General features: G+C 42.4%; 2 pseudogenes; both read right to left on the reverse strand.

Annotated features, from left to right (window-relative positions):
• Nucleotides 1–414: 414 nt before the first annotated feature.
• LOC148509634 (nicotinamide N-methyltransferase-like) lies at nt 415–12386 on the reverse strand (annotated as a pseudogene).
• A 33999-nt stretch (nt 12387–46385) lies between these two features.
• LOC148509635 (nicotinamide N-methyltransferase-like) lies at nt 46386–58171 on the reverse strand (annotated as a pseudogene).
• Nucleotides 58172–72089: the final 13918 nt, after the last annotated feature.

Below are 72089 nucleotides of genomic sequence, written 5' to 3' on the forward strand. Positions count from 1 at the left end.
TGTTAATTTGTATACAATTTGATTATGATTTTTAGTTAGTTTATACTGTAGTTAGTATAAGGTTAATAAAAAACAGTTATTGGTATAAATATTTTAACATATTTTAATAAGTGATCATTGTGCTAATTGATCTAACTTGACATTTTTGGATCAAAGTTGTATTCTTATTTTTATAGTAATTAAAGTAAGAATGACAGATGAAATACTTTTGGGCTCTCACAGATCTCATATTATTCTGAGAATCATTATTTAACCAAATTCAGATGAATTACATAATAATTTATGTTGTGCTAAGATTAACAACACCAGTGTAATACACCTTTACAATACATTCTGAATGTACTTTATGAAGGTTTAAGTTTGATAAATATAAATTAAGATCTGTAATATTTCTTGTTTTAAGCCCCCCCAGAACTACTTCTCTTTGTGAGCTGCAATGAATATAAGTGAATCATAGTCAGTAAGATCACTCACTGCCTTTCTTCTAAGGACATCACAGTAATCAATAACAAACCCTTCTCCTATAAGAACATTTCTGGCATAATTCTCATCATATTTGAGTATATGGAACCTGTCCTGGCCAATCATGTAATACGTTGCATTTAAAACCCCAAATAATATCAGGTGACCTCCAGGTTTCAGGAATATTGCAATTTTCTTGAGATTTCTGATGTAATCATCTTGGTCTGTGCTGATGAAATCCAGCAGTGCGGCACCGATTACACAGTCAGCTTGAGGTAGGACCACAGGGTCTGTGAGATTTTCTTTTTCAGTATTACATTTCACAATCTGCTTTATTGCTATCTTCAGCCTCATTTATTTGTCTTCATTTTGGTCACTGAAAAATACAAACACAATAATTGTAATTTATGCAATTGCAAGTCCTGCAGTAAAATTACCTCTTGTTCTGGTTTTTGAGCAATGGTTTATGAAACATTAAAATGATGGCATCTGTAGGTAAGCAAGATTTCACCTCTACTGGTGTAAGAGGTTGATGTTTTTGAATTGTTCTCTACTGAGTAATGGCTAGGCTAGTCATATGCTTCCATGCGGTATGCAGTCAGGAAGCCGACAGTCAAAATGCCGACCGCCAGCTTCCACACTGTGCAATCCCTACAGGGGGCTAATGATATTGCCTATCATTATGCCTATACTTGGAGCCCGATGCCCGACATACCAAACAAAGGTAAGCTGGTTGGTGGGTGCTGATAGCCGCAGGGGAGAGGGTTAGGCTAGGGGAAGGTGGGGTTCGGGTTAGTCACCACTGGGGGAGGTTAGGGTTAGGCAACCCCCTGGGGGGGTTAGTTTTAGGCTTTTAGGGTTAGGTTTAGGCTACAGGGATGGGGGGGTTAGGTTAAGGCACTTACGGGTGGGTTAGGGTTAGGCACTAGGTGGAGGTTAGGGTTAGGCACCTCTAAGGGAGGGTTAGGGGGGGAGGTTAGGTATAGTTAGTTTCCTTAACTGTCGGCATCTTCACTGCTGCCGGTGTCAGGATTTGAACCACCAGACATAGGTCCAGCGGTCATTCACACTGATCCCCTACATGCATATATGTTTAATGGGACAGGATTAATTAATGGTGGAGCAGTCATATTTTTGGAGGAATTACATAATTTCTGGGAGGGCGTATATCATTCTTATGAAAGTAAAAAAACTGATTTTTCAACTACTTCAACATTGGCAATTATTTTATTCTTTGGATCTTCCTTACAAATTCAAGGAGACCTTTGTTTGGGATTACACTATTTTCAGTGCAATTCAACTAATGCAATCAAATCATTCAAATGTACAGTACAACAGTAATGTATATAATAAGGAAAAGAGCTTCAACATGTGTGAAGCTGAATGTAGACACATTTGAGCAAATTAAAAGCAGCTCATTAAATATTAGAGCATATTTATTAGAACAATGGTTCCCAAACTCGATCCTCTGGACTATAGACTGTCATTAAAAGTTTAGAATCAGATGGATTAAATGTCCAGCAGAGAAGTCATTACTGCAATGTTATGACCATCACCTATATCAGTTGCAGCCCCAACCAGTAATAGTGTCCCCAGTAGTAGCAGCCCCCACTCAGTAATAGTGTCCCCAGTAGTTGCAGCCCCCCAGTAATAGTGTCCCCAGTAGTAGCAGCCCTCCCATAATAGTGTCCACAGTAGTAGCAGCCTCCCCAAGTGATAGTGTCCCCAGTAGTAGTAGCCCCCCAGTAACAGTGTCCCCAGTAGTAACAGCCCTCCGAGTAATAGTGTTCCCAGTAGTAGCAGCCCACCGAGTAATAGTGTCCCCAGTAGTAGCAGACCCCCAGTGATAGTGTACCCAGTAGTTGCAGCACTCCCAGTAATAGTGTCCCCAGTAGTAGCAGCCCCCCCAAGTGATAGTGTCCCCAGTAGTAGTAGCTCCCCCCCAGTAATAGTGTCCCTAGTAGTAGCCCCCCCAAGTAATAGTGTCCCCAGTAGTAGCAGAACACCCAGTAATAGTGTCCCCAGTAGTAGCAGCCCCCCCCAGTAATTGTGTCCCCAGAAGTTGCAGCCACCCCAGTAATAGTGTCCTCAGTAGTTGCAGCCCCAACCAGTAATAGTGTCCCCAGTAGTAGCAGCCCCCCAGTAATAGTGTCCCCAGTAGTTGCAGCCCCCCCAGTAATAGTGTCCCCAGTAGTAGCAGCCCTCCCATAATAGTATCCTCAGTAGTAGCAGTCTCCCCAAATGATAGTGTTCCCAGTAGTAGTAGCCACCCCAGTAATGGTGTCCCAAGTAGTAGCAGCCCTCCCAGTAATAGTGTCCCCAGTAGTAGCAACCCCCCGAGAAATGGTGTCCCCAGTAGTTGCAGCACCCCCAGTAATAGTGTCCCCAGTAGTAGCAGCCCCCCCAATTGATAGTGTCCCCAATAGTAGTAACTCCCCCCAGTAATAGAGTCTCCAGTAGTAGCAGCCCCCCCAGTAATAGTGTCCCCAGTAGTAGCAGCCCCCGCCCCAGTTATAGAGTCCCCAGTAGTAGCAGCCCCCCGAGTGATGGTGTCCCCAGTAGTAGCAGCCCCCCCAGTAACAGTGTCCCAAGTAGTAGCAGTCCCCCAAGTGATAGTGTCCCAACTAGTAGTAGCTCCCCCCCAGTAATAGTGTCCCCATTAGTAGCAGCCCCCCCAGTAATAGTGTCCACAGTAGTTGCAGACCCCACAGTAATAGTGTACCCAGTAGTAGCAGCCCCCCAGTAATAGTGTCCCCAGTAGTAGCAGCCCCCCAAGTGATAGTGTCACCAGTAGAAGTAGTTCCCCCCGGTAATAGTGTCCCCAGTAGAAGCAGCCCCCCAGTAACAGTGTCCATAGTAGCAGCAGCCCCCCCAAGTGATAGTGTCCCCAGTAGTAGTAACTCCCCCCAGTAATAGTGTCCCCAGTAGTAGCAGCCCCCCCTGCAATAGTGTCCCTAGTAGTAGCAGCCCCCCTGTAATAGTGTCCCCAGTAGTAGCAGCCCTGCCAGTAATAGTGTACCCAGTAGTAGCAGCCCCCCAATTAATGGTGTAACCAGTAGTAGCAGCCCCCCAGTGATAGTGTCCCGAGTAGTTGCAGCCTCCCAGTGATAGTGTCCCCAGTAGTAACAGCCCCGCCAGTAATAGTGTCCCCAGTTTTAGCAGCCCCCCCGTAATAGAGTCCCCAGTAGTAGCAGTCTCCCCAAGTGATAGTGTCCCTTAGTAGTAGCTCCCCCAGTAGTGGTGTCCCCAGTAGTAGCAGCCCTCCCAGTAATAGTGTCTCCAGTATTAGTAGCCCTCCTAGTAATGGTGTCCCAAGTAGTTGCAGCCACCCCAGTAATAGTGTCCCCAGTAGTTGCAGCTCCCCTAGTAATAGTGTCCCCAGTAGTAGCAGTCCCCCCAAGTGATAGTGTCCCAACTAGTAGTAGCTCCACCCCAGTAATAATGTCCCCATCAGTAGCAGCCCCCCAGTAATAGTGTCCACAGTAGTTGCAGCCCCCCCAGTAATAGTGTCCCCAGTAGTTGCAGCCCTCCCAGTAATAGTGTACCCAGTAGTAGCAGCTCCCCCAGTAATAGTGTCCCCAGTAGTAGCAGCGCTCCAAGTAATTGTGTCCCCATTAGTAGATGCATTCCCCCCAATTAATGGTGCCCTCAGTAGTAGCAGCCTCCCCAGTGATAGTGTCCCCAGTAGTTGCAGCCCCACCAGTAATAGTGTCCCCAGTAGTAGCAGTCCCCCCAAGTGATAGTGTCCCAACTAGTAGTAGCTCCCCCCCAGTAATAGTGTCCCCATCAGTAGCAGCCCCCCCAGTAATAGTGTCCACAGTAGTTGCAGCCCCCCCAGTAATAGTGTCCCCAGTAGTTGCAGCCCTCCCAGTAATAGTGTCCCCTGTAGTAGCAGCTTCCCCAGTAATAGTGTCCCCAGTAGTAGCAGCCCTCCAAGTAATAGTGTCCCCATTTGTAGGAACAGCCCCCCAATTAATTGTGTCCTCAGTAGTAGCAGCCCCCCAGTAATAGTGTCCCCAGTAGTTGCAGCCCCCCAGAAATAGTGTCCCCAGTAGTAGTAGCTCCCCCCAGTAATAGTGTCCCCAGTAGTAGCAGCCCCCCTAGTAATGGTGTCCCCAGTATTAGCAGCCCCCCAAGTGATAGTGTTCCCAGTAGTTGCAGCCCCCCAAAGTGATAGTGTCCCCAGTAGTAGTAGCTCCCCCCAGAAATAGTGTCCCCAGTAGTAGCAGCCCCCCCAGTAATAGTTTCCCCAGTAGAAGCAGCCCCCCCAGTTATAGTGTCCCCAGTAGTAGCAGCCCCCCGAGTAATGGTGTAACCAGCAGTAGCACCATCCCCAAGGGATAGTGTCCACAATAGTTGCAGCCCCCCTGTGATAGTGACCCCAGTAGTAGCAGCCCCCCCTGCAATAGTGTCCCCAGTAGTTGCAGCCCCCCAGTAATAGTGTCCCCAGTAGTAGCAGCCCCCCTAGTAATAGAGTCTCCAGTAGTTGCAGCCCCCCAGTAATAGTGTCCCCAGTAGTAGCAACCCCCCCAAGTGATAGTGTCCCCCCTGTAGTGCAGAAACACAGGTTACAAAAACAAAATAAAAAAATACACTTACCTGAATCCACGATCCTGCTCCGGACACTGCTCCCGCCGCCGCACGTCAGTCCTCCCAGGCTGGTGCAGTCTGGAACTATGGGAGAGACATCATCACAGCATGACGTCTCACCCATTACCCACTGCAGGAGCCAGAAGGGAGCCGGCTCTTGCAGTGGGAGCGCAGCAGTCAATGAGAGTCTATCTGACATTTATTGGCTGCTGATTCACACACATTTCTGCCAGTGCTGGTGGAGGATGTGTGTGCAGCAGCCAATGATTCTATAAAAGGTCCCTGCATTGGCGCCAATTTTCACTCCGGCTGTGGACAGTGAAGAGGGAGAGTGGGAGTTAGGGCTGGCTGGGCTGTGTTGTGTTGTGCTGTGCTGCTGTTGTTCATAGGGGCTGTGTCCACTCCTCCAAAGTCCATAGGGGCTGGCTGGGCTGTGTTGTGCTGCTGTTGTCCATAGGGGCTGGCTGGGTTGTGTTGTGCAGTAGTTTTCCATAGGGGCTGTGTCCACTCCAAAGTTACAGGAGCTGGCTGGGCTGTGTTGTGCAGTGTCCCATAAAGGCTGTAGTCCTAAAGGGGTGCTGTAGTGTTGTCCAGGGGGTGATCTGTCCATCAGGGGTGTTCCCCCCAAGTGCAAAACAACAATTATTTTTTACTGTGTTTGTGAATTGTGTGTGCTGTAACCACAGTGCATCAACAAAGTAGCACCAAGCCTGCACCTGTGTCATAAATCAAGGGCCGGCTGGCTCGTCTGTTAAAGGGTGCTGTAACACCCAAAGTGCACTCCAAAAAATATAAAAAATAAATGTTTTTGTGTTTGTGAATTGTGTGCGCTGTAGCCACACTTGCATCAACAAAGTAACACCAAACATGCGCCTGTGTCATAAATCAAGGGCTGGCCAGCTCATCTGTTAAAGGGTGCTGTAACCCCCAAAGAGCACTCCAAAAAAATGTAAAAAATCTTTTTTTCTGTGTTTGTGAATTGTGCGCTGTAGCCGCATGTGCATCAACAAAGTAGCACCAAGCATGCACCTGTGTCATAAGTAAAGGGCCAGCTGGCTCATCTCTTAAAGGGTGGTGTAACCCCCAAATTGCACTCCAAAAAAAAAACATTCTTCTTTTCTGTGTTGTGAATTGTATGCACTGTAGCCGCACGTGCATCAACAAAGGAGCAGTGCCAATCTTGCGCCTGTGTCATTAGTCTGTTAAAGGGTGGTGTAACCCCCAAAGTGCACTGCAAAAAAAATAAAAAATTCTTCTTTTCTGTGTTGTGAATTGTATGCCCTGTAGCCGCACGTGCATTAACAAAGGAGCAGCGCCAAGTGTACGCCTGTGCCATAAGTCTGTTAAAGGGTGGTGTAGCTCCCAAAGTGCACTCCAAAAAAAAAAAAAAATTCTTCTTTTTTGTGTTGTGAATTGTGTGCACTGTAGCCACACGTGCATCAACAAAGGAGCAGTGCCAAGCATGCACCAGTGTCATAAGTCTGTTAAAGGGTAGTGTAACCCCCAAAGTGCACTCCAAAAAAAGATTTAAAATTCTTATTTGCTGTGTTGTGAATTGTATGCGCTGTAGCCGCACATGCATCAACAAAGGAGCAGTGCCAAGAATGCGCCTGTTTCATAAGTCTGTTAAAGGGTGGTGTAACCCCAAAAGTGTGCTCCAAAAAAATAAAAAATTCTTCTTTTCTCTGTTGTGAATTGTGTGTGCTGTAGCCGCACGTGCATCAACAAAGGAGCAGTGCCAAGCGTGCACCTGTGTCATAAGTAAAGGGCCGGCTGGCTCATCTCTTAAAGGGTGGTGTAACCCCCAAAGTGCACTCCAAATAAAATAAAAAATTCTTCTTTTCTGTGTTTGTGTGCGCCTTAGCCGCATATATATAGCAATATAACATAAGTGGATGACCAAACTTTGTCCGATAAAAATAAAATAGGAAAAGATCAAGAACCACTTCCTCCTAGTGCTGAAGCTGCTGCCACTAGTCAAGACATAGACGTTAAAATGCCATCAACGTCGTTTGCCAAGGCCGATGGCCAATGTCATAGTAGAGGGCAAAAAAAATCCCAAATGACAAAATTCAGGAAAATGACCTAAAAAAAAACATTTAAATCATCTGAGGAGAAATATAAACTTGCCAATATGCCATTTACGACACAGAATGGAAAGGAATGGCTAAGGTCTTTCCCTATTTTCATGACTAGTGGTTCAGCTTCACTTGACGATGGAAGCCCTCTTCCCGCTACAAAAATCAAATGAGTTAAGCTGGCAAAAGCACAGCAAAGAACTGTGCGTTCTAAGAAGATATCACAAATCCCCAAGGAGAGTCCAAGTTTGGCGACGGTTGCGATGCCTGACCTTTCCAACACTGGATGGGAATTGGTGGCTCCTTCCACCATTTACACGCCCTCTGCAAGAGCTGGAAGGAGCACCCACAGTACACTTGCTGAAATTCAAATTGAAGATGTCACTATTGAAGTACAACAGGATGAGGATACTGGTGTAGCTGGCGCTGAGGAGGAAGTTGAGGAGGAGGATTCGGATGGTGATGTGGTTTGTTAAAATCAGGCTCTGGGGGAGACAGTTGTTATCTGTTCGATGAAAAAGCCCATCACGGTCATGCCTGGGCAGAAGACCAAACATTCTACCTCTTTGGTCTTGCAATATTTCTATCCAAATCCAGACAACAACTGTCTTGCCATATGTACCATATGTAAAGGTGAAATAAGTAGGGGTAGGGACATTAATCACCTAGGAACATCCTAGGTCAGGATCGGAAGAAGTCCTGCAGGCCATGCAACTGGCATGACTGACTGTAATATCCAGGATTCCTCTGGAGGATCCAGCATTGCTACACCTACTGCTGCCACTGCTGCTGTTGCTGCTGGGAGTCGTTCATCATCCCAGAGAGAAAGTAGGAACACCACTACTTTTACTAAACAATTGAACCTCCAACAGTCCTTAATGAGGAGGATGAAGTACGACAGCAGTCACCTTGAAGCAAAATGGATAATTGAGGCCTTGACTGCTATGTTGGTGTTAGACGTTTATCCGGTATCCACCATTAGTGCAGTGGGATTTAGACAATTGATGGAGGTAGTGTGTCCCCGGTACCCAATCCCATCTAGATTCCACTTCACTAGGCAGGCGATACCGAGAATGTACAGAGATGTCAGAAAAAGTGTCCTCAGTGTCCTAAAAATGCAGTTGTACCCAATGTCCACTTAACCATGGACATGTGGACAAGTGGAACAGGGCAGACTAAGGACTGTATGATTGTGACAGCCCACTGGGTAGATGTATTGCCTTACGCAGTAACAACAGCAGCATCACCAGTAGCAGCTGCTCAGAAACGCCAGCTTGTTCCAAGGCAGGCTATGCTGTGTATCACCGGTTTCAGTAAGAGGCACACTGCTGACAACCTCTTAGAGAAACTGAGGAAAATCATCGCCCAGTGGCTTACCCCACTTAGACTCTCCTGGGATTTGTGATATCTGACAATGCCACCAATATTTTGCGGGCATTATATATGGGCAAATTCCAGCATGTCCCATGTTTTGCTCACACAATATATTTTGTGGTGCAGAATTTAGTGAAAAATGACAGGGGCGAGCAGGAGATGCTTTGGGTGGCCTGAAAAATTTCTGGCCACTTTCGCCATTCAGCGACTGCATGCCAAAGACTGGAGCACCAGCAAACACTGTTGAACCTGCCCTGCCATCACCTGAAGCAAAAGGTTGTGACATGGTGGAGCTCAACCCTTTATATGCTTCAGAGGATGGAGGAGCAGCAAAAGGCCATTCAAGTCTATACATCCACCTATGACATAGGCAAAGATGGGGGTATGCACCTGACGCAGTGGAGAATGATTTCCGTGTTGTGCAAGGTTCTCCAGCCCTTCGAACTTGCCACACATGAAGTCAATTCAGACACTGCCAGCTTGAGTCAGGTCATTCCCCTCATCAGGCTTTTGCAGAAGCAGCTGGAGAAAGTGAAGGAGACGCTAAGATGGAGCGATTCTGCTTAGCATGTGGGACTTGTGGATGAAGCCCTTCATTTGCTTTGCCAGGATTTGAGGGTGGTCTGTTGAAATCAGACCACTACATTTTGGCCACCGTGCTCGATCCTAGGTTTAAAGCCTATGTGGTGTCTCTCTTTCTGGCCGACACAAGCCTGCAGAGGTGCAAAGACCTGATGGTAAAAACACTGTCAGCTGAAGCGGAACGTGACACGTCAACAGCTCCTTCTTCATTTTCTCCCACAACTGGGTCTGCCAGGAAGCAACTTAGGTATCCAAAGCAACCCACTGGTGGTGATGCAGGGCAGGGAGGACCAAGTTTGGACATCTGGTCTGGACTGAAGGAACTGGCAACAATTTCTGACATGTCTACTGTCACTGCATATGATACTGTCACCATTGACAGAATGGTGGAGGATTACATCGGTGACAGCATCAAAGTAGGCATGTCAAACAGTCCGTACCTGTACTGGCAGGAAAAAGAGGCAATTTGGAGGCCCCTTTACCAACTGGATCTATTTTACCTAAGTTGCCCCCCCTCCAGTGTGTACTCCGAAAGAGTGTTTAGTGCAGCCAGGAACCTTCTCACCGAAAGGTGTAGAAGGTTGCTTTGGAGAAGATGATGTTCATCAAAATGAACTATCAATTCTTCCAGGGAGTCCAGCCTCCAGAACGTACAGAGGGACCTGTGGTGGTGGATTCCAGCTTGAACGAATTAATACTCTGTGAGGATGAGGATGTACACAACACTGAAGAGGGTGAGGAATCAGTGGATGAGGAGGATGAGGATGACATCTTGCCTCCGTAGAGTCAGTTTGTGCAGGGACAGATTAATTTCCAGCTTGTTTTGTGGGGGCCCAAACGAACCAATCATATCAGCCACAGTCGTGTGGCAGACCCTGGCACTGAAATGATTGGTTTGTTAAAGTGTGCATGTCCTGTTTATACAACATAAGGGTTGGTCGGAGGGCCCAAGGACAATTCCATCTTGCACCTTTTTATTTTCTATGCATTATGTACTCTTTGGGGCCTAGTTTTTCAATGCCATCCTCTCTGCCACTGCAGTGTCACTCCTAGATGGGCCATGTGTTTGTGCCGCCCACTAGTATCGCTTTGCATAGTCATACAGCTACCTCGGTGCAACCTTTTGGACTAGAAACAATATTGTGAGGTGTGAGGTGTTCAGAATAGACTGGCAATGAGTGGAAATTAAGGATATTGAGGTTAATAATAGCATAGGAGCAGAAAAACCCTCAAATTAGCTGTTTTTATGCTTTTTAAAAAAAAATACAGATCCAAAACACAAAACCCAGAACCCAAAACATAGAAGGGTGGTTTTGGCAAAACCAATCCAGATCCAAAACACGAAGAAAGATCCAGATCCAAAACCAAAACACAAAACACGAAAAGTGGCCGGTGCACACCCCTAGTTCAAATTATGTTCAAATATCAAACTCAATAAACTCGTTTAGTCACTCTGGACAGAAGTTCCTCAACAAGTATATTCAGAATATCTCCCTAATTATGAGTTTATTGAACCTGTCACCCCCTCTACATGTTTTAGAGTTATACTCAATTCCCATAACCATAAGTTCCAAAAGATTATTAAAATGATTCAAAGAAAAATGTTTTGATATAGAATGGAGGCATTTACCACTAAGAATATTTCTTGTGTGTTAAATTAATCTTTTACACAATGCTCTAGTCACTAGAGTCTAGTGGTTGTGCCAACATACTGTAATTTACAGCTGTACTCCAGAATATAAATTACATATGTCATACAGTACTATAGTTAATGTACCTTTTAATAAGATACCTTCCTCCTGTCACAATGGATGTAAATGTATATGTAATTAATTTGTTTTAATAAAGTGTCTTTGATACATTTATTACCAAATTGAGTGCATTAGAAGTTTTATTTCTTAAAACTGTTAAATGCGCTGTCTTTTTGAGAGACAAGCTTCATCTTATCTCGTGCTGCTAGGCTTATATAAAGTTATTTTCTTATGGTGTCCCAATGTCCCATTCATAAAAAACTACATTTATTAATGCATTACTACATATACAGGGTCTCTTCCAGCCCTTATATTCAAAAAGGCACAGCAGGGCTTACAGTTGAATTTGTGCCCTTCAAAACCTCTGGCAATTAGCAGACTTATGGCCAACAACTGAGAAGACACAGCAACTCAAAACATCTCCAGATGCTCCACATATTAATAAAATATTTAATACATAGAGATAGACAAGAAAATAATGCTGCAACAATATCGAACATGGGGCCTGATTCAGACCCACTCGCGAGCGGCTGTCCGCTCGCAAGTGGGTCGATGGTCTGCACTGAGCATGCGCACGACGGAGGGAGCTCCGTCGTGCGCATGCGCCAGACACGACGAGCGAAGGACTTTCCTTCGCTCGTTGTGTCCGATCAAAGGGGGCGTGCTGTCAATGTTGATTGACAGCACGCCCCCTTTGGTGGGCGTGCCGGGGGCGTGCCTCCCTGACGGGGGCGTTCCCACGGGAACGCCTCCCGTCAGAAGCCGGCCCACTGACATCACTAGTGATGTCAGTGGGAGTGATTTTAGCTCTGATAGAGCCAAAATCACTCCGGAGCTTGCGGTTGAAAACCTCAACCGCAGGCTCCGGCTCGCAATTTCGATGGTCGCGATGGTCACGACCATCGCGGCCATCAAAATGCACGCTCGTATAGCCTGTGGGTGGTGACCCACAGCTATACGAGCGTCCAGGAGGACGCTCCATGAAAATGGAGCCCGGCCCTCATGCAGAGCGTGCGCTCTGCTCAGAGCGTACGGCTCTGAATGAGGGCCATGGACCCACAATTTACAGGTGGTAGTTTCTCCACTCCAATAATATATTTACTTGGTTCCAGTGTACAACCCTGGAAGGTTTTATGGGTTAACTGTCAAAATGAGATAAGCATTCAAGAAGGCCCTTAAACTATGGTCTGGACTCCTGACACAAAGTAGTACCCCATGCTCACCATAAACCCAGAGGCAGTGCCCAATTGCACTGCACAGACCTCCCCTCCAAAACTTTTATATCAGAGGTTAACTTTTCCAACACCAATTAAAGCCAACACTACAGTAAGGAATAATGCAGTTCAGGGCTGCTAGGTGGAGTAGCTGTGCCCCTTTATCAAATTTCAACTAAATAAGGCATATAATAACATAGCACTATGTATTACAATATACTGTACATACCCTCCTTGAAAATACTGCGGAACTTTTCCATGGGAAATTTCAATGAGTCATCTGCAAAGACCATGTTTGTGCTATTGGAAAAATAAGTATCCAGATATGCTCTTGAATCAAATCCATGTACATGATAGAGTTTGTGGCAGCTGGAAGTTATCTTGTAATATTACACCACAGACTGGTCACTTATGTATTTTGTCTCAGGAGTTCTGTTTATATCCACTATGATCCAGCTGTTTACATTCATCATGTGCAGGAACATCCAAATTATTACATGATTATATGTCTTCTTCATGTGATGATCATGGGGATGCAGGTGATGGTATCATAATCTCCTAATGTGGAATAAATTGTTACCACATGGGTCTGATTGCTGTTTGTTTGAAGCATAAGGTATTGAAGGATTTCAGAGGAAGGTGCTCCAGGGCCAAACTGTTGTGGGCAGAGCTCAGTCAGCTGCAACTGTGTGAATGTAGGCCTGCCATGATGCAGAAGATGACACCCTCAGACAATGTTGAGGCATTTTTGTTGTCCTTTGAGAGGATGGCAACTTGGCTTAAGTGGCCAATAAAGTATTGTTTGGCACAATTGGCTATTAATTTAATGGGGAAAGTCCAACAGGCCTATGTGGATATGAGCAAAGCCCAGGTGGTGAATTGTCAGCAGATAAAGACAGCAATTCTGGCATGGGCAGGGGTGAAAGGGCCTGGTAAGACACAGCATTTATATGACTGGTGATGTAGACTGAGGTCCACAACACTTGCTCAGCTAGCTGATCTGACAAAGTTAACCCAGAGTTGGTTAGAGCCCGAACACAACCTGCCAGAAATGATCCTGGAAATCATAGCAATTGAACATTGTATGCAGAACCTAAAGTGGGAGCTGCAAGAATGGGTTCTGCAGAGCAATTTGCAGTTATTTGAGGAGCTTGCAGTAGCCATTGAACGATATGCCCTGGGAAATATGGCCCAGTCAGAGAATGCAAGGCCAATATTCAGAAAATAACCAGAATAGGATGTTGGCACAGATTGGAGGGTGACCCCAAAGGGGTGCTTTAAGAGGGGTGAACCATGGAATTTTTAGAGGAATTGTCCAAATCAACTTGAACTGATGGATTGCTCAGTGGGGCAACGGAGCCATACATTCTCTATCTGTGTGGCTATATCCTTATCTCTGGATAGCCCACTGCTGTTCTGAGTGGCAGTCCAGATAGAGCAGCAAGTAGTGTTGGTCTTGATGGATTCAGGCAGTGAAGTCACCCTGGTGTCCAGAAGGACTGATGGACTGGCTACCACCAGTAAGGGTCCTACAGTATGTGTCCACAGGGACACTAATAAATATGACCATGTCTGTCTTTACATGACTAAGAGGGGACAAATGGTGCAAGTGATAGTGGTAAAATTACCAAAGTTGCCGTATCTCCTAATTCTGGGGTGAGATTTTCCCCTGTTCCTGGAGATTATACTTGACCGAATCAGTTGGAACATGCCGGCAATTTAATTACTGGCCAGATATCTGACTTTATAAGATCCTGTTGCTCACATTCTGCAATCAGAGGGAGAAATCAGAAAGCAGCAAGATCTGGAGCCTGTGTGTCAGGCTTTGGCTGCAATCAGACCTGTATCTCCTACCAGAAGGTATAAAAAAGGCCTGCTTAGAAAAGGATGGGAGGAAACAGATACATGACATGTTGGTGGAGAAAATCTGGTCTCATGTGTCCAGGAATGTTAGGGGTAAATTTACTAAAGTGAGAGTTTCTAGAAGTGGAGGTGTTGCCCATAGCAACCAATCAGATTCTACTTAACAGTTAAGTAGCGCCTTCTAGATGATAATAGCTAGAATCTGATTGGTTGCTATGGGCAACATCTCCCCTTCTAAAAACTCTCACTTTAGTAAATTTACCCCTAACTCTCCAAAACTTAGCTGGAGACCAATTAAAGGATTGTGCATTGGTGAATGTAAATGTAATTATTATTATTTATTATTATCCTTTATTTATATGGTGCCACAAGGGTTCTGCAGTGCCTTACTCAGTACATAACAAGTGAGCACACAAGAAAAACAGTTATAAACAGTACAAACAATGCAGGACAAATACACAATTTATACATTGCTGCATAACATTTAAATAAGCAGCATGGTGTCAGCAACCAAGGGTTAGGTGCGGTTGTAAATTAAAGTAGGAGTAAGTGAGGGAGAAGCACATGAGGGAAGAGAGCCCTGCTCATGAGAGCTTACATTCTAAAGGGGAGGGGGCAGACAAACAGGGGTGACACAGATGGGCTGGATTGTGAGGAAGTAACATGGAGTAGTGGGTTAGGATGAGAGCTGGAAAGCTTTGAGGAAGAAAGGGGTATTGAGAGCCAATTTCAAGTTTAGGAGCCAAGAAGCAAAGTTAACATGGAGTTTTGAGTTAAGGCCAGGGGGACGAGGAAAGGCAGCTACTCGAGGAAGTTGGAAAAGGCCACTGATATGAGCATTGAATGCAAATAATGAAGTGGAGAGTTTAGAAGGTGAGAGTTGGTGGGAGTGACCAGATGATAGAAGTACCCCAACACCAACACTGTGGCAACCTCCAGGCCAGGGAGTGTGGAAGAATGTGATGCTCCCAAAGGAGACAGCTGCAGGAGAAGTGGTGTCAGATGGGTAAGTCCAGGATTTGGTGATGGCTAGGAGATTGAAGGAGTTGAGTATGAAGCCGTAATGGACAGGGACCAGTAGATTATAGACAGTACTGGCATTCAAGAGGAGACAGGAGAGAGGGACAGAGTTGGGAGGAGAGAGAAGGATATTGTTAGGGTTGCTGTAGTGTGGGGTTGAGATTGATTTAGAGAAGGGCGATAAGGAGAGTGTGGGTATGTGGTGGGCTTCTGAGTGAGGAAGGGTGACAGCAAGTGGTGGGCAATGTGGAGGTTTAGTGTGGTGTCGGTGGAGAAGAAGAGGTGTAACTTGGAGAAAAGGGATGGTGCAGGGCTTATGAGTTATGGGAGATGCGGTGGAGAGTACTAGATGGGATGAACAGACAGAGGAGAGGAGGGAGGGATAGGAGAAAATGGAGGGAGAAAATAAATGGGAACTGGTCGTAGAGGAAAGTATTATGTAGCTTGAGTGAGGAGGGGAGTAGAAGAAACATTGCGTAGATGAGGGATTGGGGGGAGGAAAAAGCAGTAGTAGTGATGAGAGTGAGATACAGTAAAGTTAAAATGTCTAAAAATCAGATAAAAGGAAGAACAGTGTTAGTTGATGTAAAGGCACAACTATAAGAGTATATAATAAACAAAATGAGTTTTAAGCTGTTAAAGTTGCAGGACTTTAAATTAAGGATAAAGCATTCCTATAGATGAGGTGTTTAAAAATGGTAGATACTACAGTGGTGTAGAGATAAATTGATAGTGGTATAGGAATAACATACAGTGTAGGGTCAAACAAATATACATGCAAAAATTAAAAATGCAGCAATCCACCTGGTAGTTGCTTGCAATGCTGAAGGTGTGTTCAGGTTATAATGAAAGCTGGTGGCTGAGTTGCAGGGTAAAAGCTCAGAAGAACCTTTTTAAGTTGTAAATAGTTCTTTTTTAAATGATGTCCTCCTGTCTTCCTCCTGTTTAACTCTTGTCTAACTCTTCAAATTATGCTGTGCATATAAAACCACTTAGAAAAAAAACCCACTTTGAAATGAAAACCAATGCAGCCTTCTAACAGGCCTGCAGCCTGAAACCTACTGAGTATTTAGTGAAGCATACATGTGTAGTCACTGATTACACCCCAACCCCCAATAACCTCACCCACACCAGATACAAGTCATAAAATTCTAATACAAACAGACAGACCCTAAGCAGCATCCCATGTATCTAAGAGTTAAAAAATAGTTAAATTGCAAGACCTTAAGTCACTCTGGTTTTTGCAGATAATAATTAATAACAAAATACCTATGAAATCAGTATAATCATACAGGACTGCTATTTCTATGTCAGATGACTGGTCCCAATAAATTACCTACGAAATCAGTATAATCATACAGTAATGGAAATGAATGTATAGAAGGTTATGGGACTGGCTGAAAGACAAGCATACTTTAGAATAAAAGGGGACCTGCTATGTAGGGTAGTGGTGGTTTAAGGAAAATGAGTTAAACAGCTCTTGGTACAATGGGTACATGTTCCTTTGATTTTGGCAGTGGCCCATGTACACCCATATACACCCAAGAGAGGGCATTTGGGAGAGTAGAAAACTCTCAATTGGACACTCCAGAAATGTTACTGGCCAGGCATCTGCATGGCAGTTAGGAGATACTGCCAAGTTTGCACAGTCTGCCTAGACATAATTATAGATTTCCCGGGTACCCCTTCCTATAGTCCCAGGTTCAAAACTAAAGCAAGACTTAAAGGAGAAAGTCTCATCTCTGAACTTTTCAGGGTTTAGTCAGTTACTTCTGGTGGTTCATTCAAACTTTGCCACTCTGGCCACTCCATTGACAGAACTCCTGAAAAAGGATAAACCAGACAAGTTAGATTGTTCTGAATCCTCGGAGGCCACTTGGAGGAATTTGAAAGAAGCCTAGTTTACAGCATCAGTGCTACAAACACCTAATTTCAAGGAAAGGTTCACTTTGCAAACAGATGCCTCCAGGATGGGTCTGGTGGGCAGTGTTATCCCAGAAGGTGAAGGAAGAAGACAGATCAGTTCTTTTCCTCAGCCATAAACTCCTCCCAAGAGAGAAAAAGTACTGTATGCTACAGTGGTGCAAGAATGCCTGGTAATTAAATGGACAGTGAAGGCCCTCTGGTACTGCCTACTCGGAAGGGAGTTCACTCTGGTCACTGACCACACCTCAATGTAGTTGATGCATATGAATAAGGAAGTAAATGCCAGGGTCAAGTGTTGGTTTCTGGCAATGCAACCTTTCAATTTTATATTAGAGCATAGAGCTGGGGCTCTCCATAACAATGCCAAACACCTCTCTTACCCTGAATAGTGCAGCTGAGTCACCAAAGTTGTCAAAGCTAAGTGAGGGGGAGGTGGGAAAAAACCTTTTTAGTTAAAGGTTCTGTTTCACCAAGCATGGTGAAGCTAAGGGGAAGGGTATGTGGCAAAGAAGGTTATTTGCCATTTACTGCTACAAAGAACATGACACATACCCTGGAACAATGAATAGACAGGGGTAAAAATGTTGTGGTTCCCTGGTGGATAACTTTAAAACACAGCTGCACCATATGGGTATGACTGTTGTCAGTGTGTAAAGAATAAAAGATTGTGGGATTGTGGGATTCAGGGGGAAGGTGCTCCTTATGCTGAATTAGTCAACCAGGTGATATAGAGCTGGTAATGTTAGATAAGCGTTATTGAGCCATATGCTACTTGGTATTACTTCTTCAATAGTAAAAGCCATCTATCCAACAAGTACAACTGCTAACATCTCTGTATTGTTTGTAAGGCAACTCTTTATATATATATATATATAAATATATATATATATATATATATATATATATATACACAGTACTTGTCAAAAGTCCGAGCACCCCAGTATATTTTAAGGAATTTTCAATTTAACTGCACAGTAACAAAGTAAATCCTCTATTATTTGCTTTGTTTAAAAAATAAACAACTGTTTGAACAATAAGGAAACAAAAAAAATACTTGTTTTGACTTTTAGGCAAGTTTATTTAGGTAGTTTTAGGTAGTCTGCTTTCATTTAAGTGACGACCCTTAGCTTTGATAAGCGCTTTGCATATCCTTGGCATCCTATTTACTAATTTTTCCAGCTTTTAGGTTTCCATTTGACTGCAGCAGCTTTGAAGAACCTTCCAGAGGCCCTCAGTGTTGGTATGCATCTGTTTTCAGACTTCCCTGTCTAGTTCTTCCCACAAAAGCTCGATGGGTGAAACATCTGGTGATTGTGGTGGCCATTCCATTTTTGTTATGACTTAAGCATCTTGTTTCTTTTGCAAATAATTAGTACACAACTTAGACTTATGTTTTGGATCGTTATCTTGTTGGAAAATAAAGTTCTGACCCACAAGTTAACTTCCAGAGGGAATCACATGACACATTAATATGTTGTGGTACAACTTTTGATCCATTATTCTGTCAATTCTGTCTAAGTCACCAACTTGGTTGCCCGCAAAATATCCCCAAACCATCACATTGCCTCCTCCATGCTTAACTCATGGCACTACATAGTCTGGGAGAAAGTGCTCCCCTGGATGACGACGCACAAAAGCCCTGCAATGTGAGCCAAAAAGTAAACATTTTGATTTGTCAGTCCAAAGCACCCTCTTCCACTGTTCCTCAGTCCAATCCTTATGCTTTTTAGCCCATGCGTACCTTTTTGCTACATTTGTAGCACATAGAAGTGGATTCCCTGCCGCAACCCTACCACTAAGCCCATATTCCTGCAAGCGCCTGGCCACCATCCTATTAAACACAGGCTGTACTGTATAATGGTCTGTGTACTTTATATGTACTGTGTGTGTAGTGTGTACTGTGTGTGTATGTGTATATGTGGTGGTGTGTGTGAGTGTACTGCATGTGTGTAGCATTATTATGTGTATAAGTGGCACTGCCACCATGGGCATTTATTATGTATATTGAATAAGTGGCACCGCTACCGTGGGTATTTATTATGAGTATGAGCAGCATGACTACTGTGGCCATTATTATAGTGTACTAATTTTATTACACATGTCTGTCGATTTCTGGGTTGCATTGGTACGTAAATAATATATTTTTTTATTTTTATCATACTCCATTCAAATGCAAGTAGCAGAATGTACAATAAACAAGCTTCTTTTTGATTTTAGGGGTATGCTCAGACTTTTGACAAGTACTGTATATATATATATGAAGCATAAGAGATGGCACTCGAAAAAAAAATGTTGGCAGGGGGGTGCTTGGTCCAAAAAAATTGCAATATCAACACCCTGTCACTAGGCAAGCTAATAGCCTGCAAAGTAATAAAAAAAACAGCACTCAGATTTAGCTGAATCCACAGATTTAATCACGTGGCATGAACAAGACACACCGCATCAGTGGCCCGACGATCGTTTCAACTGTCGTCCAGTTTTCTTCAGGGGCTGACTCATACTGAGCCCTGGAGATTTAATATACCCAAAAAGTGCACCTTAATCAACAAAGCCCAGATCGTGCTGTGTCACCTTGGCCTAGCCCGTCGGCGTTTACTGGCTAATGGGCATCAGGTGGGTAGGCGGGCTTATAGTGGTAAACAAACCACTTCCATTGGTTAATTATGCATGGCTGTCAGTATGGGTACTGTAGCATGTGCTGTGGACTGAGCAAATCGTAACAACACTAAAAAAGACACATACAATTATATCACATATATGACTGTAGGGCAACAGGAAAATCTTCGCCTCTATGCAGCATCAGTCTGGAGATACTAGCCAGCCTGTGATTCAGCACCAGCAGCTCCACTGTTCAATCACTTAAGCATCATACAACACTGGTCACATCTGCCATTATGAGTAGTTAACTCCAAGGCCACTTATGTGTTACCATATAGACATGGATAGTAATAATAATATATAGGGTACATATACACTGGGTTACACAAAAAAATGGCTCATCAGAGTGAATAAACCATAACATCATGCCATATTCACTAAAAAGTATGGCACATGGCTACAAATATAGAAGCACCAACCAGTGCTGTATATGTACCATAGCATTTAGTGAATATACACTACCACCCATTGGTGACAAAATCACATGTGGGGCTAATAATCAGGAAAAAATGTAAATCCAAGTAGAGAGTTTGTTTAAAGAAAACAGCTCATTTTAAAGTCCTCATTGAGCCCATTGGGTGAGAGACTGTGCAATCGATGAATCCACTGTAATTCCCTTTGTAGCAGAATTTTCTCTCTGTCACCACCCCTTTGGAGCGGTGGAATGTGATCAATAATGTGACATTTAAGCTGTCTAACAGAATGTCCTTTATTTTTTAAATGTCTATCCACCGGTAAATTTGACAAATCCTGTTTCTGATCTGCAGTAGATACAGATTTCTTGATAGATGACCAATGTTGACTGTCTTTCTTTAAGCATTCTATTAGTTTTCCCAATGTATACAAGGTCACAAGGACATGTGAGGGCATATACAACATATTTGCTGTTACAGTCCAAATGATGGCAAATATTATACTTCCTACCATCCTGGGGATTGATGAAGCAGCTGCCTATTGCCAAAAATGGACAGTTGGTACAGCCTGTACATTTAAAGGTTCCTGGTTTCTTGCTTAGCCAATGGGCTTGTTGTTTCTTGTGCTTAGAAGAGTCTGTCTGGACTAATAAGTCTATCAAATTGTGGCCACGTCTATAAGCAAACTGTGGTACCCCACCGATTTGCGTAGACAACATACAATCATATATATATATATATATATATATATATATATATATATATATAAAATCTAGGGCACGGTCAAGGCTGAATCAACAAAAATGGAATTCTTCCATAAAGAATTTCTGAGGGGGTGGGCATGGTGTTTATTGGGATCCATCCTCAAAATCTATTGGACATCCCAAGCTGAAATTTGACCCAGAAAGTTAGAACTGTCACTTGGTGTTGCATGCCAAATTTCACGGCAAAGAAATGTGAGGATTTTGGAGTAATCCAACTGTCAGTTTTTTCTACCACTTACAATTAGGACCACTTTTCTGCTGTAGTCTGTAATGATCTATAAGTGCAAGGTGCTACCTAATCTACATACAGGAAAGAGTATATTTTTAGTGTCCATGAACAGTTTTATTGTTATCTAACTGATGCTTAATACTTATCAGTTTTCTAAAAAAGATTGACCCTTTTATTCCCATTTCTTATAAGCTTTATGGTTCCTTTTTTATTAGTATCTGCACTCTCTATTTAAAAACAAATTATGTTACTAGTTAAAGGGAACCAGGATGTGCCAGATCACCTTGGTCTGTCCTCCCAATATGCTCTGCTCCCACGCTGTTCAGCCCCACCCCTCTTTCATCTGCTCTGCCCTCCTACACTCTGCTGCAGCTGCCTATCCTGTCCCTCTCCTCCACCACCCCTCCACTTTGCTGTGTGCCAACCCCCTTCACTACTTTACTTACCTCATTCCTATTGGTTGGTCCTCTATGCCTTGGTCTGTCCTGTGTCCTTAGCAGTGGGAACAATTGGAGACAGGATAGACTTTACACAGTTGTTGTAAAGATTGTGATAAACACTTTTGTGCTCATTTTAAACTAAAACTATTATTGTTACTTATTATTGCTACACATATTTCATGTATTTGTTTAGTTATTGTTTTTGTATATAATATTTATTATTATTTTTTTCCATTTGATCCTGTTCTGATACCTGCCATGTTATGCTCATGGGATTAAAAGTTGCTATACTTTAGATTAATTCCAAACAAACACATTCCTCAAAATCTCATTGACCTCCAATCTCATCTTGTATAGAAATCAAGAGGATCGGTTGATAATAACTGAATTTATTATATGTGTGGCTGTGAATTCTATAAAACCACTCACAGATCACAAAATTAACTGATATGTCTTAATCAACCAAAGCTACATAAAATTTTAAAATTAACTTATGTGTATCCATAATCAGTGCATATAGATCCAGTACTAATTGACAATTCATCTGCAATTATTTGATTTTAGTTTAACATTGGCAAAGTCACATGAATATCTGATAACTACTCAGTTTCCCAGACTTAGTGGAGAATTACAGAAACAGCAGCGTCTGTAAGCTGCTGCTTCCAGGCACTTTGCAAGTGAGTATTATAAACCCATAGTCAGTGTTAAGCACGCAAGGCATTACACTGACTGCGGGTGCTGTTTTAAATATGGCCCCACAAAACACCGGGAAACATTGTCTTCATAAATTATCCCCTTAGTTTCCTTTATGAGCTGTGATGAGCATAACTGAATGATAGTCACTAAGATCACTCACTGCCTTTCTTCTATGTACACCACAATGATCAATAATAAACCTTTCTCCTATAAGAACAGTTATTGCATAGTTCTCATCATATTTGTAAAAATGGAACCTGTCCTGGCCAATCATGTAATAAGTTGATTTTAAAATTCCAAGTAATATCAGGTTTCCTCCAGGTTTTATTAATTTTAAGATTTTCCTCAGATATCTGAGGTAATCTTTGTGGTCTTTGCTGATGACATCCAGCAGCCAGGCACTGATCACACAGTCGGCTTGTGGTAGCACCACTGGGTCAGTGAGATTTTCTTTTTCCATGTCACATTTCTCTGTCTTTTATGACTGTCTTCAGCCTCATTTCTTTGTCCTCACATTGGTTACTGAAAAAAAACAAACACAATAATTGTCATTAGAAATGTGTAGATATACTGGCCTCTTAGCAAATGAGCATTTCCACCAGTTTATATGTATTCTAACTGATTTTAAGCAAAATGCGTGGTTTATATGAAACAAATTGAAAAAAAATCACGGTGTGTGTGGGGACATCTCCTGTTTTTGGGTTGTTTGAGAAGTTGAATGCTCAGATAGATGTGTGATTGTGACTAGTTATGCGCCCACACTTGTGTGTGTTCATTTTGTGGTATTTTTATTTAATTAAAACAATTAGAACATATTTGTTTGTGGGGAGGGGGGATTTTCTGGCACAAACATACATGGAATACAGCTCTACACACTCACACTGACAGACAAACAAACAACGGAGACTGAGAATAGCATCTAGTATTCAGGAATATCAGTAGAATACCTGCCTGTGGCATATAAGTAGAATTCTAGGCTTGTTAATACTGTGAAGGGCAGTTGCTAATTAAAGTCTTAAGCATGTTTTAGTGTCGGGTGAATTAACTTAATCCCTACAAGTAGCACATATTTTCCTTGAGACTGAAAATTCACAGAGAACCATGTATTATAAGCCACATCTCTTTCATGATTGGAGAGAAGTGGAGGATACAATTGATCACCAAGTAGTAAATTAAGTGTTGACAGGATCATCAGTTCCCTGCTGCTTTGACAGCCTGGGGCACTGGTAAGTGTACCCTCAGTGGTGCTGCTATAAGTCCTGACCTTGAGCTCCATTAACACATGGACACAGGAAGGTGATGCACCATCAGCCTTCTTTTTTATTGTTTATGGTCTAAGCCTTATAATCTACTGTACATACAATGTGCAGTTTTTGGAATTGAAACACAGGTTTTTAATTTACAAATAGAAATTATCTGTCCTTTGCACAATTATGTGAAGTACAGTATATTTCCTGTACTCTATAATTAGTACACCATATTAGTCATTTTTAAAATTATATTAGAGATGCAGGTCCGGTTCTCATAGAACCAACAACAACCAAATTTAGGTGTTCTGAGTCCAAGTTTGAAATCACTTGAGGTTAGACCTGGTTCAGATCTTCCCATGGTTCAGAACTCCGATTGAAAAGCCAAACTCAGGTATTGGATGACAAGCTAACAGGTCGAAATTGCATCATTTTAGTGTTTTTTTTAATGCAGATCCAAAAAAAAGATGAATCTGGATCTGAAACCAAAACCATGGTGCACATCTCTATATTATATGCAACCCTTGACAAAATGTGGGAATGCTGTATGCCAGTATTTGTTTTTATTATCATTAATAAAGAAAATAAACTTAAATTACTATTGAGATTTTTTTCCTAAAATAATATAATTCTTACTCAAAAAGTTATTATATTTTTTTACATACAGTATGAACTGCATTTTGTCATAAATGCAGGATTAAATAAATAATTAAATCATTTGGTGTGTCAGTTACATATCAGCAATGGCCAGAATATACATGCCCAGTATTAAATAAAGTCAGAGCAATTCAAGTTTAATATTCTTAAGGAAATTTGCCAAACTCAATACAGGTTGAGTCTCCCATATCCAAAATGCTTGGGACCAGGGGTATTTTAGATAACGGAATATTCCGTATTTTGGAATAATTGCATATCATAATGAAATATCTTGGGAATGGGACCCCAATATACACGCACAATGCATATATGTGTTATATACACCTTATACACACAGCCTGCAGGTCATTTTATACAATAGTTTTAATAATTTTGTGGCTCAAGCAAAGTTTGTGTACATACATGAAATAAATTTATGTTTCATTTACACCCTATACACACAGCCTGAAGGTAATTGTATACCATATTTTTAATAATTTGTGCCTTAGACAAAGTTTGTGTACATTGAACCATCAAAAATCAAAGGTTTTATTATCTCAGTCATGCCAAAATTATTCCGTAATTCGGAATATTCCGTATTTCGGAATATTTGGATATGGGAGACTCAACCTGTACATTACTTTCAATTTCCCACCACCTGTCATTTCTATGCGGCCACCCAGCTGCATTTTAAGCTAAACTGCTATAGACATTGTATTGTTCATGTTACAGAGTCATCCATACTGCACAGTAATCTGTCCTTACATAAACAAACCTGTTGTGAAGACATATGGGAAGTTTTTCATAAAAACAGATCATTTCAGGATCAATACTCTTAAAACACTCTGCTCAACTTTATGTCATTTTCAGAACTTTCCTCCTCCTTTCATCTCTAAGTTACTGTAGCCACCCAGCAGCATTATACTGTAAACTGCTATTAACATTATAATGTACACTTTATATGGTGTAAAGTTGCACTCTTAACATCACATACACAACAGGTGTGACTGCTGATACGGATGGTGTGTGTGGGCGAGTGGGTAAGGTGAGCCCCTTGCAGAGCTGGCACCTCAGGTTTGAGACCCAGAAAGGGATATTGTAATTTTGTACATCAGTATTTTACTTAAATCTTCAATACTGGATTAAATAAGGAATTAAATGATTTGGTGTGTGAGTTCTGTCATTTATAGATATACATTTCTGCACTGGCTAGAAGACGCACGCCCAGTATTACATTTCCAGAACAAAAGAGTCCTAGTATTGTACTGTGTATTACATCATCAGAAATTGGTAACTCAATTTATAGTACTGTATATAATTTTATGTGGGTAATATTTTTAATGTTGCCCAGTATAATTATTGTACAGTACTGGGCAACAGATATACAGCAATACAGTTTTACTGTGCATTTGTGTTACTGAATGACAGAGACTGGCATGCTTCTGTCATTCTCCAGGGCCACCAGCCAATCAGAGGCTGCTCTATAGTTAGAGGCCAGTGATTGGCTGTGACCCATATGGCTGAAAGTTTAACTTTAGACTGACCTTTGGGGGTAGCCCCGGAGAATGACAGCTGCCATGCGGTATCTGTCATTCAGTGCTGTAGAGATGTATGTGGTAGCACAGTCAACATGTCTAAAATTAATCGGGCACTTCCTTTTTTATTTTGCCAAGACCCCTGGTTCCTATTGGACAAGAGGACTGACCTGCACCAGGAGGTAGGTGAGTACTGGATTTTTTTTCATAGGTAAACCATGGGAATTCTACTTGGAGAAGGGGACCAAGCAACTGGCAGAATATAAGTATGTGTGAGTGCGAAAGGTGTGTAATAAACTTTTACTTTCTAGGGTGTGTGCACTGTCTTTTTTTACTATTTTTTTTACAATGGTAGTATGGGTGCTGGCCACCTGCTGGTACTTGTAGTTCGACAAGTGCCAAAGGGCAGGCATGCTGACACCTGTACTCCCACTGTAAAAAACAATAGTACAAAGCTATATTCTACACTATTACCCCTGCACCCATCGGCCAAGGGTGCGGAGAAGAACCCTGGGCTTCAGCATTAGCCTGGGGTGCTCAGAAGAGGGGGGACCCTTTAATTGGGGGGATCCCCACCTCACCTGAGATTCGCAGCTTGGGCTGACTAGCTTAGGGTGACCCAATGAAAGGATACCCTGGCTATGGAATTACACCCCAGCTATAATTAAGTTCAGTGCTGGTTTTAAAAATACAGTAGGTGGAACTCCATACATTTTCCCCTATTTTTAAAACCAGGACTGGCTCAGGAGCCCATTGCTGGTTCTTAAAGGATTGGGGAACCCCAATTGTTTCCCCCCCCCATATTTTTTTGAACCATGACTGGCTCAGGAGCCTGGGGCTGGTTATGCTTTTTTGGGGGGGACCCTACATAATTTTTTTTTACATTAACCCTTTAGACAGTTATTACAGGCAAACTCTTACACATATTATAATGATCTGTCTATGTTTCTGCCAAACTTGCAGCTCAGGCAGTAGTCTATTTAAAACTTCTATTTAGTTCTGAGTTTGCTGAAATTACACACGTGATTATAATCACATTTCTTGCTAAATTCCCGAGTTGTATTCCTGGCTAAAAATACTGTTGTACTGATATTGTATTTATTTCTGTTTGTGTCCTCACCCATGTTTTGAAGAGTGTCTCATGAATTCTCACCTGAGTTTATCTTTAGTAAATTTTCATGTAGTAAAAATGTCAAAACACACCCAAGACTGCAATCTTGACCAAACACGAATCTTAGTAAAATTATCCCATACTGTATCAACCTGCAGGCATCTGGCAATAACTTTTGGGCCCAGAGCTGTGGCTGTGAAGGATACATTCAAAAAGATTACAACTTCTTATTGAAGGTGAAAATGTATGTATGATATACTCCAAGCTCAAGTACAATTTGAGCTTCATAAAACTGAAAGGCTAAGAGAACTACAGTAATGTACATGAAAAATGAAAAAACAAAAAACATGCCGACAGTATGAGAAATAAAAGTTATTTATTTACTATATGCAGTATTTCCTATAAATAGTGCAGGGTTTTTTAATAACATAATATTTTAAATTAAGGATATACAGAACAATACTTGGACATGAAGCTATACAGTAGACGTTTTGGTCCAAAATTTCTTATGGATATTGCTGTAAAGTAGACATTGAAGTAATGGGAGGTGCTGTGAGGTGGACATTGAAGTGAGGAGGTGTGCTGTGAAGTGGACAATGAAGTAGGGAGGGCTGTGTGGTCTACATTGATGGAGGGGGGATTGCTGTCTGGTGGAAAGTGAAGGAAGTAAGGATTGCTGTGAGGTAGACATTGGAGGGCGGGATATGTGCTGTGAGGTGGTCACTGTAGAGGACAGTGAGTGAAGTGAGTGGTGTCAGTGAGTGCTGTGAGGGGTTCAGTGTTACAGGTATAGAGTACTGTAGCAGCTACATAGCAGTGGCATGACCATTTCTTTCAATGGCAACAGGTAAGACTTTATACAGATGATTAATGTAATTATTACACTGGGCAGGTGTCAGTACATCTTCCCAAAACTTCTGTATCCCATCTAAAAGTTATTTTTTATTTTTCGGTTTCACCTGATGAACCTCTTCAACTGGGCCAGAACAATTTGATTTGATTCATGTCCAGTGACCTACAGTACAGTAAAATAATAATCATACAGTAATTACATTAATTACATTAATACAAAGTTAACAAGAATAATTACATATTGTACAGTAATTATTGAATACATTAGAACAATACTCACTATTTTGCAGAGGCAGAGTGTTAAGGATCATCATCCTGGCATAATCTTTGTCCAGATGGATAGTATTTTCTGACAAATGGCAACAGACATCTACTATTTTTTTCTTGGAAGAAGGTCTTATCCATGATCCCTACAGAGAAAATAATGTTTTGCCTTTAACAAGCACACACTCAGGGCCGGATAAAGGAGAAGGCTACAGGGGCAGTTTCCCCAGGGCCCCCCACACACAGAGGGGCCTCACACAGGGTAGTGTGGCCTGCCAAGAACAAATGTCTACCAGCACCTGTTCCTGGATGTGAGTACACCTGCCACCATAAAAGTCAAAGTTAATAGTCTTCAATGTAATAGCATCTTACATCACACTTGTTAGATAGGAAGTGCAACCCCACACATGAATGGTCTTAGGATTCTTTACTGTTAGCAAGACACAAGACAAAGGTTTTTGGAGAATGGCCTGGTGTCAAGAAGGGCAGCAAAGAAGCCACTTCTCTCCAGAAAAAACATCAGGGACCAACTGATATTCTGCAAAAGGTACAGGGATTGAACTGCTGAGGACTGGGGTAAAGTTATTTTCTCTGATGAATCCCCTTTCAGATTGTTTGGGGCATCTGGAAAAATGCTTGTCCAGAGAAGGAAAGGTGAGCTCTACCATCAGTCCTGTGTCATGCCAACAGTAAAACATCCTGAGACCATTCATGTGTCGGGTTGCTTCTCAGCCAAGGGAGTGGGCCCACTCACAATTTGCCTTTTGTACTGAAGCCGCAAACTTTGTGAAAATCAAAACTTGTGTCATTCTCAAAACTTTTGGCCATGGCTGTACAACTAAAGATACAACTAATTAAATTAGAATGAAATAAATAAAAATTAAGATACATGAATGTAATGCACAAGTCATGTGAGAACAGTTGTACTACACATCAGGACAGGACATTTATAAAGTTATGGCCCAGGTGTAATCATATAGTGCAGAGTGTGTAATGCTCATGAAGTTATTGACAGCATGAAAAATGATAAGTGTGCAAATGGGTAGATGTGGGAGGGACAGAATTGACACAAAAGGATCATCCTGTGAGAGCTTATAATCTAGGTGCAGACCCCTAAACATAAGAGATGTAAATTACATCTCTGAATCATGCCCTCGATTGTATATAAAAATATCAAAGATACTTTATCAAAACAAAAAATGACAAAAATACATCTACCGAATGAAAAATATCTAAAAATCTAATGAGCAATAATCTGAAATGTGATTGCTGGCTTACATATAATTATATAACACAACTGGTCTAATAAGTAAAATATAAATAATTAATATAATGATAAGGTATTTAGTTCCAGGCAAACACTGGTATCAAAGTCCATACACCCTGCAAATATACACCAAGACCATCATTAGGACCAGGTAAAATATGCCCTGAAATCAGCACAGTTTATATATCACAAATACTACAGATATAATGGACTTAATAGACAGGAGTTATGTATGTCAAACAGAGATGAGCGGGTTCGGATCTCCGAGATCCGAACCCACCCTAATTTTGGGGATCCGGGGTGATCTGAGCACAGCTCAGATCTCCCTGCCTGCCCTGGATCCCTGACCCAAGGCAAAACCTCGCGACCCCTCTATCGAGTCATGCGGTTTTGTTTTGATCGGGCTTATCGCTGATTGGCTGAGAGAGCCGTCTGTCACGGCACTCAGCCAATCAGCGTTGAGCCCATTTAAAACAGCACAAAAATGGAAAAGAAGATGGCGCCTGCCATCCCCTGCCACCTGACACCACCAGCACCCCCCGCTGCTGACACTGCCAGCACCCCACTGGCAGCATCCTCCGCTGCCAACACCACCACTGCTGACACTCCTGCACTGCTGCCCAATGAACTGAGGACCCTGTCAGCGACCTCCGCACTGCCGACACCCCCGCACTGCCGACACAGCCAGCAAACTTGCACTAAGACACCACTGGCACCCCCGCACTGCCAAAACAGCCAGCAAACCTGCACTAATGACACCACTGGCACCCCCTAACTGCTGACATCACCGGTATCCTTCACTAAGGACACTGCCAGCACCGCAGCACTGCCATTACATGTACTGAGGATACCGTCAGCAACCACGCTCTGCCGACACTGCTGTCACAGTAAGTGCACTATTGGTATCTAACCCTCACTGTATAACACACTGTATCTATGTTGGAGATTAGAAACTGAACTGCCAAATTTTAGTGCCGCACACTGTGTCACTTAGCTTAATCAGCCAGCTAACTGGATGCAACCTTTTGGCCTTAACTAGATGAAGCAAATAATATTGTGAGGTGGTCAAAATTGATTGTAAATCATTGGAAATAAATGTTATTGAGGTTAATTATACTGTTAGGAACAAAAATAGACCCATTTTATGTTATTTTTAGCTGTTTTTATGATTTTTAAGAAAAAATACAGATCCAAAACCAAAACACAAAACAAAACACGGTGGTGAGGTTTTGGCAAAACTAATCCAGATCCAAAACCAGGGTAGATCCAGATCCAAAAACAAAACACGGGGGTCAGCACACATCTCTAATCTCAATGTACATGCAGGGTCCCAGTGTGCTGCTCTGAAATGGGTACAATGTCCAGTATGCCACTTTAAAACAGATAAAATAACTGCTTTGTATGCTGGTTTATAAGCAATGTCCCAGTGTACCTTTGGGTACTGTGTCCAGTATGCCCCATAGGTTGCACTAGCTCGTATTTTCGTACGCAGCTAAAAATCCGCCCCAAACTCAGGCGACCCCTCCTCTGACTAACGAGCGTGCCAAATAGCGAGCGTACATCCCCGAAATGGCTTGAAGGGAACGCACGCACAAGTACAAACCGGAAGTGGGCCTGTCAGATTCCGATTACCTGCTCGTTTTTTCGGCCTACCTCCCTCAATCGTATCCTGACAATCAATGTATCAATCAGCTTAATTGTTTTTTTTTTTTCAACACAATGCAATAAACTTTAATCTTGTCCGTGTTTGTATTTGCTCGCAGAATACGTACGGCTGAAACCTTCGCTTTTATTGTTCAAAAGACATGTTAGCCCCAATTAAACAATTGTTCTATTTGTTTGTCTCCGCACAATTTTTCTGTGGTTCATTTCTTTATTTAAATTTGCTTACGCATGTCACTGCATCAAGCCTATCATAACTCTCAAGAGATTTGTGGCCCTGTCGAACACATGACTCATACACTAACCAATAGAATTTGTCCTGTTAATTTCCCAAATACATTAGCCAATCAAATTTTTTTGTGGTGCTTTATTAAAAATATTTTGTCAAAAAAACACCATTGCCATCATGAGATCCGCCGCATTCACCAGGCGCGAACTGCTGGTGCTGACGGAGGTGATGGACAGGAGGATCACCAGTCAGCCTCCACCCATCTCCAATAGGCGCAAGCGTTCCGCATATGCGGAGGTACGTCGACGCCTGCGCTCCTTCGGCTCACGCCGACATATTGGCCAGCTGGAGCGCAGGTAGTCGGACCTGAAGCGGCGGACGCCCCGCTTGCTGGCATGCTTTCGCATGCAGATTGCGGAAAGTAAGTGTTCTGGACTGTGGTTTTCAAGTTTATCTTGTGGGCCCTAACTGCGTGTGCATGTTTTCATGTCTGTCCTATTGAGTCATTGTAGTCATATCTGCATGTGCATGTTTTCATTTCTGTCCTATTGAGTCATTGTAGTCATATCTGCATGTGCATGTTTTCATGTCTGTCCTATTGAGTCATTGTAGTCATATCTGCATGTGCATGTTTTCATGTCTGTCCTATTGAGTCATTGTAGTCATATCTGCATGTGCATGTTTTCATGTCTGTCCTATTGAGTCATTGTAGTCATATCTGCATGTGCATGTTTTCATGTCTGTCCTATTGAGTCATTGTAGTCATATCTGCATGTGCATGTTTTCATGTCTGTCCTATTGTGTTTTTTTTTTTTTGGTTTCCTGTTGAAACTAACCACAATATTTTTGTCATTTTTTAGGGGCACAGCAAACACTACGGCGGCATCGCCACACAAGACGCCGGTCCCGGCCCCTCTCTCCAACCCCCAATTCCTCTATTACCCCCTCCTCCCCAGACCCTGTGGCCGAAATTTCAGGCCTACTTCCCCTCCAGCCCAATTCCCCCTCTCCTCCATCCGTCCCTCCTCCAAATACCCCCTCCCAGGATCCCGAAAACACCTTGCCCCTCGGGTTGGGGAATGTAGCCACCTCCGAGGTGGTCCAGGGAGTGGCTTCTGGCTCTGTCGTTTTGGAGAACGGTATGTTTTTAAAGTTTATTTTGGACACCACAAACTGTTTGTATGTAATCATGTGTCGTCCCCATTTTTTTTTACTTTTTGTCGCCTTAGGGTATTTTCGGGGGTTGTCTTTACCTGTTCCTGCTGATGTCACCATACACATATCACACCTGTGTGCCTTTTTTTAGGGCCCTTGTATTTTTGCCCTTAGACATTTTGGGGTGCTGGGTTTTATCCGTGTAATGTTTTTTTGGCCCACAAGCTTGCAAGTTTTGGTTTGCTTGTTTTGTGTTTTTTTACAATGTTGCTTCATTATCGATTTATTATTCCCCAAACTTTTGTCACCCACAGAGGAACAGAGGCGTCGGGAAGAGATAGTGAATTGTGTGGGCCGTATGCGGGAGCAGGTCACCGGGCTTATGCAGGGCCTTGACCATCTGTTGGTCCTCCTTAGGAATTAGTTTTTTTTTTTTTTTTTACAAATTGTTTCTTAATAAATCAGTTTTAAATCAAGCTCTGTCTCATGCGTTTGGAGTAAATCCAAGATTCTTTACACTGACATAAGTAGACTCTTCAAGCAAGGTTTGCCACAGAATCTCACTACAGATTGTGTGTTGTATTTTGAATGCAAACAGGCACAAGAAACACCTCCCAGTACCAATGTCATTTTCCTTTTTTGTGGTGGTCAACATGATAGTTTACACCATTTTTCAGGTTCCTATTTGGTGGCCAAACTGCTTCGGACAATCTTACGAAGGCAACTGATTGTACACAATTCCTTGTTGTGTTGGTTAGTACCCCGAAAACATATTACATTTTAGCTCCACTTGCTTCATTACTGGGTTACCCCTTAGGTAAAATTAACGTTTGGGAGTTTGTTTACACTTGCTTCTAACGTGCCAAAAAGGAAACAAATTACACTCTCCAAATATTTATTCACAACAGAAATCAAAATACAAAGTGGTCACTCACAAACAAAACACACAGTGATAATCAGAAAAACACCACATACCAAAAACACTAAACAAACACACAACAAATCAAGAACTGGTTGATGAAGGTCCATGCCCACATGATTTCAAAAATATGGCGTTGCAATATTGGTGTCAGAATATATTCTTGAAGTTTCAACAGAAAGGTTTTTGAAGGGTAGCAGGAAGTAGTCATCGTGGGAGTGCCAAAGATTATGCAAACAAACAGAAGATGGTGCAAGAATTAAAAAAGATGAACGTTAAAAAACCGTAACACATTGGGTATACACACTGTTGTTTGATCAATAATGACCTAAAATATTGGGCCACCACATCATCGCGTATGGCCCCCCCACATACTGACCTCCGACCAACCTCGGGGGGGCCATCCTCAGGTAAGGCATCCTCTGGCTGCATTGGAACACTACTCCTTATGGCGATGTTGTGAAAGATCCCACACAGGACCACAATTTTCGAAGCCATATCCGGCAAATACATGAGCTCGCCACCAGAGCGGTGGAGGCATCTGAATCGGCCTTTTAAAAGGCCGATACAGCGCTCCACCACTTGCCTGGTGGCTGTAAGTGCGGTATTAAACTCACTTTGTGGACCTGGTGTGGGAGCCAAATAAGGAGTGAGCAGCCAGGGCATGGAAGGGTATCCACTGTCTCCTGTGAAAAAGAATAGACAACATCAGGATCACTGTGTATCAAGCTTAACATTGTTATGTACTAAAGGTCTCCACTTACACAGAAGCCACGCATCACCAGCTTGTAGGTTGGTTAATTTGTGCCATATCCCTGATTGCCGGATGACGAAGGAGTCATGTGCACTTCCTGGTAATTTTGCATTCAGGGACAGGATCTGGAGGGAGGCATCACATACCACCATTACATTTAGGGAGTGATAGTGTTTCCTGTTTCAAAATATGGCCTCCAGCCTTGCTGGAGGCTGAAGTGGTATGTGAGTACCATCCACAACCCCTATGATGTGTGGGAAGCCAGCTATTTGGTAAAAATTGGCCTTGGCCACACTAAGGGCACCCATATCCAAAGGCATTTGAATAAAATGATGGAGGTGCTTGAAAAGTGCCTCCATCACTGCCCTCAGGATCCGGGAAAAGGAGGATTGTGAGATGCCCGCCACTATTCCCACCGTTGTTTGAAACGATCCTGAGGCACAGAAATGTAACACCGCCATAAATTGCGTAAGTGGTGGTATTGCTGTAGGACTGTCAATTTGCCGCTCAAGATCACTCTCTATTAATGAGAGAGTGTCTATGATGATTTTGGGTGGAAGACGGTAGCGTCTTAAAACCTCATCATCGGGCATTCCAAAAAGGGTGACATGTGTTCGAAATATCTGGGGCCTTGCACGCCTACGATGCCTACGCCAGGGACGAGATTGAGGTTGGTCGGCTTCCGGGAGCATGGCCAGAACAATCCGCCCAAGATCAACCTGAAATGGCAAGATTGGAATGTAAGGCTTTGGACCCACCCCAAAAGAAAATTAAAAACAACTTAGCTTGATGATACCATCCATTGCTGCTTACAAGCCGGGGTGTTGTCATGATACGTCCAAACTGAAATTAATCACAAAAATAATTTGACAAATTTCACTCTGTGCATTTTTGTTTCTAAATTTTGTGCTAGACAAAACTTAAAATATGCGAAACACACATTTGGCAAAAGAGCAAAACGACATTGCACACAGTACATCAAAATGGGTTGAAATGTTTGCCAAAAAAGCGAAAGGGCAACCACAAAATTTTTTACAGGATTAATAAGCATTTAAAAATGCGCTAATTAGTTTGCAAATACAAGTCACAATAGTAAGTAGTAAAAATGTGCTAATTAGTTCGCAAATACAAGTCACAATAGTAAGTAGTAAAAATGCGCGAATTACTTCGCAAATACAAGTCACAATAGTAAGTAGTAAAAATGCACTAATTAGTTCGCAAATACAAGTCACAATAGTAAGTAGTAAAAATGCGCTAATTAGTTCGCAAATACAAGTCACAATAGTAAGTAGTAAAAATGCGCGAATTAGTTCGCAAATACAAGTCACTATACATTCTGAGAAAAATGCGCTAATTAGTTCACAAATGCAAGATAAAAAATGGACTTACCAAGAGCAAATATATAAGAGTCCAAATCAAAAGGTCTTTGGGTCCGAAATTAATAAAAAGCTGAAATATATGAAATTATGGATCCAAAAATTAAAAACAAGAAGAAACACAATGAGACAACAATTGATCAAAAGTTAGACTTCACAAAACTTACCAAATCAAGAAACGAGGCCAAAAAAATAAAAACCAAAAAAGAGAACGGAAAATAAAAACGCAAATCTAGCAAACAAAATAAACTCCAAACGCCAACTCCTTTATCCGCAAACAAGAAACTCCAGCCAAGGTAACCTCCAACAATCCAAAAACGCCACCTCGACTCGAGACACACCAAGCCATAAATAGTGTTTCGTTTCCCGCACAAATTAAGGAGGGATCATAGGAACGCACAATCAATGATGCGGCCGCAAAATAAGGACGCATGTATAAATACGTCACGAAAACACATTAAAATTCTGGTGTATTTCTTGTTTGGACCTCAGACATGGCGACAGACCAGGGAAACAATGCCCAAGAGTCAGGCGGTAAGTCTTTCATGCATTTTGTATCAATGATTAATTTGAAACATAAGATTGGGCAAGTTGTGAATTTGTGAAATCTGAATATTTACACAAATAGGTGATGAGGATGACATGGAAGAGGCTGCTGGGCCCAGTATTCCGGCCAAAGCTGCCAAAAAAAAAAGGCAGCCACATTTCACAAGAAAGGAGATGGAGGTTTTGATACAGAAGTGTGTGGACATCCTGCAACAGGCAGACAGGAATATGAGTCTAAGCCAGAAGGGGAGAATGTGGGAAGAGGTAGCCGTTGCTGTCAATAGGGTGGGTGATTATGTCCGTCTAGCCCGGGATGTCAAACGGCGGTAAGTAAACTCTTGCCCCCCCTAAAAACAAACACCATTTTAAACAAAAGGATAATGGCTTCCATTTTTTCCCACAGATGGGGCGACTTCAAATATCGCCTAAAGCAAAAACTCGCGGACAGGGCTAGGCATGCAAGGGGGACAGGTGGGAGTTCCACCCCTGTGTCATTGGAGTTGACGGATTTAGAAGAGCTGGCACAGGGGTGTGTGCAGCCTGTGGAGGTGTTTGGCGTGTCCAACATGGATACGGACATGCCAGACTTTGCAGCTTCTCATGTTGTCCCAGGTAAATCTTTTGATGTCACCAACTGTGAAATGTTATTGTGCCAATATGTAGATTATAATGTGAGTCTTTTCTCTTTTTTCCTAACAGAGACACAAGCGGATGAGTCTGCTCCAGAGGGGAGCCTTGGCCGCCAAATTTCTGCAGGCTCGGCAGGGGAGGAACCAGTACATCCGGCTGAGGACCCTGCAGAAGCCAGTCCAGGGCAATCCCCCTCGCAGGCAGTGTCCCTCCTCACAGAACTCAATTTCAAATCGTATTTCCATACGGAAATTCTGCAGAGGATGGACGCCAGTCTGCTACGGGTGGCTGAGGCCCTGGAGCAAAATGCTGCGGCCAACGTGACCATTGGTCAGGCCCTGGCGGAAAATACCAGGGCCAACATCCGCATCGCCAATGCCCTGGAGCAGCTCGTTCGCCAGCACATGGTGGAGCCGACCTCCCTTCCTGCCGGAACATCAGGATCCTCCACCTCTGGCACAACATCAGCCAATCCTCCAAATGTGCCTAGCCCTGTGCCTAGTCCAGAGGCCACAACATCTGCCTCTGGACAGGCCAGCCCGATGACATCCCAGACCCGGTCTGGCGCCCTCCCTCCCCCATCCAAACGGGTGAAAAAACGGTGACAGCAATGGCGACTTTTCCCACAATCCTTCTGTGCTTGGCTCATATTCCTTTCTGGTCAAAACTTCCCTCTCCTTTCTTGTGAAATGTTTTTAATTTTTTGTTGTATGTTTATGTCAACAGTTATGTTGGGCCAATTTGTTTGATTTTGGGACAGATCTTTGCCAAAAAAAGATGTCCCCAAATTTTTTATTAATTTATTTTTTGTTTGACCAATAAATTGACACCAAAAATCTGACATTGGATTGTGAAATTATTGTACAAATGGGTTACATTTAATCCTGGACCAAAAGGCAAAAACTTGCCAAAAAAAAATAATTTTTTTTAAAAAAAAACGGGCTCTTTAAGGAACGTTTAAAAATTCATATAACGAGGCAAATTCAAGAGGCAAAAATAAAATGGTGAGAAAATTAAAACATGATGACATTATTGTTACAATAGGCCCAAACCACCAAATTGAGGCCAAAATAAACCCCCACAAATGTACGCAAATTGATTGTGTCATCCTGACATTAGCAGCTCTGATTTCCTCCTGCGTACGGTTTTGTGCTATCCCAAAAAACTGATTTCAAAACACATACCAAGCCAGTTTTCAATCCAACACTAATTGCTTTTCAGCCCTCCCGCGATTAATCGCAACAACATCGTGGAGTCCCGGGATGGAGGAGAAGGCCATCGCCAATGTGGTCGAGTAATCCAGACCCTAAGCTGTGCGAGCATTTTGAAGGGAAAGAGGATCATCCAGTGACATATGAGTCGGTCCGAACACATTTTACGCCCCAAAAACGCCTCGCCACGCCTGCGTTTTTCCATCTCCACCCCCGTCAACACCCAAAAACGCCCTGTTCTGTCAATCACATTTGACATGTCACTTCCTGTACGCTATTTGATGAACGAGACCAGAAAAGCTCGCAATCTGCCGTACGCACATGCGCAGTGTTACACCGACGCATGCGCGGTTATTCAACATCGGAACGCAACGAGCGTACTGCTGTTTGCGAGTGGCTCTGAATGAGGGCCCTAGTTCGAACAGAGGGAATGTTTCAGAGGCGCTCGCAAAAAGCTCTGAATCAGGGCAGCCGCATGTTTTTTTTATTCAGCCTCCTGGCTGCTCGCTAAGCTGTGGGTGATCACCCACAGCTTTGGCGAGGGGCCAGGTGATGGTTGCGATGGTCATGACCATCGTGACCATCGGGCTTGTGACAAGACTCTTGTGGTAGGGGCTCATCCGTCGCAAGCCCCAGTGAGCTTCCAGCTCACACAATATCAGTATATACGGCGATGTTATTATTTAGCGTCGTGCGTCTCCTATGCAATAGAGCACTATTAAAAGTCCTTACTAAAACTATACGTACATTTATTAATACACATGATAGGAACAACCCTGCAAAACATATATCACGGTGCACCCCATAAACACGTAGACGCACAATGCTAAGTAGCGTCTTTTCTTAATATCCTTACACTTACACATTGCACACTTACATAGAAAGGTTCCCTAGCAGTAAGGTTAATATTCAAGGTTATATTACTGAATTTGAGATCTAAGGTTTAGTAAATGATAAGCAGACCGTGTTTGGTGCTATTCTAAACCACTGTTTATTTGCAGACTTCCGGTTCCATCGGCGAGGATATCGCAACATGTGTCTGCGAATTATTGATCATAGAGAGATAGGCATTGAAATGTACCCTGTAATGTAATGTTTATTAGCCAGTTTAGACTTGTTCTTCAGTGAGAAAATGGACACAAAGAGCTGTTGGAGGCTGAACTATTACAATACAAACTGACCTATGAACTGTATCGTAACAGAAGAAACAGGAAGAAGAACCAATGGGATTATCCCAACTTGTTCTATTGTATTGCCTATCTCTGTAAGGATACATAAGCTGGCACTCTGAATCTGTTAGTCAGTCATCTTTCTTTCTTGTTGACCGAGGTTTCATAGTTGATGCCGGGAAATCTGGATCCAGAGCGCCTGCGTATGTATCGACTGTACCTAGTGATTGTATAATTTGTTTGCGCTAATTGTATTTAGATCACAGAGTGTAACTATATGCTTTATGGTGAATAATATCTTTTTGTGTTTTGGAACTATGGCCCTGATTCAGACCCACTCGCAAGCGGCTGTCTGCTCGCAAGTGGGTTGATGGTCTGCACTGAGCATGCGCACGATGGAGGGAGCTCCGTCGTGCGCATGCGCCAGACGCGACGAGCGAAGGAAATTCCTTCACTCGTTGTGTCTGATCAAAGGGGGCGTGCTGTCGATGTTGATTGACAGCACGCCCCCTTTGGTGGGCGTGCCGGGGGCGTGCCTCCCTGATGGGGGCGTTCCCAAGGGAACGCCTCCCGTCAGAAGCCGGCCCACTGACATCACTAGTGATGTCAGTGGGAGTGATTTTGGCTCTGATAGAGCCAAAATCACTCCGGGCCTTGCGGTTGAAAACCTCAACCGCAGGCTCCGGCTCGCAGTTTCGATGGTCGCGATGGTCGCGTCTATTCTCCGGCGGTGACTGGGTCACCGCACATTTCTTCACATTTCTTCACCCACGGGTCACTGCGACCCGCAGGTGAAGACGGCTCCCGCAGGCTGTTAGGGCAGGGAGCTTTTTGCCCTCCTTCTGGAGGGCAGGGCGCTTCTTGCCTTCCAGAAAGAAAGCAGGGTGCCGCGCCCCGCTAAAACAGCCTAGTGGGAACGCTAGTTGTTCATACACACTGAACAACCATCACCTGTCTTCTGACCGCAGGTCCCGCTGACCGGGGAGGCGTGGTGCCCACCCCCTCCCCACGGCCCCTGCAGCAAGTGTACGGGTGGTCGGCCAACCGCCCGCCCATACACACAGCACGATGCCCCAATATATCTGGAGATTTATTTGGGCATCGGCTGTGCAACACTGCCGACATGATATGTCTGTGAATGACGTAATTCACAGACATATCGCTGGTACACACTGTCCGACGGGCACCCGATATATTGGCCAATCAACTGATTGCCCAATATATCTGCCAGTGTGTACCCAGCATTATACGCACTTCAAGATGGAACTGCAACTACACATGCAGCATATGTGCCTGCTTTGATATTGCTAGATGCCAATGATAACAATATGCCTCCAAACATACTATATACACATATATATATATATATATATATATATATATATACACACACACACACACACACATATATATATATATATATATATATATATAGTGCCCTCACAGAAATGCAAATGGTCTACAGAAGGTGCAGAACTCCTGGCATCAATAATAAAAAATCAATAAAGTTGATTATAGTGCCAGCATATTTATTTTTTACTGTGGACTATATATATTAATATATAATCTCTAACAGCCTACATGTCTATCCAGCCCTGCACTCACTCATTTTAAGCCCCCTTCTGCCTCTGCAGTGGTGTTGCAGCCCTCTTTTGCCTCAGCCAGCATGTGAAACTTACCTCATTTCTTCTATTCCAAGCGGCTGCTGCTCCTCCGGCGCCATGGCTCTTCTCTACTGCAGTGGCGCGCGGCGACGTCATGACGTAACGCGCACTGAATAAACTTTATTGTGCATCCGTCGACAGAGGGAGGATGGACCGCAGACCGGGACCTCCCTCACGGCGGGCAGCAGTGGCGGGCCCATATATTTACGCTGGCAGTAGCGGTGATGGGTGGGCATAGGATGGGGGGCCCCTTTCACCTACACTGGCTATAGCTGCGGTGGGTGGTTGGAGCGGGCCGGGCCCCCTGTCTTTGTTTAATTGTCCGGGCCTGGGACAGTAGTCCTGACGGTCCCCCCCTGATGGCGGCCCTGCCCTTCACAATCCTGGGGCTGACATCCCAAACACTGGGATACTGAAGGTAAGTAGGGGGGTTTAGGGTGCAGGGTTAGAGTTATGCACTAGGGGGAGAGGTTAGGGTTAGGACCAAAGAAGTAGGGTTATGGTTAAGGTAGGAAGAGGGGTAGGGTTAGCATACTGAACAACAAGTGTTGGTATACTAGCCTTGTGAGGATGCAGGTGGTCGGGATTCTGACAATCAGGATCCCGACTGCCAGCATCTCATACTGATTCCCACAGAAGAAGATCTTCACATGAGCATTACAGATCCTCTAACGCACACCATTGGGTATATGATGTATACTCATGTATACTTGTACATCAGTGGGTAGATATACTGTAAAGCCAGGTAATTTTCAACACTAATTACATGAGACAAGTGTGAAATAAATGTGTTGTTTATTTAATAATGAGCTATAAGTACTAGCTGTGCCCCTTTATCAAATTTCAACTACATAAGACATATAATAATCTTAGCACTACCTATTACAATATACATACCCTCCTTGAAAATACTGTTGAACTTTTCCATGGGAAATTTCAATGAGTCATCTGCAAAGACTATGTTTGTGCTATAGGAAAAATAAGTATCCAGAAATGCTCTTGAATCAAATCCATGTACATGATAGAGTTTGTGGGAGCTGGAAGTCATCTTGTAATATTACACCACAGACTTTTTACTTAATTATTTTGTCTCAGAAGTTCTGTTTATATCCACAAGGATCCAGCTATTTACATTCGTCATGAGCAGGAACATCAATATTATTACATGATTATTTGTCTTCTTCATGTGATGATCATGTGGATGCAGGTGATGGTATCATAATCTCCTAATGTAGAATAAATTATTACCACATGGGTATGATTGCTGTTTGTGTGAAGCATAAAGTATTGAGGGATTTCAGAGGAAGGTGCTCCAGGGCCAAACTGTTGCGGGCAGAGCTCAGTAAGCTGCAACTGTGTGAATGTAGGCCTGCCATGATGCAGAAGATGACACCATCAGACAATGTTGAGGCATTGTTGTTGTCCTTTGAATTGTCAGCAGGTAAAGTCAGCAATTCTGGTATAGGCAGGGGTGACAGGGCCTGGGAAGACACAGCATTTATATGACTGGCAATGAAGACTGAGGTCCACAACACTTGCTCAGCTAGCTGATCTGACAAAGTTAACCCAGAGTTGGTTAGAGCCCGAACAAAACCCACCAGACATGATCCTGGAAATCATAGCAATTGAACATTGTATGCAGAACCTATTGTGGGAGCTGCAAGAATGGGTTATGCAGAGCTATTTGCAGTCATTTGTGGAGCTTGCAGCAGCCATTGAATCATATGCCCTGGGAAATATGGCCCAGACAGAGAATGTAAGGTCAATATTCAGAAAAGTATCAGAATAGGATGTTGGCACAGACTGGAGGGTGACCCCAAATGGGTGCTTTAAGAGGGGTGAACCATGGAATTGTCCAACTCAACTTGAACCGATGGATTGCTCGGTGGGGCAATGGAGCCATACATTCTCTATCTGTGTGACTATGTCCTTATCTCTGGATAGCCCACTGCTGTTCTGAGTGGCAGTCCATATAGAGCAACAAGCAGTGTTGGTCTTGATGGATTCCGGCAGAGATGCCACCCTGGTATCCAGAAGGACTGATGGACTGGCTACCACCAGTAAGGGTCCTACAGTATGTGTCCACAGGGACACTAATAAATATGACCATGTCTGTCTTTACATGACCGAGAGGGGACAAATGGTGCAAGTGATAGTGGTAATATTACCAAGGTATCCATATTTCCTAATTCTTGGGTGAGATTTTCCCCTGTTCCTGGAGAGAGTTCCAGGGTATCCCTTCCTATAGTCCCAGATTCAAAACTAAAGCAACACTTAAAGGAGGAAGTATCATCTCTGGACTTTTCTGGGGCTAGTCAGTTACTACCAGCGATTCATTCAAAACTTTCCTACTCTGGCTACTCCATTGACAGACTTCCTGAAAAAGGATAAACCAGACAAGTTAGATTGTTCTGAATCCTCGGAGGCCACTTGGAGGAATTTGAAAGAAGCCTAATGTACAGCAGCAGTGCTACAGACTCCTAATTTCAAGGAAAGGTTCAGTTTGCAAACAGATGCCTCCGGGATGGGTCTGGTGGGCAGTGTTATCCCAGAAGGTGAAGGGAGAAGACAGACCAGTTCTTTTCATCAGCCATAAACTCCTCCCAAGAAAGAAAAAGTACTGTATTCTACAATGGAGCAAGAATGCCTGGTAATAAAGTGGACAGTGGAGGCCCTCAGGTACTGCCTACTTGGTAGGGAGTTCACTATGGTCACTGACCACACCTCAATGCAGTGGATGCATATGAATAAGGAAGCAAATGCCAGGGTCAAGTGTTGGTTTCTAGCGTTGCAACCTTTCAATTTTAAATTAGAGCATAGAGCTGGGGCTCTCCATAACAATGCCAAACGCCTCTCATGGAAATTTACACTGCATAGTGCAGCTGAGTCATAAAAAGTTGGCAAAGCTAAGTGAGGAGGAGGTGGGAAAATAACCTTTTCAGTTAAAGGGACTGCTTCACCAAGCATGGTGAAGCTAAAGGGAAGGGTATGTGGCAAAGAAGGTTATTTGCCATTTTCTGCTATGAAGAACATGACACATACCCTGGAACAATGAATAGACAGGGATAAAGATGTTGTAGTTCCCTGGTGGATAAGTTTCAAACACAGGTGCACCATATGGGTCTGATTGTTGTGTGTGTGTGTGTGTGTGTGTGTGTGTGTGTGTGTGTGTGTGTGTGTGTGTGTGTGTGTGTGAGAGTGAAGAATAAAAGATTGTGGGATTGTGGGATTCGGGGGGAAGGTGCTGAATTAGTCAACCAGCTGATATAGAGCTGGTAATGTTAGCTTAGTGTTATTGAACCATATGTTACTTGGGAAATGTGATGATATTACTTCATCAGTAAAAGCCATCTATCCAAAAAGTACAACTGCTATCATGTATGTATTTTTTGTAAGGAAACTCTCTCTCTCTCTCTCTCTCTCTCTCTCTCTCTCTCTCTCTCTTTCTCTCTCTCTCTATATATACTATGTGTATATACAGTATAGTATATATATATAAATATATATATATATATATATATATATATATATATAATCTAATAAAGGCACAGTCAAGGCTGAATCAGAAAAAATGGAGTTCTCCCATAGAGAATTTCTGAGGGGGTGGGGCATGGTGTTTACGGGGATCCATCCTCAAAAGCTATTGGACATCCCAAGCTGAAATTTGACACAGACAGTTAGAACTGTCACTCGGTTCTGCATGCCAAAGTTTAGGGCACAAAAATATGAGGATTTTGGAGTAATCCAACTGTCAGTTTTGTCTACCACTTTCAATTAGGACCACTATTCTGCTGTAGTCTATAAGGATCTATAAGTGCAAGGTGCTACCTAATCTACATACAGGACAAAGTATATTTTTGGTGTCCATGCACAGTTCCATTGTTATCTAACTGATGCATAATACTTGTCAGTTTTCTAAAAAAGATTGCCCCTTTTATTCCCATTTCTTATAAGCTTTATGGTTCCTTTTTTATAAGGATCTGCTCTCTCTATTTAAAAATAAATTATGTTACCAGTAAAGGGAACCAGCATGTGCCAGATCACCTTGGTCTGCCCTCCCAATATGCTCTACTACCATGCTGTTCAGCCCCACCCCTCTTTCAGTTGCTCTACCCCCCTATGCTCTGCTGCAGCTGCCTATCCTGTCCCTCTCCTCCACCACATCTCCACTTTGCTGTGTGCCAACCCCCTTCACTACATTACTTACCTCATTCCCATTGGTCAGTCCTCTTTGCCTTGGTCTGTCCTGTCTCCTTAGCAGTGGGAACAATTGGAGACAGGATAGACCTTACACAGGTATTGTATAGATTGTAATAAACACTTTTGTGCTCATTTTAAACTAAAACTATTATTGTTACTTATTATTGCTACACATATTTCATGTAATTGTTTAGTTATTGCTTTTGTATATAATTTTTATTAATATTTTATTCCATTTTATCCTGTTTTGACACCTGCCATGTTATGCTCATGGGATTAAAAGTTGCTATACTTTAGATTAATTCCAAACAAACACGTTCCTCAAAATCTTTTTGACCTCAAGCCTCATCTTGTCTAGAAATGAAGAGGAACGGTTGAAAATAACTGAATTTATTATATGTGTGGCTGTGAATTCTATAAAACCACTCTCAGATCACAAAATTAACTGATATGTCTTAATCAACCAAAGCTACATAATATTTTAAAATTAAGTTATGTGTATCCATACTCAGTGCATATTATTATTATTATTATCCTTTATTTATATGGCACCACAAAGGTTCCGCAGCGCCTTACACAGTACATAAATGAGCACACAAGAAAAGCACTTATAAGTCGTGCAATACAATTCAGGACAAGGACATGGTTTATAGACAAAGCTGCATAACACAAGCAGCAAGACATAAGCAACCAAGTGTTAGGTGCCATTGTGGGGAGTTCAGAGTAAATTATACTATAAGTAGGGGGAGGAGAAGCACGTGAGGGATGAGGGCCCTGCTCATTAGAGCTTACATTCTAAAGGGGAGGGGCATACAGAAAGAGGCAACACAGATGGGGTAGAAAGTGAAGAAGGAGCATGGAGCAGTGGGTTAGGATATGTGCTGTGGAATGTATGTGTATAAGATGACCTGATGTTATGTCAAAATTAAGTCCTCCATTCATCTATCTCTATGTAAAAAAAAAATAGATTTTGATTATGTGTTATTTACATGAGATGTACAAAATAAAGTTGTAGCACTTTAATTATTGTGTGTTACATTTTAGCATCTAAATACATCCTGATAAAAAATGCATATATTATGGGACTGTCCCGCCATCCTAATACAGTAGTGACTACTTTAATCCCAGCTGCTGGGTGCTATGCCATGCTCCTGTGAGTGGGAGCATCTCACATGCTAGACCCACCCACAAATGGGTGCAGCCATGCCCAACATGCTGTGGACCCACAAGATGTTGCTGTACCCGGGCCCAGAGTTTGTCTTGGCAGGTAAAACCAGGAGGGAATGGGGCTTAGTGGTGGGGTAGCAAGGCCATGGAGGGAGGGAGGTGATTGAGAGTGGAGGAACAAGAAAGGTGGGGGAAAGGAGCAGAGGGTTGGAAAGCAGACTGATGAGAGAAAATAGGGGGAACAGCAAGCGGAGGAGACAAGAGGGAAAGGATAGGGACAGATAATGTAGAGGAATAAGTGGGCACTGAATAAGGGGAGTGTTTGAAGTGAGGGTGTTCATGCTGTGGAGGAGGTAATAAGTGAGATGAAAACTGGAGTGGAGGCTGTGTGATATAGAGACAGTGTGGATAAAAGTTGTTAAATGTTCAAAAATACAGGTTAAATAATAGTGCAGCTCCAAAAGTGATATATAAAGAGAGGTGTGTGAGAAGTGGGTGCAGGAATTAGTTATTAAAAGAATAATTAAAGTGGATAAATGTGACACAAAGGAAAAAGGCAATACAAACAGAAATAGCGGCTTCTGTAAGCAGATGCTTCCAGGCAGTTTGCAGGTGAGTATTTAAACCCAGAGTCAGTGTTAAGCACGCCGGGCATTACACTGACTGCGGGTGCTGTTTTAAATATGGCCCCACAACCCACCCAGGAAGCATCGTCTTCATAAATTATTCCCTTAGTTTCCTTTATGAGCTGTGATGAGCATAACTGAATGATAGTCACTAAGATCACTCACTGACTTTCTTCTATGTACATCACAATGATCAATAATAAACCCTTCCCCTATAAGAACAGTTATTGTATAGTTCTGATCATATTTCTACAAATGGAACCTGTCCTTCCCAATCATGTAATAAGTTGAATTAAAATTCAAGTAATATCAGGTTTCCTCCAGGTTTTATTAATTTTAAGATTTTCCTCAGATACCTCAGGTAATCTTCGTGGTCTTTGCTGATGACATCCAGCAGCCAGGCGCTGATCACACAGTCGGCTTGTGGTAGCACCACTGGGTCAGTGAGATTTTCTTTTTCCATGTCACATTTCGCTATGTCTTTTATGGCTGTCTTCAACCTCATTTCTTTGTCCTCTCATTGGCTACTGAAAAAACACAAACACAATAATTGTCATATAGAAACGTGTAGATATACTGGCCTCTTAGCAAATTAGCATTTCCACCAGATTATATGTAATGTAACTGATTTTAAGCAAAATGCGTGGTTTGTATGAAACAAATTGAAAAAAAATCACTGTGTGTGTGTGGGGACATCTTCTGTTGTTTGGTTGTTTGGGAAGTTGAATGCTCAGATAGATGTGTGATTGTGACTAGTTATGCGCCCACACTTGTGTGTGTTCATTTTGTGGTATTTTTATTAAATTAAAACAAATAGAACATATGTGTGTGGGAGGGATTTTCTGGCACAAACATGCATGGAATACAGCTCTACACACTCACACTGACAGACAAACTTATAATGGAGACTGAGAATAGCATCCAGTATTCAGAACTATCAGTAGAATACCTGCCTGTGGCATATAAGTAGAATTCTAGGCCTGTTCATACTGTGAGGGGCAGTTTCTAATGAAAGTCTTAAGCATGTTCTAGTGTCAGGTGAATTAAATTAATCCCTACAAATGGCAGACATTTTTCTTGAGACTGAAAATCCACAGAGCGCCATGTATTATAAGTCACTGCTCTTTGAGGATTGGAGAGAAGTGGAGGGTGCAATTGATCACCAAGTTGTGAGTGAAGTGTTGACAGGATCATCAGTCCCCTGTTGCTTTGACAGCCTGGGGAACTGGTAAATGTACCCTCAGTGGTGCTGCTATAAATCTTGACCTTGAGCTCCATTAACACATGGACACAGGAAGGTGATGCACAATCAGCCTTCTCTTTTTATTGTTTATGGTCTGAGCCTTATAATCTACTGTACATACAATGTGCAGCTTTTGGAATTGAAACACAGGTTTTTCATTTAAAAATGGAAATTATCTATCCTTTGCACAATTATGTGAAGTACAGTATATTTCCTGTACTCTATAATTAGTACACCATATTAGTCATTTTTAAAATTATATTAGAGATGCGGGTCCGGTTCTCATAGAACCAACAACAACCAAATATAAGGGTTCTGAGTCCAAGTTTGAAATCACTTGAGGGTAGACCTGGTTCAGATCTTCCCATGGTTCAGAACCTCTGATTGAAAAGCCAAATTCAGGTTTTGGATTACATGCTAACAGGTCAAAATTACATAATTTTAGTGTCTTTTTTTAATGCAGTTCCAAAACAAAAATGCATGAAGGTATTTTTGCAAACAAAAACAACAAGATGAATCCGGTTCTAAAACCAAAACCATGGTGCACATCTCTATATTATGTGCATCCCTTGGCAAAATACGGGAATACTGTATGGCATATTTTTTTTTATCATCAATAATAAAGAAAATAAACTTAAATTACTATTTATAAGATTTTTTTCCTAAAACAATTTAATTCTTACTCAAAAAGTTATTATATATTTTTACATACAGTATGAACTGCATTTTGTCATGATTGCAGGATTAAATGAATAATTAAATAATTTGGTGTGTGAGTTACATATCAGCAATGGCCAGAATACACACGCCCAGTATTAAATAAAGTCAGAGATATTCAAGTTTAATATTCTTAAGGTACTTGCCTAACTCAATACATTACTTTCAATTTCCCACCACCTGTCATTTCTATGCGGCCACCCAGCCTCATTTTATGCTAAACTGTTTAAGACATTGTATTGTACATGTTACAGGGTCATCCATACTGCACAGTAATCTGTCCTTACATAATGTAAACAAACCAGTTATGCAGACGTATTGGAAGTTTTTCATAAAAACAAATCATTTCAGGTTCAATACTCTTAAAACACTCTGCTCAACTTTATGTAATTGTCCGCACTTTCCCCTTCCCTTCAACTCTAAATTACTGTAGCCACCCAGCAGCATTATACTGTAAACCACTATTAACATTATATTGTACACTTTATATAGTGTAAAGTCGCACACTTAACATCACATACACAACAGGTGTGACTGCTGATACGGATGGTGTGTGTGGGCGAGTGGGTAAGGTGAGCCCCTTTCAGAGTTGGCACCTTGGGTTTGAGGCCCAGAAATGGACAACGTAATTTTCTACATCAGTATTTTTAAAGTATTTTAAATCTTCAATACTGGATTAAATAAAGAATTAAATCATTTGGCGTTCTGTCATTTATAGATATACAAATATACCCAGTATTAAATTTCCAGAACAAAAGAGCCCTGCTATAGTACTGTACATTACATCATCAGATATTGGTAAATCAATTTATAGTATTGTAACTAATTTTATGTGGATAATACTTTTAATGTTGCCTAGTGTAATTATTTACAGTACTGGGCAACAGGTATACAGCAATACAGTTTTTATGTGTATTTGTGTTACTGAATGACAGAGACTGGCAGGCTTTTGTCATTCTCCAGGGCAACCAGCAACCTGAAGAACCCTGGGCTTCAACATAAGCCTGGGGTGCTCAGGAGAGGGGGGACCCCTTTATTGGGGGGATCCCCACCTCCAATGAGATCCGCAGCTTGGGCTGACTAGATTGGGGTGACCCAGTGAAAGGGTACCCTGGCTGTGGAATTACACCCTAGCCATAATTAAGTTCAGTGCTGGTTTTAAAAATATTTGGAACCCCATACATTTTCCCCTATTTTTAAAACCAGGACAGGTTCAGGAGCCCAGTGCTAGTTCTTAAAAGATGGCGGAACCCTACTTGTTTTTTCCCCCCATATTTTTTTAATCAGGACTGGCTCAGGAGCCCAGGGCTGGTTATGCTTTTTTTGGGGGGACCCTACATCATTTTATTAAATTAACCCTTTTGACCAGTGATTCCCAACCTTGGGCCTCAAGGCACACTAACATGCCTGGTTTTGGTGATATCCATGCTAAAGCACAGATGGTTTAATCAAAATAACTGAGGTACTAATTATGTTGCCTGTGCTCAGTATGGCTATTTTTAAAACCTGGACTGTTAGTGTGCCTTGAGGACCGTTGTTGGGAACCCCTGCTTTAGACAGTTATTATAGGCAAACTCATACACATATTACACTGATCTGTGTATTTTTCTACCAAACTCACAGCTCAGGGTATAGTCTATTTAAAACTTCAATTTAGTTCTGAGTTTGCTGAAATAACACACATGATTATAATCATGTTTCTTAACTTTAGTAAATTTCCATGTTGTAAAAAATGTCAGAACACACCCAAGATTGCAATCTTGACCAAACACGAATCTTAGTAAATGTATCCCCTACTGTATCAACTTGTAGGCATCTGGCAATAGTTTGGGCCCATGGCTGTGGCTGTGAAGGATACATTCAACAAGATTATAACTTCTTATTGAAGGTAAAAATGTATGTATGATATACTCCAAGCTCAAGTACAGTTTGAGCTTCATAAAACTGAAAGGTTCAGAGAACTACAGTAATGTACATGAAATGAAAAAAAAACATGCCAAAAGTATGAGAAATAAGAGTAATTTACTTACTATGTACAGTATTTCCTATAAATAGTGTAGGGTTTTTTATTAATAACATAAAATTTTAAATTAAGGATATACAGAACAATACTTGGACATGAAGCCATACAGTAGACATTTTGCTCCAAAATTTTGTATGGATAGTGCTGTAATGTAGACATTGAAGTAAGGGGAAGGTGCTGTAAGGTGGACATTGAAGGGAGGAGGTATGCTGTGAGGTAGACAGTGAAGTAAGTAAGGATTGCTGTGTGGTGGACATTGAAGGGAGGAGGTGTGCTGTGAAGTGTACAATGAAGTAGGGAGGACTGTGTGGTGGACATTGAAGGAAAGAGGAGTGCTGTCAGGTGGAAAATTAAGTAAGTAAGGATTGCTGTGAGGTTGACATTGGAGGGAAGGAGATGTGCTGTGAGGTGGACAGTGAAGGGGGCAGTGAGTGAAGTGAGGGGTTCAGTGTTACAGGTATAGAGTACTGTAGCAGCTACATAGCAGTGGCATGACCATTTCTTTCAATGACAACAGGTAAGACTTTATACAGATGATTAATGTAATATTACACTGGGCAGGTGTCAGTACATCTTCCCAAAACTTCTGTATCCCATCCAAAAGTTATTTTTTAAATTTTCGGTTTCACCTGATGAAGCTCTTCAACTGGGCCAGAACAATTCAATAGGATTCGTGTCCAGTGACCTACAGTACAGTAAAATAATAATCCTACAGTAATTACATTCACAAAAAGTTCACAAGAATAATTACATATTGTAGATTAATTATTTAATACATTAAATCAATACTCACCCTGGTGGTGTGATTTGCCAATTTATACATCTCTCTTCCATTCATTTTGCAGAGGTAGAGTGTTTAGGATCATCATCCCGGCATAATCTTTGTCCAGATGGGTAGTATTTTCTGACAAATGGCACCAGTCATCTACTATTTTTTCTTGGAAGAAGGTCTTATCCATGATCCTTACAGGAAAATAAATTTTTGTCATTAACAAGCACACACTCAGGGCCGGATAAAGGAGAAGGGTAAAGAGGCATTTGCCCCAGGACCCCCACGTACAGAAGGGCCCTCACACAGGGTACTGTGGCCTGCCAAGAACAAGTGTCTAGCAGCATCTGTCCCCAGATGTGAGTACAGCTGCCACAGCTCTGTATTCTATTTGCATGCAGCAGCACAGTTTTGACTTTCCTACAGTATAACACAGAAATCAATTATATATATTCTGTTGAAATTGCAATGGAAAGTACAGAATTTTATATAGTATTGTGTAAAGTACCTACAGTACAATGTGCATTTGAAAGGAGTTCTATATCTGTGCCACATCCTCATAAATGCATGATAGTGCTCAGTCTGTAAAGTAACTATAGCACCACTCTCTTCCAGCCAGGCCTGGATCTCTCATGCTGTCTTGTTTTCTTTTCTTCATGTGGCAATTATCTTGCTCACAGATTTGCTGATTTTTTTTGGCATGTTACAGGATAGAAGCTGTGTAGAGAAAATATTTTTTTAAAGGAAGAGTAATTAGAATGTTCTATCCAAGTAAACAGTTAATCAAGGTGCTTCTCACACCCAATTACAACACTTTTAAACCCAGTTATACTATTGTACTTTTCCTGGATTTCCCTCTTAAGTTACAATGGTGACGGAAATAATAAAATAACAGCAAAATCCAAGACTTGGGCAATTTGTCCCTCCAGGAATGGATCATGTTGTGAGCTAATGTTACAAGTGCATCTAAGAATAAGTCAGGTGCAAAAAGAACACAGATAAAACATACAGCACTGTATGTAGCACCACAGGTGTTTATAGGAACGAGTGTACGATTGGGTATAAAATGGCCAACGACCGTTAAGACCAGCCATGAGGTGGCTAACCTCCATTAATGTAGCAGCAGCATGAAAGTGAGCTCAGTGCTGCTGCTGTGTGTGACTAAGTATGGGACTAAGAACTAGGAACATGGCAGCAGTACAGTGCAAGGAACTTGGTCACAGTATGATAGGTTGAACATAGCACTTAGGGGATTTTATATGAGCTGGTGCACACTGGGGCAAAAAATGGCTGCTGACTGTTGAGACCAGCCAAGAAGTTGCCAACCCCCATGGATATAGCAGCAGCATGCAAGTGAGCTCAGCGCCATCATTGTGTGCGACGAAGTATGGGGACTAGGAGACAGTAAGATAGATCAAACATAGCACATGGGGACTTTATACTAGTGGGTTCATGCTCGGGCACAAAATGGCCGCTGACCACTGAGACCAGTCATGAGGTGGCCGACCCCCACAGGTATAGCAGCGACATGAAAGTGAGCTCAGCACCACTGCTGTGTGTAACTAAGTACGGGGACTAGGACACAGTATGAGAGATTGAACATGGAACTAGGGGACCTTACATGAGTGGGTGCATTCTGGGACACAAAATGGCTGCTGACCTTTGAGACCAGCTACGAGGTGGCTGAGCCCCATGGATGTAGCGGTGGCATGAAAGTGAGCTTAACTGTGTGTCACTTAGTACAGGAATGTGCATCTAGAGACAAGGCAGCAGTACAATATAGAAATAAGGCAATCAGCGGCATAGAGTACAAGATGGTTAAACATTTTAGTAATTGCAATGTACTTACTGTACCAGCAGGATGATGCTGTAGTAATGTACTGTTACAGCTCAGGGTAGATGTAGCAGTAAGCAGCAACAACATGACTTGGAAAACAGCAGAAGGACTTGGAAGTCAGCAGAAGTCACAGAGGGTATCTCAGGGGTTCATATTGATGATATATTCTGAAGAGATGATCCGAGCAGCAGGTCTGCACTGTAAGGCACAGATTCACAGAGTGGATAGCTACCTGCCAATGAACCTGCATTTTATGCAGCCACAGACAAAAGGATGCCTTCGTGCCGAAACTCTGATAGATGCATTTGAATTCTGTTCGACCATCGGTAGGGCAGAGTATCAGCAGGAAGTTTCTCTTTGTTTGCAACCCAGACTCACTGGCACCACACACAAAAGACAACCTCTGTGGCAGAAAGGTTCTCTTTTTGCAGTTTCCTGTCGCAGAGGTTGTCTTTTGTGTGTGTTACAAGTAAGTGCGTCTCTAGACAAGGCCAGCACTCATCTTACCCACTCGCCCATGCAAACCAGACATACAGTAGTAGTGGTTCCACCTATTGTGTATTGTATGTCATGAAAAGCCTTAGAGTGCAATGCAGCTACAGTAGGTGGCAAAGCATAGAGATAAAGTGATGTGGACAGTGCCCAATAGTATACAGTATGGATGGCTCGTAATGAGTACAGTATAATATCTATAGTGGTTTAGTCTTGACACAAAGTGATAATTTCAAGCAGTGCTCCTGAAAGCCACTGGAATTGCAAGGGCCATGGCCCAAATCTCAGTGTGTAACACTTTCATACTGCTCCCCTTCCCCCACCCCCCCTGTGAGGTTTGTGATGAATGACTCATGCTAACTTTGGGGAAGGGACCCATCCAGCACGATGTGTAAACTACAATACATTGTCTATATAAGTTTACAGTCTAATGAAGCTGGGTGTCATAACATGGAGATGAAGGGATGAGGACAATGCGGAAAACGACATAATGTTGTTGAGCAGAGAACTTTAAAATAATTGAACCTGAAATGATCTCTCTTTATAAAAATTTATGATGTGTCCTTAAGCCAGGTATATTTACACCATGTAGCAATGGTATACAATACGGATGGCCCGTAATGAGTACAATACAATGTCTATAGCAGTTTAGAATAAAATGGAGCAAGGTGGCTTAAGATAGAACTAAAAAGTGGTGGCAAATCTGGAGAAATGTATTAAGTTTGGCAGAGTACTTAATAATATTGAACTTGAATTCCTCTGCCTATATGAAATGCTGCACGTGAACCTTCAGACCAACGTAGATATGTATTCTTATAAAATACAGGACTCACACACCAAATTATTTAATCCTTTATTTAAAGTAAACCTGTATAGTAGATTAAAAAAAAAATACTGATTTACAAAATTATATTGTCCTCTTCCGGGCCTCAAACCCGAGGTGCAAACTTTGGAAAGTGCTCACCTTATCCACTCACCTAAGCAAGCCAGCTGTAGCAGCTGGTACTCCTATTGGGTAAGTCATGTCTAGCATGCATCTTTACACCAATGTATACAATACAATGTAAATAGCAGTTTATAGTCTATTGCATCTGGGTGTCATAACATGGAGATGAAGGGATGAGGAAAGCGTGGGCCAATACAAAATTTGAGCATAGTACTTTAAAAAGAATTGAACCTTAAATGATCTCACTTTCTGAAAGACTGCCTGTGCGTATTTAAGCCAGACATTTTTACACCATGTAGCGACAGTATACAGTATGGACAACCCATAATGAGTACAATATAATGTTTAGTTTTGACAAAAAGTGATTTTTTCAAGCACCTGGAAGAGTGACAGTTTACAGTGCCTGAACGTGATTGGCCAGCCTCTCACAGATCACCGTCCTCTGCTACAGTATTGTATTCAATACGGTAGTTGTCATCCGTGAAGCATTCACCGCCCAGCAGTTGAACTGTTTTGTAGTCTTACACGGCATACAGTATGCCATGCCACACCAGAATTCTGTGCTATGAGCAAAGATGTAGCAGGACACATCTGTAGGATATGACTAAGAATCAGGGCCATTGTCCATACACTGTTACAAATGTTTCCTTGTCATATTTTTGATGAGTGAAGCATTGACCGGGATCAACATTTACTGACAGTAATACAGATACTTAACCTGTTTTCTTCTAATGTTTTAACATATGATGTTGTGTGATTCCAATCAAAAGCGCCTGTACGTGTGTTCAGCCATCTGTTCAGCTCCATAATGCATTTCTCATTGGACCTCAGTAAATAGATGTCTTTGAAAAAGTTGCAGGCTGAATGGAGATGGTGAATTAAAGGGCCGAGACTAATGTCCATTAAAATCTCTCTCTTAATGTTACCTGCAGAGAAAGATTGTGATGACTAAAATGTGCAATATGTTATATAACTACTGTAAACATCATTCTGTAATGTGATGTTATAGATACACAACAGCAGCACAAAAGTCATATTACTTCTTAAATGTATGAGGGATGTGGACTCAACCAAAAAGCCATCTTAATATCACATGCAATATATTTTTCCTGGGTGTCTATTGAATAGAAACAACTCTAACTTCTGGATAATAACCTTTTGTGCAGCATTTAGATATATAAAGAGTGGGCTGTTAATTTACTATGAATTCACTGAGAAACTAAGATCTGCCTGTGAGTTGTGTGTACATATCTGTATTGTTTACTGTAGTGAAAGGGTTAAAATAAAAACAAAATGGTGTGGGGGGACCGATGTGGGTTTATCCCTATATTCCTATACACAGCAACAGGCTGAACCAGCTGGGGTGGTAATGACACAGCAGGGGGACACATAGCTTGGGGACAAACAGCATGGGCTCCCCTTGCCAAACCATTTTCCAGCCCCAAACTAATCAGCCCAGGCCTCAGGCCTGGCAATCCTTGGAAAGTCACACAAAAACTGTGGTCCCCATCCTGAGGATCAACCAGCTCTGGGCTGAAAGTCTAGGGCTCTTTCCTGCACCCCTGATGGTGATGGGTGTAGGGGTAATGGTTTAACTTAAATACTATTATTGTTCTTTACAGTGGAATTACAAGTCCCAGCCAGCCTGCCCTGTAGCACTTTTAGAACCACAAGTTCTGGCAACTATACCACCACTGTGAAACAAATAATAAGAAAACACAGTACACACACTGAGGGCCTGATTCAGAGCCGGACGCTATTTGCGCTCGCTCGTTCAGAAAAAGGGGGTGGCTATTTAAATTAACCGTTCGCTCTTTGCGGTCTGTTCACACCTCTATGTCTGAACGAGCGAACAAAACATGCGAACGTAATTTTGAAAAAAACGTCCCCTGGCCGCTCACATCATACATCATGTCCGCTATTTATTAGATTAATCGAGTACATCGGACGGCGTATGAACTGCTCGCTATTCTTGTGGTTGGTTTTTCCTACCGCAATCATGCGAGCAGTTCTGACTATAAAACAACCAAGTGACGTGGTCAATGATGCTGCTTTATTAATTATGCACACCCTTAAAACGCCCGTTTTGACCATTAGGCACGCCTGCGTTCTGATCTCCACTCTCCGTTTTCAAGTACCTTCCCCTGTTACCACCCACATACGCCTCCTCCTTTCACTCAAAATAGCAGGTATTCGCTATTTAGCGAGCACACGATTTTTGGCCACACTGACTGGTTGGCGCATGCTCATTACAATCCGTACACATGCACAGATGTGCAAACATCACTCGGAATGAATGAGCACCGCTTACGAGCCTCTCTGAATCAGGCCCTGAATGTTTTATTCCTTTTTTACACATTCACTCACTTTCTTACCCTCAGTCACACTCACCAGCACTCACACTAAATACTTACCTACTCCCAGGTGTTGGTCAGTCCTCTTGTCCAGTACAATCCAGTCTTCAGAAAATAAAAAAATACTTTTCCAGAGCTCACAGACTGCTATACTGTATATAAACTATAGTGCTACCCAAATGACAGGAAACCCACAAAGTTTCCTGCACCATAGATGCTCTTAGGCAACCAGCAGCTGGTTACTGTGAGAGTGGCCGCTGTTTGGCTAAGAGCAGTCATGGCTAAGGTTAAAGTAAGCAAATTTTTGAGGGGTCCCCACTTTCTGAGATTTGCTAGCCCTGGACTGACCAATTTGGTGCTGGAGAATGGTTTGTCAGGGTGACCCCATGCTTTGGTCACCTTCGTGTGCCATTACCACCCCAGCTGGATCAGCCAATGCTGGTTATAGGAAAATAAGGGAACTCCACATTGTTTATCCTCATGATTTTCCTGTTCCAGAATAGTCTCAGAGGTCCAGTGCTAGTTATACTTTTGGGGGGAACCCCATTCCGTTTTTGGTTTTTAATTTGAACCCTTTCACTACAATATACAATAGAGAAGCATTCCAAAGTCTACACTGATATCTGCAGTGCTTCCACACAACACGCTGCTCAGGAGAGTATCTATTTTAACCTTTTTGTTTGCTCCGTTTATGATCATGTTTGCAGACACGATTCTTGGTAAATGCCCATGTCTATTTTTGTCTATGGAAACAACTTGTGAGTTGTTTAGATGATGTACTGACTTCTGTTTGTGTGTTAAGGCATATTTTGTAGATAGATTTGGGTGTTTGGCTTTAGTAAATCTCTGTGTTTGAAAATCAGGGGAAACTCTCATGCATACTTTTCTGGGAGAGGGCAGCCAGATCGGTGCATCAGGGTGCATGGTAGTGACAATGGTGAGCAGTGTGGGGGGCATGGTAGTGTGATTGTGTTATCGTGGCTCCATCCCCACTATACAATTCAGAGCTTACTGGCATTGTAATGCAGGAGTGGAGCTACGGTTATACGGTTCAGTGTGAATTGGATCATCGACCCCTCCGGACAACCCACTTTCACTCAGTTGCGGGGAAATTTGGGGAGTAAGTATTTAACAGTATAATTCATCAGACAAATATCAGATCCCTGTAACATGTAAGCTAATAGGTTCTGTCTTTGTAGCCATTGCATTATGTTCAGAAGTAATTGTTTAAAACAACTGCGGAAAAGATTAAAAGAAACAAATGTAAAAGCTGTTTCCTTACTTTAACAAATGCACCTACAGTAACACAGAAATAATTTAACCTTGGCGGCAAGATAAAATATAGTATATAGTACAGACCCATGCTGACTAGATGGTGAAGCTTATCCATGGGAAATTTCAAGGAATCATCCCCAAAAACCATTTCTGCTGTAACAGAAAAATAAGTATCCAGAAGATATCTTGAATCAAAGTCATGTACATGATAGATCTTATGGGGGTTGCAATCCATTTTGTATGTCTTGTATTATTGTATCGCAGGGTGTTGACGTTCTTTGTCTCCGATATACAGGAGTTCTATTTATATATATTAGGATCCAGCTATTATCATATGACTATTTATCTTCTTCATGAGTTAGTCATGGGAATGCAGATAATAGTAGCATAATATTTTATGTGACTTACATAGCATCTACAGTACTTTCCATTTTACATTTATTTTAACTAAACAAATATTTGAGTATATATCATAATATTTATAGTAAAAACATGTTAAAAAAAATCAAACTCCTCCATTAAAGTTGATGAAAAATATGAGATCAGTTATTTTAGTGGACTTTTATATTAGTACAGCGAGCAACAGTACCGTCACAAGATCATCTCGGCCCCAGTACTAAGAGGGGGGTGGACATGGCCAAATGTGGATGCATGGTGACTGCCTTTTTGGTGCTCTCTGTGGAAGCTTTATATCCCTCAGAAGCATAGTTAGACCTGGGCACCCTTTGGTGAGATTGGAGTACTGTCCATGTGCCTGATCCCTGCAGCGTGACATGGACCCTACGTCATCAGATTTGAATTGATCAGAGTAAATGGCTAATAATATTATTGATGTTAGTTTGGAAGGTACCACAATGCTCTGGAGCACTGAACAGTGGGGGGAAAGCATACAGTACATAAAACAGAGTAGACAAATTAAATTTAAATTTCAAACACAAAGACTAGTGGGTTAAGGACATAGTTGACTTTACATTTTTATTTGTAATCTTTTCTGTTTAATGTGATTCTGAATCAGATTTCACCCTAGAAAGCAGAAGGCATACCAATTAAACTATAATCCTTGGTTCGGTTACTGTCACTTGGGTGGTAATCGGGCGTATCTATAATGGGTAAACACCCTGCACCCAGATTATTTGAAATTTGAAATCTACCTCTGAGGTCCTGCACCGGTTTTCACTGCTGTACAAAAAGCCGGAAAATGGCCACTGCGGCCATTTTTCTGGCGTTTTGCGCATGCACAGTAGACTCCGGGAACACTCTAGTGCCCAAAGTCTTCTAATGCTCCGGGGGCTGGCCAGCCACATCAGTCAGCTGCCGGCCACCGGGAAGAGAGGAGGGGGCTCTGGATGGCTAATGCACATGGGCCCCCTCATCTCTAAATATGCCCCTGGTGGTAATGTCACAATTTATTTGTTCTCTGTGACTAAACAGGTCCTGAAAACTCATGATCTCCAATATACATAATCTCTATTCTTTGCTTAGTGGAATAACCCTGCAAGCAGTCAGATCATTGACAGAATGTCAACAGTTATGATGGCGATGTGGTTAATATGTTGATATCTAACATAAAGATCTGGAAAATGTCAACCTGGACGAAATCGTGATGTAGTGAAAATGCCCACATTAGCACAAGGTTACAATTAGTTGTAAGAGTTAAGGATACTTGACAATTGCATTGTCAACATTATGAATTTGCCAACATTTCATCTGTGCTGTCATGCTGAATGTCAACATGGTAATTGTAGATATGTTTCACATGTCAACATGTTGTCTGTCAACTTTATGACCATGGAGCAAAGAGGAAGACTCATGCACTAGCTATATTATCATACAATATATATAACACTTATATAATAGAAAAATACTTAAAGGTCCTACATATATGTAGAGTGTTGGTGCACCCCATTAAAAAAGAGGTCAGTATATATGGGTAATAAAAAAGATTCACCAGAGAGAGCACTCTGATAAAAATGCCTTCTCTGGTGAGTCATTTCCCTACCCTTATATACTAACTTTATGACCATGATGACATTCTAATGTCGATATAATGGGGTGCAACAAATATTGCATTTCAAATCCCAACTAGGTTTTAGAAACCTAACAAATTTCCTCACATTTCTGGATTAATAATCTTGGTCTTTGGTGATGGCCTCCAGCAGTGCTACACTGATGACATAATCTGCTTGTGGAGCACCAATGGGTTTGTGAGATTATATTTTTCAAGGTCACATTTCACAATCTGTTTTATTGTTGTCCTCACCCCTATTTCTTTCTTTGTCCTCACATTGGCCACTGAAAAATGCTGAAACAATAAGGGGTTACAATGTGTCAAAGTACATGTTTCTTTAAATCATTTCATGTTGAGCAATGTGCAGGGTTATTGGCTGTAAAAGTGGCAGTTGGTAATGTTCCAAGTTCTGATGGAAGAGATGGGTGGTTTGGGATGTCTTTTGTAGAGTATTTGATTAGTTCTGAAATTTTATTTTGTGGAGTAGGATTATTTAATAAGGTTTCAATGGCTGGATAGGTCACATTTAGAATAGCATTCATTGTTTCCAAAGGGGTGCAGCGGCACAAAATGCTTGCTTTTCTGATACCTTCTATAGTTTGTGGATATTGGGCTTTTTTCTTTATGAGCACTTTATCCAATGACATACATAATTTTTAAATGTCCAAGATTGACAGATGTAATAATGTTGCTCCAGGCCCCACCCCGATCCTGCCCCTAGTCACTCCCCCGATCCCACCCCCTGCCTATATGCGCATATCATATAAATAGTTTTTACCATTGAATTCTTTTGATGCGATGGTTAGTAACCATCAAATTGAAAGTTTCTATGGTGGAAGCCCAGCCATCATATGATGGTGGGCTTCCGATGTCCATCCCCTACCCAAGGGTCCTGAGTCAGATCTACAAAATAAATAGACTGTGACAATTAGTATAAGTACTAAGATGCGCTGTTACTGAAGATGCAGCACTGATCCCTATTGTATACATCTCTGAACCACCCCCTGTATACAGATGTGTCTGTATACACCCTGGCCTCAGCTTCACCAAATAGCCACTCTCAGGTCCGCGGTGACTCAACCAAGTTGAGTGCATTTCTCACTCAAAATGAACATCTTATTCACATACTGTAAATAAAACAACTGGGGGCTACATTTCTAGTTTTTAGTGATTAATCTGATGTGTGACATTTGTACATCTGTAGAAGATTTTTGATGTAGTGTAGATGGTGGCACTACTGTCTGAAGTTTATACTAATGTTTATACTAATTCTCTTAAGAAAGGAGTATAAAACATGCTGGTAATAAAGACATATAAGTATGCTTATCTATATGATGTATAGGGTCTCTTGTTTTCTTTTTCTGTCATTCACATCCCCGTTGGTTTGGAGTTTTTTCATAAATACAAAGAACAAAAAAGAAATGGCATAATTTGTAAGAAAATCCACTGTAAAGTTATTATTGACATTTATTCAATTGCCCCAATGAGTGAAAATAGAGCGAAACCCACTCATTATGTAAAGATATGATTGGCTCATATAAAGGTACAGTACGTTTAGGTACTTGGGTGGTCATAGAAAGCTTTAACTAATACTGGTCTTTTGATTGTTTGTCCACATATAATTATTGGTTACAATGAAGAAAGTTGTACAAGATTGAGGTGGCTCATTTTAAACATAAACTATTATTGTTTTGTATTATTGCTACACATATATTTATTTTATTTGTATTGTTATTGTTTTTATATATATTTAGGTAAATCAAATTAGGTGCGAATTGCGAGCTGCTATTTTCTCTTCGAATTTGCATACCAAATTCATTTTGCAATCTAATTTGCAATTTGCACTGAAACAGAGTGAATTTGCATTTTTCCATTCGCTCCTCCCTGATGGTGAGAGAAAGAAAGGAAAATCTTTATTTTAGAGTTAAAATGTTGGGACACTGCTGAACCACTTGGACAGCCCCCTAATGACTAATTAGGCAATTGGAAGTTATTAATAAGCTTATTTAGTCCAATAATTACATTTAATTAATTACATGTAATTAACATATGTATAGCCTGTAGGACAACAAAACAGAAACACACCACCGCGACTACTGAATTCACATCAAAGGCAACTGGAATCTCATTCCAAATCAGAGATAAAATGATGTGCGACACAATCTACTTAATCACCTGCCCGTGCGTCATGCAGTATGTAGGTAGGACCACCAGGAAACTCAGCCTACAAATAGGCAAACACATAAGAAATATCAAAAAGAAGATAGACACACACAGTGTCTCTGATCACTTCAACAAAGCACACAATGGTGACCCAAGTGGAGTTACCTTCACAGCCATCAAGAAGGTAGAAACATCATGGTGAGGGGGCAACTACATGAAATCCATGTCATAGGAGGAAACTAAATGGATCTACAAACTAAAAACTCTATTACCAAAGGGCCTCAATATTGACTTTGAATTTTCAGAATTTTTAAAAGATTAACACATCAGACCCCTAAGAGAGAGAGAGCGGGACAGACATTGGTACCTACATACATACCATCCTGGCCATGCCCAACCACTTCCAAACTTGGAAGCTAAGCAGGGAAGGGCCAGACCAGTACTGAGGAGGGGGACCACTCAGGAATATCTGGTTATGTAGCATATCACTTAAATGGCTTTGCTCTCTCTCCCTAATATCTGGGGTGGATGAAAATATGTACTACTTTACAAAGAAACTTTGAGACCAGAAGAGCCATATCATCAAGAACATCAGACATCCCATGCACACTCACCAACAAACATATTGGCTACCAATCGTGACACCAGGATGTCAATAAACAACAATATTACTACCAAAGGACAATACAAAGTGATCTCCACAAGCTACAATGTGATATGCAGACACAAAGACTAGTAATGGAGCTATGAGACTACTTCACTAGTTGCATAAGTTAGCAATTCACTTCTGACATTTGGTTCTCCCCCACACTACTATCTACACACAGATAAAATACAACATATTATTTCTCATCTTTTACTATATCTATTTATTTATTTATTCATTTATTTAATTTGATTTCTATTTTTATCTCAATATATCTTATATTTTAATATATTGCAATTTATCTCATTTAATTTCTCATTAGCAACAATATTACTATCAATTTTATTATGATGACCTTGAAACTCACTCTAAGACATAACTATTATGTACAACCTATCACTGTTTGAGACCTTCTCTCAATGAATTATTTTATCTACAACACCAACCCCTCCCAAAGAGGAGGAGCCCAAACAGCATTTAAATATATTGACAGACACATCGTACAAGGAGCCCTGATGAAGTCCAGCACAACAGAGTGGGTGAAACACATTGGTCATGCCCTCTTTTGCAGAGTGTTTCCCGGAAGAAGCTACCCGGTGGTGACACAGACGTGCACACCCACTGCCAGCTCTCAAACACCCACAGCAGCTGAAGACTGCCATCATCCTGGCCACTGCACCATGAGATCCACACAAGACAGATCTCCAGCATTGTGAAGAGTACCAGGCAAGTAGGCAAACGGAGTCACATTTTAAAGCACTGGACACCCGGCGCCTGATCACCGGAGGCATGGAGGTAGGAGGTGCATGCATCAACACTCACTTCTCAGACATTTTAACCATTTCATTGCTCACCATAAGAGGAGCAATGATTTAAGGACTGGGATAACCAACTTACAGACATATTAAATGAAACACCATCATAAACATATGTTTTAATAATATGTCTAGAGATAAATGTAATACACGATTTGCATGTGCTGTATTATATTCTGTATATGTTTATTCATTGTATTCATATTATTGTTGCTAACAGTGTATACACCCTTTTCTTTTAATTTCACAATTATGCTATACTATATTTCTTAAATGGTTTTATTGAACACAATAGATTTCATTTATTTACTTTCATGGTTAGAAATAAATTTACTCTCATTCAACCCTTCGATTTTTTATATACTGTATATGTATTTACCACACATCTATACACTCATCACCACAATTTAAACCATACCAAGCACAAAACACAAACATAGTTAACACCTAGATTTATTTGGGATTACTATTTTAAGTGCATTTTAATCAATTCAATAAAAACTAGGGGTGTGCACCGGCCACTTTTCGTGTTTTGTGTTTTGGTTTTGGATCTGGATCTTTCTTCATTTTTTGGATCTGGATTGGTTTTGCCAAAACCACCCTTCAGTGTTTTGGGTTCTGGGTTTTGTGTTTTGGATCTGTATTTTTTTTTAAAAAAGCATAAAAACAGCTAAAATCACAGAATGTGTTCATTTTTCTGCTCCTATGCTATTATTAACCTCAAAAACCTTAATTTCCACTCATTTCCTGTCTATTCTGAACACCTCACACCTCACAATAGTGTTTTTATGTCCAAAAGGTTGCACCGAGGTAGATGGATGACTATGCTAAGCGACACGAGTGGGCGGCACAAACACGTGGCCCATCTAGGAGTGACACTGCAGTGGCAGACAGGATGGCAGTTTGAAAAACTAGGCCCCAAACAGTACATAATTCAAAGAAAAAAAAGAGGTGCAAGATGGAATTGTCCTTGGGCCCTCCCACCCACCCTTATGTTGTATAAACAGGATATTCACACTTTAACAAACCAATCATTTCAGCGGCAGGGTCTGCCACATGACTGTGGCTGAAATGATTGGTTCGTTTGGGCCCCCACAAAACAAGCTGGCAATTAATCTGTCCCTGCACAAACTGGCTCTACGGAGGCAAGATGTCGTCCTCATCCTCATCCACAGATTCCTCACCCTCTTCAGTGTTGTGTACATCCTCATCCTCACAGAGTATTAACTCGTCCCCGCTGGAATCCACCACCACAGGTCCCTCTGTACATTCTGGAGGCTGGTCTCCCTGGAAGAGTTGATAATTAATTTTTATGAACATCATCTTCTCCACATTTTGTGGAAGCAACCTCCTACGCTTTTCGCTGACAAGGTTCCTGGCTGCACTAAACACTCTTTCGGAGTACACACTGGAGAGGGGGCAACTCAGGTAAAATAGAGCCAGTTTGTACAGGGGCCTCCAAATTGCCTCTTTTTTCTGCCAGTACAGGTACGGACTGTCTGACATTCCTACTTGGATGCTGTCACCGATGTAATCCTCCACCATTCTGTCAATGGTGACAGTATCATATGCAGTGACAGTAGACATGTCAGAAATTGTTGCCAGGTCCTTCAGTCCGGACCAGATGTCCAAACTTGGTCCTGCCTGCCCTGCATCACCGCCAGCGGGTTGCTTAGGATACCTAAGTTTTTTCCTGGCAGCCCCAGTTGCGGGAGAAAATGAAGAAGGAGCTGTTGACGTGTCACGTTCCGCTTCAGCTGACAGTGTTTTCACCAGCAGGTCTTTGCACCTCTGCAGGCTTGTGTCGGCCGGAAAGAGAGACACCACATAGGCTTTAAACCTAGGATCGAGCACGGTGGCCAAAATGTAGTGGTCTGATTTCAACAGATTGACCACCTTGGAATCCTGGCAAAGCGAAAGAAGGGCTTCATCCACAAGTCCCACATGCCGAGCGGAATCACTCTGTCTTAGCTCTTCCTTCACTTTCTCCAGCTGCATCTGCAAAAGCCTGATGAGGGGAATGACCTGACTCAAGCTGGCAGTGTCTGAACTGACTTCACGTGTGGCAAGTTCGAGGGGCTGGAGAACCTTGAACAATACGGAAATCATTCTCCACTGTGCTTGAGTCAGGTGCATACCCACTCCTTTGCCTATGTCATAGGTGGATGTATAGGCTTGAATGGCCTTTTGCTGCTCCTCCATCCTCTGAAGCATATAGAGGGTTGAGTTCCACCGCGTCACAACCTCTTGCTTCAGATGATGGTGGGGCAGGTTCAAGAGTGTTTGCTGGTGCTCCAGTCTTCGGCACGCTGTCGCTGAATGGCAAAAGTGGGCTGAAATTTTTCGGGCCACCCAAAGCGTCTCCTGCACGTCCCTGTCGCTTTTCAGAAAATTCTGCAACACCAAGTTTATTGTGTGAGCAAAACATGGGATGTGCTGGAATTTGCCCAGATGTAATGCCCTCACAATATTGGTGGCGTTGTCAGATATCACAAATCCCCAGGAGAGTCTAAGTGGGGTAAGCCACTGGGCGATGATTTCCGTCAGTTTCTCTAAGAGGTTGTCGGCGGTGTGCCTCTTACTGAAACCGGTGATACACAGCATAGCCTGCCTTGGAACGAGCTGGCATTTCTGAGCTGCTGCTACTGGTGACGCTGCTGCTGTTGCTGCGTAAGGTGATACATCTACCCAGTGGGCTGTCACAGTTATATAGTCCTTAGTCTGCCCTGTTCCACTTGTCCACATGTCCGTGGTTAAGTGGACATTGGGTACAATGGCATTTTTCAGGACACTGAGGACACTTTGTTGACGTTTCTGTACAGTTTCGGTATCGCCTGCCTAGTGAAGTGGAATCTAGACGGGATTTGGAACCAGGGACACACTACCTCCATCAATTGTCTAAATCCCACTGCACTAATGGCGGATACCGGATGCACGTCTAACACCAACATAGCAGTCAAGGCCTCAGTTATACGTTTTGCTTCAGGATGACTGCTGTCGTACTTAAAGGACTGTTGGAGGGTCAATTGTTTAGTAAAAGTAGTGGTGTTCCTACTTCCTCTCTGGGATGATGAACGACTCCCAGCAGCAGCAACAACAGCAGTGGCGGCAGGAGGCGTAGCAATGCAGGATCCTCCGGAGGAATCCCGGATAGGAGAGTCAGTCATGCCAGTGACATGGCCTGCAGGACTACTTCCGATCCTGACTAAGGAGGAAATTGACGAGGAGGGAGTTGACGGTGTGGTTTGCAGGCGCTTGGATACAACAGGACAACGGGATTTAGGTGTCCCTGGACTGCTTACGGTCTTAGCCAAAGTTTCTGAACTTGACAGTAACTTATTATGAACGTGCTGCAGGTGCCGTATAAGGGAGGATGTTCCTAGGTGGTAAACATCCCTACCCCTACTTATTCCACGTTTACATATGGTACATATGGCAAGACAGTTGTTGTCCGGATTTGGATAGAAATATTGCCAGACCAAAGAGGTGGAATGTTTGGTCTTCTGCCCAGGCATGACCGTGATGGGCTTTTTCATCCCACAGACAACAACTGTCTCCCCCGGAGCCTGATTTAAACAAACCACATCACCATCAGAATCCTCCTCGCCAACTTCCTCCTCAGCGCCAGCTACACCAGTATCCTCATCCTGTTGTACTTCAACAGTGACATCTTCAATTTGCATATCAGCAAGTGGACTGTTGGTGCTCCTTTCAGCACTTGCAGGGGGCGTGCAAATGGTGGAAAGAGCCACCTCTTCCCGTCCAGTGCTTGGAAGGTCAGGCATCACAACCACCGCCACACTTGGACTCTCCTTGGGGATTTGTGATATCATTTTAGAACGCACAGTTCTTTGCTGTGCTTTTGCCAGCTTAACTCGTTTGATTTTTTTAGCAGGAGGAGGGCTTCCATCGTCATGTGAAGCTGAACCACTAGTCAAGAACATACTAGTCATACTAGTATGACACACACTAGTCATAGGGAAAGACCTTAGCTGTTCCTTGCCACTCTGTGTCATAAATGGCATATTGGGAAGTTTACGTTTCTCTTCAGATGATTTAAAAAAAATTTTTAAGGTCATTTTCCTGAAATTTGTCATTTGGGATTGTATGTGGCTTCTACTATGGCATTGGGCATCGGCCTTGGCAGACGACGTTGATGGCATGTTAACGTCTATGTCATGACTTGTGGGAGCAGCTTCAGCACTAGGAGGAAGTGGTTCTTGATCTTTCTCTATTTTATTTTTATCGGAGAAAGTTTGGTCCTCCATTTATGTTATATCGATTTGAGATATACTTGTGGCTAAGGCGCACACAAACACAGAAAATATTTTTTTATTTTTGCTGGAGAGTAGTGCACTTTGTGGGTTACACCACCCTTTAAGAAATGAGCCAGCCGGCCCTTTACTTATGGGACACAGGCGCACGCTTGGTGCTGCTCCATTGTTGATGCACGTGCGGCTTCTGTGCACACAATTCACAAACACAGAAAATATTTAGTTTTTTGGTTTGGACTGGAGTGTACTTTGGGGGTTACAGCACCCTTTATCGTTCAAGCCAGCCAGCCCTTTACTTATGACACAGCGCACGCTTGGCACTACTTTGTTGATGCGCGTGCGGCTACTGCGCACACAATTCACAAACACAGAAAATAATTTTTTTTTTTGGTTTGGACTGGAGTGTACTTTGGGGTTACAGTACCCTTTAACGGTCAAGCCAGCCGGCCCTTTACTTATGACACAGGCGCACGCTTGGCACTACTTTGTTGATGCACGTGCAGCTACTGCGCACACAATTCACAAACACAGAAAATATTTTGTTTTTTGGTTTGGACTGGAGTGTACTTTGGGGGTTACAGCACCCTTTAACAGTCAAGCCAGCCGGCACTTTACTTATGACACAGGCGCACGCTTGGCACTACTTTGTTGATGCACGTGCGGCTACTGCGCACACAATTCACAAGCACAGAAAAAATATTTTTTTTTGGTTTGGACTGGAGTGTACTTTGGGGGTTACAGCACCCTTTAACGGTCAAGCCAGCTGGCCTTTTACTTATGACACAGGCGCACGCTTGGCACTACTTTGTTGATGCACGTGCGGCTACTGCGCACACAATTCACAAACACAGAAAAAATATTTTTTTTTGGTTTGGACTGGAGTGTACTTTGGGGGTTACAGCACCCACTAACGGTCAAGCCAGCTGGCCCTTTACTTATGACACAGGCGCACGCTTGGCACTACTTTGTTGATGCACTTGCGGCTACTGCGCACACAATTCACAAACACAGAAAATATATTTTGTTATTTGGTTTGGAGTGTACTTTGGGGGTTACAGCACCCTTTAACGGTCAAGCCAGCCGGCCCTTTACTTATGACACAGGCGCACGCTTGGCACTACTTTGTTGATGCACGTGCAGCTACTGCGCACACAATTCACAAACACACCAAAAATATTTTGTTATTTGGTTTGGAGTGTACTTTGGGGGTTACAGCACCCTTTACCGGTCAAGCTAGCTTGCCCTTTACTTATGACACAGGTGCACGCTTGGCACTACTTTGTTGATGCACGTGCGGCTACTGCGCACACAATTCACAAACACAGAAAAAATATTTTGTTATTTGGTTTGGAATGTACTTTGGGGGTTACAGCACCCTTTAATGGTCAAGCGAGCTGGCCCTTGACTTATGACACAGGCGCACGCTTGGCACTGCTTTGTTGATGCACGTGTGGCTACTGCGCACACAATTCACAAACACAGAAAAAATATTTTGTTATTTGGTTTGGAGTGTACTTTGGGGGTTACAGCACCCTTTAACGGTCAAGCCAGCTGACCCTTTACTTATGACACAGGCGCACGCTTGGCACTTCTTTGTTGATGTACGTGCGGCTACAGCGCACACAATTCACAAACACAGAAAAATTTTTTTTTTTTGGTTTGGACTGGAGTGTACTTTGGGGGTTACAGCACCCTTTACCGGTCAAGCCAGCCAGCCCTTTACTTATGACACAGGCGCACGCTTGGCACTACTTTGTTGATGCACTTGCGGCTACTGCGCACACAATTCACAAACACAGAAAAAATATTTTGTTATTTGGTTTGGAGTGTACTTTGGGGGTTACAGCACCCTTTAACGGTCAAGCCAGCTGGCCCTTTACTTATGACACAGGCGCACGCTTGGCACTACTTTGTTGATGCATGTGCGGCTTCGGCGCACACAATTCACAAACACAGAAAAAATATTTTGTTTTTTTGGTTTGGACTGGAGTGTACTTTGGGGGTTACAGCACCCTTTACCGGTCAAGCCAGCCAGCCCTTTACTTATGACACAGGCGCACGCTTGGCACTACTTTGTTGATGCACTTGCGGCTACTGCGCACACAATTCACAAACACAGAAAAAATATTTTGTTATTTGGTTTGGAGTGTACTTTGGGGGTTACAGCACCCTTTAACGGTCAAGCCAGCTGGCCCTTTACTTATGACACAGGCGCACGCTTGGCACTACTTTGTTGATGCATGTGCGGCTTCGGCGCACACAATTCACAAACACAGAAAAAATATTTTGTTTTTTTGTTTGGACTGGAGTGTACTTTGGGGGTTACAGCACCCTTTAATGGTCAAGCCAGCCGGCCCTTTACTTATGGCACAAGCGCACGCTTGGCACTACTTTGTTGATGCACGTGCGGCTACTGCTCACACAATTCACAAACAAATAAAAAATATTTTGTTTTTTGGTTTGGACTGGACTGTACTTTGGGGGTTACAGCACCCACTAACGGTCAAGCCAGCTGGCCCTTTACTTATGACACAGGCGCACGCTTGGCACTACTTTGTTGATGCACTTGCGGCTACTGCGCACACAATTCACAAACACAGAAAATATATTTTGTTATTTGGTTTGGAGTGTACTTTGGGGGTTACAGCACCCTTTACCGGTCAAGCTAGCTTGCCCTTTACTTATGACACAGGTGCACGCTTGGCACTACTTTGTTGATGCACGTGCGGCTACTGCGCACACAATTCACAAACACAGAAAAAATATTTTGTTATTTGGTTTGGAATGTACTTTGGGGGTTACAGCACCCTTTAATGGTCAAGCGAGCTGGCCCTTGACTTATGACACAGGCGCACGCTTGGCACTGCTTTGTTGATGCACGTGTGGCTACTGCGCACACAATTCACAAACACAGAAAAAATATTTTGTTATTTGGTTTGGAGTGTACTTTGGGGGTTACAGCACCCTTTAACGGTCAAGCCAGCTGACCCTTTACTTATGACACAGGCGCACGCTTGGCACTTCTTTGTTGATGTACGTGCGGCTACAGCGCACACAATTCACAAACACAGAAAAATTTTTTTTTTTTGGTTTGGACTGGAGTGTACTTTGGGGGTTACAGCACCCTTTACCGGTCAAGCCAGCCAGCCCTTTACTTATGACACAGGCGCACGCTTGGCACTACTTTGTTGATGCACTTGCGGCTACTGCGCACACAATTCACAAACACAGAAAAAATATTTTGTTATTTGGTTTGGAGTGTACTTTGGGGGTTACAGCACCCTTTAACGGTCAAGCCAGCTGGCCCTTTACTTATGACACAGGCGCACGCTTGGCACTACTTTGTTGATGCATGTGCGGCTTCGGCGCACACAATTCACAAACACAGAAAAAATATTTTGTTTTTTTGGTTTGGACTGGAGTGTACTTTGGGGGTTACAGCACCCTTTACCGGTCAAGCCAGCCAGCCCTTTACTTATGACACAGGCGCACGCTTGGCACTACTTTGTTGATGCACTTGCGGCTACTGCGCACACAATTCACAAACACAGAAAAAATATTTTGTTATTTGGTTTGGAGTGTACTTTGGGGGTTACAGCACCCTTTAACGGTCAAGCCAGCTGGCCCTTTACTTATGACACAGGCGCACGCTTGGCACTACTTTGTTGATGCATGTGCGGCTTCGGCGCACACAATTCACAAACACAGAAAAAATATTTTGTTTTTTTGTTTGGACTGGAGTGTACTTTGGGGGTTACAGCACCCTTTAATGGTCAAGCCAGCCGGCCCTTTACTTATGGCACAAGCGCACGCTTGGCACTACTTTGTTGATGCACGTGCGGCTACTGCTCACACAATTCACAAACAAATAAAAAATATTTTGTTTTTTGGTTTGGACTGGACTGTACTTTGGGGGTTACCGCACCCTTTAACGGTCAAGCCAGCCGGCCCTTTACTTATGACACAGGCGCACGCTTGGCACTACTTTGTTGGTGCACGTGCGGCTACTGCGCACACAATTCACAAACACAGAAAAAATATTTTGTTATTTGGTTTGGAATGTACTTTGGGGGTTACAGCACCCTTTAATGGTCAAGCGAGCCGGCCCTTGACTTATGACACAGGCGCACGCTTGGCACTGCTTTGTTGATGCACGTGCGGCTACTGCGCACACAATTCACAAACACAGAAAAAATATTTTGTTATTTGGTTTGGAGTGTACTTTGGGGTTTACAGCACCCTTTAAT

Source organism: Taudactylus pleione, unplaced genomic scaffold (genome assembly GCF_031769625.1).
Source record: "Taudactylus pleione unplaced genomic scaffold, aTauple2 ptg000318l, whole genome shotgun sequence".
NCBI classification, from domain to species: Eukaryota; Metazoa; Chordata; class Amphibia; order Anura; family Myobatrachidae; genus Taudactylus; species Taudactylus pleione.